Below are 57,127 nucleotides of genomic sequence, written 5' to 3' on the forward strand. Positions count from 1 at the left end.
ATGCCATATGGGTACAGATGGGCATAAGCTTGAGGATTGGTGACTTGCGGTGCATCCCCCCATTCCGACATGCTGCCATTCAGACATCCCCCCATTCCGACACTAACCCTATACCTAACCCTAACACTAACCATAACCTCTATGGAAGTGCTGCCACTCAGACAATTAGAAGTCAATGTTGGAATGGCAGCATATCGGAATGGAGAGCGGCCCCCATTAGGGGGTTATGAGCTTCACATGACACTTTGACCAGACTATGAGTGGACCCATTTCCATGATTGGTCAGGTTTCACTTCACTATGAAACCAGCGAACCGGGCGCAAACCTCTAGCAATTATAATGTTGGTTTGAGCACCACTCATATAGCAACGTTTTTCAGGAAACTGTTATGATTTAGAAGAAGACACGCATGCACGCACACGCACACACACACACACACACACACACACACACACACACACACACACACACACACACAAGCTTGAAAGTGGCTTGGAAGCCGATTGGCACTTTTTTGTTTCAGCATAGTGGTGGCCGCCATCATTAACTCATACAGTGCCTATCCTGAACAAGTTCGGCTTTATTTCAATCCAATACAATTTTTTTTTTATTAATTGACTTACCCTGAGCTGCTTGTAGAGTCGTGGGTGGTCCTGGCTCGTCCTACGCTAGCCAGCTAGCCATTTTACATGGTCCGACGATATATTCCATTAAAAATGGTTTAAAATACATTTTTGAGCCCCCCAATGTTCACCGAATGTTCAGCGCCGCTTCCGGAACGACGTCCAGTGTGCCTATCCCGAACATGTTCGGCTTTTTTAATGAAATGAATAAAATGATCCGAGGCCTTCTGAAGCCTGGGCCTAAATTTTCAATCCAGTGTTCGAAATCCGGCCGCCCCCCGGCCGGCCGTTAGCGAGTAACGTAGCCGCGAATCGCCGCCGAATCCAATGAAAAACCACATCTTTGGAGGCCCATATCTCTGGATTGTGTTTTTAGGGATGCGGCGCGAGGTTTATTTACGGCGAAATCGCCTAAAAATGATCTTTTAAATGACAAAATGCTAATAGCTATTCTGTAGCCATTTTCATCCGGGACCTTTCCATGACGTGCACGAACGTGAGCACGCGCGTCACTGCAACGCGAGTCCCCGGATGCTAATACGCTCGCCTATGGGACAAACCCTGGCATTCTTTGGCGCCCTCTAGGGGCTGGCACTAAAACGGTTAAGTGGTCCATTTTGAGGGACTTAGCGGCCATTTTTGAGCTGGGCATACAGTATATTTGGATTCAGCACACCTTAATTCCCCTAGGAAACATGTATGCCATAAATTAACACGATTTGCCTTCGGGGTTAAGATTTTTGGAAAACTGACCTAGACTATGAACAAGGAAAAACCTTTGCACTGCATTTTTCAAATCTGCCTTTTATAACGCCACCAGGAGGTATGGAAAACAAATGTTTTGATATTACTTGTGATCAAGACGGATCTGTCCGATATTTTAAATTCCATCCTAATTGGCTATCATTGGCTTCCAAAGTTTGCAGGATTGATCAGTTTTGAACAAAATGCCTCAAATCGCGATATCTGTGAAATATTGCACACACATTCCCATTAGTTCCAGGGGGGGTCAACCAAATTAATTTGGGGGGTCCCCTCAAGAGTAAACAAACCAACATGAAGTTTAAGTGTATAGAGGGTATCTGCATATTTCTATAGTGACAATTTAAGGACGATAATTTAAGGGTCGATAGCGCCTCGCCCCGTCCCGGTACGACCCACCGTACGGGTTGCTGTTTTAAGCGGAGAAGCGTAGAAGCACAGGCCAGCGAAAGCTGCCTGTGTCCACTCTGTGGAGCGCTGTGTCCGTCCACTGTGGACCAGATTACATGGTAGGTAGCACACTAGCATGCATGCAACCCTTGCTACGTTTTTGAAGGCCTGCATGATGATCTTCCGACATCTCATGACATCGTTGATGTTATTATATCCTGTTCAATGTAAGATGCCATTTCTAACTTCGAGACACTGTGTCTGCCATATTGACATCTGTGACCGCCCCTCCAGAGCATGGGAAAGCTCTGCCCGCAACTCCAGAGCATGGGAACTTGGGAAGCGAGGGCGAACCAATCATCACAAATATCACACGCCCACATTTAGAAGAAAATGTTTCTTGCAAAGCCACACCCATTTTTGCCGACTAAATAAAGAGTGGAACACCCACGTTTGGAGGGCACACCCGTTTTTTTGCAAATAACCGCCCCTTAACTATGTTGCAGTTTGTAGGACTGTCAGGTCCTACCTGACAGGAATGATTCCATCTTCACACTACTACAACATATTAAACAAAACGCCATCCTTAGCAATTCCAAAAAAAAAACACTCTGCCATTCTTAACTATGGCCCAGCCCAATCGCACTGACTTTTGTCATTTAAAAGATCATTCCTTTAGTTTCTCAGTAGGAATTTGGGCTCTGTTATTGACATGGATGCTTGTGCACACAGGCTCTGACAGGACGATCGCTTGTGTGCCACACTCTTCAACTATAGTCACCCTTTGTGCTTTGACTGTTGTTTTCGTCCCCCATCAAGGCTATATCTGCCGCTGCTCTCACACTAAGTTACAGTAGCAAGGCTAAAGTTGGTGAAAATAAAGTTGTAAATGACTTTGAATAAACTTAAGATGAAGTTTGTGTTTTGCAGTGATGAGCCAGCAACTTTCATACAGAACTCCCTCCAACTGTGGTGGGTGGGGACAAGTTTTCTCTGGTCGTGATTGTGGTCCCAATTCGGTGTTGAGAAAACAAATTCCAGCACGTCAAACCTTTGAAGGAAAACGTTGTTATGAGGTCACAGAAGACCGAGAGAGCAGATATAGTTGTGGAGAGCACGGAAGCTACAATAAGAGATGGATGGATATTTTGTTGCTGGGGGAGACAAGGAATGCATTAAGTCACTGTGCACCTGATCCTGCATGTCAAATACAGAAAGCATGGCATGAAAAATGTATACGGTTCTTCTTGTCATTCCAGCACACAACCTTAGCCCATTATTTTTCCTCCTCCGACTGTATGTAAAGTTTTGTTCTTTCAGAGAGCTGGTGACGCATGGGTAATGAAGTGGAGAGTCAAATAAAGGGCAAATGTAATAGGAAGTAGAGTCTGCACACTGGTAATGCTGAAAAAGCTAAAAGAAGTGTGTGTGTGTGTGTGTGTGTGTGTGTGTGTGTGTGTGTGTGTGTGTGCGTGCGTGCGTGCGAGCGTGCGTGCGTGCGTGCGTGCGTGCGTGCGTGCGTGCGTGCGTGCGTGCGTGCGTGCGTGCGTAGTCAATGTTTTGATCAATCAGATCTTCATCAGGACATATACAGGGAATGGGCGTATACGCACATACGTTTATATCATTTCACACTGTAATACTGAAAAAGCTATACTGTATTGTGTGTGTGTGTGTGTGTGTGTGTGTATAGACAATGTTTTGATCAATCAGATCTTCATCAGGACATATACAGGGAATGGGCGTACGCACATACGTTTATATACAGGTAATTTAGTTCACCATCCACACACTGACAGATAGGGTAACCCCAATAAGGCAAGTGAGGCCACTTGTTCACAACAATCAACTCTTCAATTGCCTGGCTTTATATAAAAACATATTTACATTTAAAGTATCCCAAGAATAATATATATATCAGTTACTCAAAACAAGGGAACACAGTGACACGCTATATAGGACATCTTTTATGATCTACAATCTACAATAGAATCCTTCGAAATATAGTACCCCACCCTATCTGTCGAATCCTTAAGCGTCATGAATCTAAAGTAGGCTAGGAAGACCAAGCTGAAAAATCCAATCCATCATCCATTATTCCAGCAGATAATCCCACATTCCCTTTCCCGGGCCACATTTCAGCAAAAAGCCTATTTCACAGTCTTTGTCTTCCATGTCTGAATGACATCAACTCTGAAAGAGTGTTTAAATGGAACGAAATAGACCCATCCCAGAGTTACAAATTGATACATCAACACAACATTTTACTGTGTGATATGCACACTAGGCAACAGTTATCACTTCTAGTTGATGCTGAGAATAGGGTGCAGAGAGAGAGAGATGGAGAGAGAGAGAGAGAGAGAGAGAGAGAGAGAGAGAGAGAGATACTTTAAACTTTTCTTTTCTTTATTGAGTAATCCTTCCATGTCACTTGATGAGGCTTTCGAAGCTAACTCACCATAAATCGATGGCTACAGTATGTGCATGGATTTATCCCGCTACAGTAGGAATCGAATGTACCGTATGGTCACTCAAAAGATGGATAAGGAGGGGTGTGTGTGTGTGTGTGTGTGTGTGTGTGTGTGTGTGTGTGCGTGCGTGCGTGCGTGCGTGCGTGCGTGCGTGCGTGCGTGCGTGCGTGCGTGCGTGCGTGCGTGCGTGCGTGCGTGAGTGAGTGAGTGAGAGAGAGACAGAGACAGAGGGAGAAATCAAGGAAAGGAAAGGAAAGGAAAGGAAAGGAAAGGAAAGGAAAGGAGGAAACATACAGACATGTCTGTCGTTTATGATCTACATTTCCCCGAACACATCTGCAAAAGATCGCGTTAAAGTTCGGTTTCCATGTTGCATTTTAAACTAAGCTCTCCCGTGCATCACTCCAACGAGAAGGAGAGCTGAGTGCTTAGAAACTTAAAAACGTTAAAGTTCACATTTTTCCCTTTCATGTTGGTATTGCCGCTTGTCAGCTGATGTGGGGTTGAACTGCACAATAACTGTTCATCAAGCAATGCACCAAGGCTCCAAATTCTTCCCTTTAACTTATCTGAAATGACGATGCTGCCATATTTCAATGAGCTATGAGTAATAGGAAAACATTTCTTGGTAGTGGAACGGATTCTTTGGGGTTTTACATGATGATGCATTTCTGTTGAGCCGTCATGCTGAGTGCATGGCAAAAGTAGGTTGGATGAGAAGCTCTATTTTGAGAGGCGAGACATGTTGAAATGTACTCTTGTAATCAAATTTCACTAATTACTAAGTGCTACCCTGATAACATTACATTGCCAGCTGGTTTCAGATAAAGTCTCATAAACAACCCAAAACGGCTTTGCTTTGATCTAACTTAAGCTGACATTTGTCTTTTTGGCTATCAAGAATCAGGCTTGTTCCATTAAATCTGACTCAAATTGGCTGTATGCTTTTTTAGTTTTTTTTTTTCTTTAGACACCAACTATTATAACACATTTCCTTAAAAGAGCAACCGTATGTTTGCCACACAGCACCTTTGTTCTTTCTTAACTGAAACTGACTGTGGGAATTTTATGGAGCAAAATAAATGCTTTTCATCAGACTTAATTCCTTCCACCAAACCCTCTTCACAGGAACACGTGTTTCCTCAAAACACTCCCAATATGGAAAATTTACCCATAAATATAGGCCTATAGAGCGTCGCAGCGGAAGTGGATTCCTGGGGTCACTTAATATTCCCCATTCATTTTCGCCATAGACTTTTACAAATATATTTATAACAATTATGTTAAGCCTCGAACCAAGCCATCCAGGATGGAGGTGAATCATGATCATATAACCTTTGATCCTATGTGAAAACATATTTTAATATTACATTATTTGATATACTACATTTAATAACTACCCTTTGTTTAGCGATTTTCAAAATGTTCTTTTCATAGAAAAAAAGGTTATATGATCATGATTCACCTCCATCCTGGATGGCTTGGTTCGAGGCTTAACATAATTGTTATAAATATTTTTGTAAAAGTCTATGGCGAAAATGAATGGGGAATATTAAGTGACCCCAGGAATCCACTTCCGCTGCAATGCTCTATATAAAAACGTCCTGGGTCTCAAATTATACCAAGATAAAGATACATAATGTTATCAAGATAGAGGCACATGAAGGGCGCTCGGGTGGTGCAATGGTAAAGTAGCCTGGCGTTGCTCATACTAATTCCTCACTGCGTATCGGATATTAGTCTGGACTCGCGGGCAGAATTTTCATTTCCAAGGGTTGGGTTAAAAATGGCTCTGGACACGATTGGTTAGACCAGACCAATGCTGGGCCCTGATTGGTTCCCCCAAATTTTGGGGCAGAGGAAATGGATTCACAATATTCGCCAAGGGCAATTTCTTTTGCCCAGGTGGATTGGTCTGGTTCCAGGCTAATGATAAAGTGCCTGTCCACCACCACGGAGGTTGTTGGTTGGAATATTGCCGAGTGTCTATACGAACACAATTGGACTGTGTTCGAGGGAGGGAAACCGGGCAACGAGGGTGATATCCCTGTACGTATTCCTTCGGTTTGGGGTGGCACCTGTCAGCAAGGAGTGTTACGCAGGAGGAGTATAGTACGAATTAAGGCTCTGTGTCCTCCCAGTGGGGGCTCCTCACTGGCAGGTGAGTCAGTGGGATTCAACACACAAATATGAGTCAATCAATTGGCATAACATTGGGGATGAAAAAGATACATAAATTGATATAGTATTATTCAATTGCGCCACAAAGAATCTAGTTGTCGTGTACAATTATCATATCAAGATCCCTAGGACAAATTCATAAATTATTAAAACATGTACAGTAGCTGATACAGATAGCTATACACAAATGTTGTAACAAGACACCAGAGATGTCTCTACCCACGTAATACTGTATACAGTATGATGAAAACACATTTCATCACATATTAGGCAAGTGACTGCTATGAAAAAACTAAACAAAAACATCTTCATTATACAGCTCTAGGTAAATTGTTGAATTTGATTGTCTACTGTACAGTATACAAGTTGGCATGCAGCAGCAAGGAGCATGAACAAGCTGGGAGGGTGAGCTGGAGAGGAAGGTGTCCTGGCCTGAGATCTGGCTGGCAGAACCCCAGCGCATCATCAGGTTCATGGTTCCAGGCTGTTAGCCAGTCTCCATCTCTGGGGCATTGGATGACACTCCGGCTTGTGCTCTATGCTCCAGGAAAGGCTCTCTGGAGCAGGGCCTAAGCAGCTGTTTGAAAGCCCTGAGAGAGGGCCGCTACGGTTGGCAGCACGACCAGGTGCTGATGTCAGTTGCTGAAGCCATCTCCAAAGCTATGGCCAAAAACAACAGCAGCAAGCAGCGATGTTCGCCTTTGTCAGAGCTGGAGAGCAGCCGCAGTCATAGCCCAAATCAGCAGCCGGCCTTCTCACTTCAGCGGTGGACTGGGATCTACGAGTTGACTTGGGCAAGCAGCTCAAGTTTCCAGACTACGTCACAACAACGACCCTGAGGCCAGACATTGTGCTTTCGTCAGTTTCTTCAAGGCAGGTGCTACTGATAGAACTGACAGCTCCCTGGGAGGATCGCATAGAGGAGACGAACGAGCACAAGCGGTCAGAGTACCAGGAGCTAGCCGAACAATGCCAAAGAAGAGGCTGGAAGGCACGCTGTGTGCCCATTGAAGTGGGGTTTAGAGGCTTTTCTGTCTGCTCACTGTGTGAGGCATACACACTACTTAGCATCATGGGGGCTGCAAAAAAAAAGCCATCAAGCACTGACGCGGGAAGTATAAATTCCCAGGGGGGGCTGGGGCTGAGCTTGGGAGACACGCACGCGCGTGGAATCCGTGTGCGCGCCCGAAATTCGTTTTTTATCCGGTTTTGAGTGTTTTTTTTATTGCAGTTTCGGGCGATTTTCATTGGGGTTTTGGGTGATTTTTCCCCACACAACGGTATAGCAAGCCAGGAGCAGCAAACAGTTCCATAGTTAGCACACAGCACAGCGCACACGCACGTCACACACACACACACACACACACACACACACACACACACACACACACACACACACACACACACACTACAACAAAGATTATTCCCACGCTAGATTCAATAGGCTATTACTGACAGGGAAAAAATGCACAGCGGCAGACAGTTTTGCAAATAAGTCATGCTTTTTGCAGTGGGCAAGGAGGTTGGGAGTGCTTGGTTGTATCCTCTTGCACCGCACGGGGGGGCCGAAATTCGGGGGGCCGAAGATTTACTATTCTATATAAAAAAAAAGAAATCCAGCCCCCATAGCCCCCCCCCTTCCCACGCCACTGCCATCAAGTCCACCATGGAGGCGGCAGAGAGAGCCTCCAGATGGCTTTGGATCAGGACAGGAGGAGTGATCTGTGGGCCAATGCTACTGGGACACAAGCCAGGGTCAGATCAACCCTGGCTGGGTCACCTGAGGGAGGACATATGATGTCGAAAGACCCAAAACGTTTGTTGATCTGGGGCATGTGTACCAGTGCATCTTATGATGTATCTTTCATTCGTAGTTCTCAAAATGGGGTCCTTGAGGGGGTTCTATGGAGTCCCCAGCCAAATGATGGGTAATTTCATTCAACCATTAGTAAATTCACTTGAAATGTTACAATGCAAAAGAAATGAGTATTCTAATACTGTTTCAAATTCACCACTATTTCTTATGATGTACAGTTGTCTAATGTCATCAACAATGAAATTATCTTATCAGTGTCCCTAGGACATTATCAATTATTTGAATTATATTTAATATCGGAGCACTTTAATGCATGAGTTATACCGTGTATTATTATTTTTTTATCGACCTTTGTTTCAAAGCTTTTTATCCCACGACAAATGCATGGCAGTTTTCACATCACCATTTGGTGGGTTTCAAACCCAGAAAACAAACGACCCCGGTAGAATAGTGACAAAATGGAAACTCTGAGAATGTGTTAAAAACTGTAAAAGAGTGCTGCAGTTGTAAAAGTTAGCAAAATAATGATTGCACAGATTTTAATGTAGCCTTTTTTTTTTTTTTTGCACGTCAATACACTATTCAAGCCTTCAAAACTATGTTTCTATCTTGCAAATCCCCTCATTCACAGTAGCCCTGGTGTGAACGCCACTCTCAAGTGAGAACGACTGTATGTCCAGAAAAGATAGCCTCCATCTCATCATCAAGGGCTTCTCACTAAGGCTCAGCATAGACCCCACACTGGGCTGTGAATCTCAAAGCAATCACTCTCCCGAAATTGGATTCTATTGAACATATACTCAGCTCTTTTCACTGAAGCATGTTTCCGTCATGGGACAGTCATCTATTGAACAAACGGCAGATAGAGAAGGGAAAAACAAAGTGAAAAGACAGAGACACATAATAAACTTCAAACACAATTTGAGAATGCCTTTGCTGATGTATCTTTCTCTATACCGTCTTTCAAAGTGGTTTCCCCAATAATTAGCTTATATTCACAGACCAAACAAGAAAGAGTTGCCCCGTTTCTTACATGATTTGTGAGATTTGTAAGATGCAGCCTTTGTGATGCAGGCCTACAGCAGGAGAACTGAGCGATTGCCTCTATGAAACGGAACTGATGTTTTTACATGCACCAATAGGGAACGAGTGACAGTCCAGCCTGTGCAATATGTGGCCCTAATTACCGGCCCTAATTACCTCCCTGGCCCCTCATCTACGCTAATCTCAAACCAAGATCTTAAAAGCGCTTAGCCTGATGGAAGTGCATGGGTGACAGCTTTGGCAACCTTGTCCTCACTACCAATCAGGGCTGGTGACACTGGGGGAACACTTGGTCAGTTGTCCAAGGCCCAGGGGGATGGCCCAAGAGCCTTCTAACCTTTAAATAAAGTGCTGGGTTATGTGCTTTCCTGTCTCTGCCGTGGCTCGAGGGAAGCAGTCCTCCACTAGAAGCTCATAAAATAAAACTCTACCATATGCTCTACCAGGACTCCAGGAGAGGCTAAACTGTTTGGCAATGGTCCACAGAGTGTCAACGCACCTAGGAACTGAACTTTAAAGGCATGACTTTGGAAAGTTTGGTGCTTCACATTCGGAATTCAACCCTAAACGTGCCACATCACGTAGTCTAAGACAATGAACTAATGAGATTTGGATGTGGTTTTCTTTTGAAGTAGCCTAAAGAAAAGTTTAGTACAGTGCGGTTCATTCATTCATTCATGCATACCTATTTTGCTCATAGATAAGACATGGGAAGTCTATGGGCATCCAGTAGCCCAGCAGTACCTCTTTACACATTACACTGGAAAGACTGATGTGGTAGCCTAACTTAAAGAAATTATTAACAGTAATTAATATATGTGATAAATATGTATGCAGGCCTACAGTATGTTTGGACTGTTTAAGGTCCCCAATGTGTCTATTTGTCTATTTTCCCCATATAAATCTGACTCTATGTTCAGATCAAATGTATAATAATTATCAATTATTTATACATTTTCAAAGCATTAAAGTTTGGAATAATAGAATGGCTCTGTTATGATTGTTTCTAATTTTGTGGTGGAGCTAACCTTTTAGTTATCCTATTTTTGGATTAAATATAGTGTGGGAGAGGAGTGCTCTTTTGTCATGTGTACATGGAACAGCGTCATGGCCTGTCAGTGACCTGTGCAAAGGCCACGTTATTTTGTAGAAACCAACTTGAATTATGACATACTGTACGGCTAGCTACATGTTATCATGACTAATGCTGCGTTCAGATGGGCTCAGGCAAGCAGTAGACGGCAAACCGGAAGTCATTTTAGTGGACGGGAGTAGAACGGCAAACGGTACAGTAGTCCGGCAGTCGAAACCGGTGACGGTAAACGGCAGACGTGCCGTTCAAAGTTAAATTAATTTATCTTTTTACCGTGGTACAGGACGGAATCTGGAACCGGATGTTACGTAGCTCCATCTCACGGGACAAATTCGAGCAGAGCGCCAACACACACAGAACACACATCAGCCAGCAGTAGCAGAGAGAGCAGCATGGAGCCACCTCAACCACCGCAGCGCGCGTTTTCATTTTGCGCGAGCGCTTTAAATAATTAATTAATGTTGCCGTACCGTTCCGTCGGGCATATTTTGTTCTACCTTGCCGTACCGTCCAGCAGGTGGTGCCGTTTGCCGTCTACCGCTTGCCTGAGCCCATCTGAACGCAGCATTATAAGTATTTGGCAGGGGACCAGAGTAAATGACGGAGGCAACACGCCCCCCTTTTAGTTTTTTGTTTTTGTTTTTGGAAAACCAAATGGAACCCTGCTGCTAATGACACTCATTAACTGGGAGGAAGGATGTTGCAAGTGAGAGCGATATGAGAACCAAAAAAAGTTGAGGGTGTCAAATATAGCAGTGCAATTAATTAGCTGAGCATCAATCCAAATGGAGGTATACTGTCTGGAGGATAATGACTGTGGTCGGAAAATAGGTCAACTTCAAGGGAATAATACTAGCAAGTGTGCCAAATGTGATCCTTTACCTCTAAATACTGCAAAGTTACAATCACTCAGACTTCTAACTTGCTACTTCGTGCAGTTTGACTGCAAATATAGGCAGTACACCATGAGAAATGTCTGTCTGTCTGTCTGTCTGTCTGTCTGTCTGTGTCAGTCCTTCCTTCCTTCAGTCAGTACACATTTTTACAGTCTATTGGTTCCCTTGTCACTGTGACATCACTCTGACATCATGCTCTGATGTCACTGTGATGTAGGGGAACCACTCTTAACAGAATGGGTTTGTTGCTCTGACATCACACTCTGGCTTCATGTCCCTTTTATGCCCATAAATTTTATGCCCATATATAGTCGACAACGTGATGTCAGAACATGCCCATATATGGGCATTCCCAGATCACACTTGCAAATTAATTACATCCTTGTCCGTTTTATGCCTATTTATGGAAATCCCTGTCCCAGTGTCATCGATATTAAGGGCATATCTGGGAATGCCCATATATGGGCATGTTCTGACATGCCCATATATGGGCATTCCAAGTCACACTTGCAAATTAATTATGACCTCCGTTCTATGCAAATATATGGAGACAGATCAAAAACAGAAGATCATCATTGCGACACATCGTGAGTTTGTAAATCGGCTATTTGCGTTACATTTTGCACAACACAAACACTACACTTCATCTCTTATGGCTTCTCAGTGGTCAGCGGAGTGTTCAGTTGTCCTATGCTGACAATAACCTGCTGTCCTCTGGCATTATGCTTATACATTCCTCAGCATACTTCCCCTCCCTGAAAACTCTAGGGTTGCCTTTAGAGGTCATTGTCACTGGTTGACAGCTATATGGATCATTCTTGACCTGCGCAGCTCGACACAGACCTGTGAACACTAGATCATAGCCCTGTTGGTTAAAAATACAACAAACTACAATTTTCAGTTCAGTGTGTGTGTGTGTGTGTGTGTGTGTGTGTGTGTGTGTGTGTGTGTGTGTGTGTGTGTGTGCGTGTGCGTGTGTGTGCGTGTGTGTGTGTGCGTGTGCGTGCCGTTCGCGTGCATGTGCGCATGCTTGCCTGCGTACGTGCCTGCATTTGAAGTTGCTGTCATCCTCTTAAGCTTCCCTACTTGCACCCCCACACCAATTTCCACGTCACTACAAGGTCGTTAGTAAGGACCTGAAAAGTTGCAGAGTCATATTACTGTACAGAGGACAGTGTGAGCATGCCAATGCTTCTTGCCTTCGCTCTCTGTTGAGACTGTCGCAACACACTTGGGAAATAAGAGGAGCCAGCATAAAGGTCCTGCCAGATTAGTGACATCTGTATGTTTTATGTACTGTGAATGTACCCATGTTGTCTTTTTTACCACTGCACAAACAAAGTTCCGAAAGGAAAATAAAGAATTGATCCCACAATTCAACAGCAAATCTCTTCCCATGGAGGATGTTGTCTCAGTACTGAAATATATTTTAACTGTGACATTGTAATCTTACTTGGCCACAAAAAGAGATTGAGATAGCTATTGTAAAACTGTTATGCACCATCTATTAACAAACTACTTTATTTCATATGATATCAATTCGTTTTTAAACTAGTTCAACCCTCCACAGTTGACTGGATTCCGAAGGGCTTTATACTAGGCCCCCTAGTTTTCACAGAATGTAGCGAGGAATCTACACGTTCACAATGTGTCGATGCAATGTGAGGTTGTAGGCTATTTTCATCAAATGTTTGTGGTCTCTCTCTGATCAATACAATAGCGTGGCAAACTCATTTAGTGGAATAAAGACTGTTGGGGAAAACAGAAAATTAATGAAAGATGGCCAGGAAGGCAAGAGTCAATTTCCAGAGTCAACGTACCCCAACACCCCCATGAGAGATGTCTGCACTGCCACCTTCCATATACTGTAGCTGTGTACATCTCATTCTACAGTACATGTCATTACTGTTCAGTTTCATATACAACTGACTGACAGCCTGTGTAGCCATAATGTCAAGGACAATACAGTGATTACTGTATAGTATACCTCTCATGCAGGACATGCAAAGCGACTGTGGGCCAAATCCCAACATTTCAAATTCCAACCCTTTATTGACTGGTGATACAAACATAACTGGCGTTAACGATCAGACTTTGAATTTTGAATGACAGCAATCTGTTGTGCCTAACAACAGCACTTAGCTTGAAGACTCACTGAGAAAACACTGGCTTTAAAAATGCCAAGCGGGATGCAATCATAAGAAAAGCTGTTAAAAGAGAAGAAACACCTGTATTATTAAAACGGCAGGCGTTAATAATACAGTTTGTACAGATGTGCCATGTCAAAGCTTCAGTATTTCCTGTACTTTTCCTGCATTTGTTTCTGGAAATAGTCTTTTTTTCCAGGTCCTTTTCACTGTTTAGCCTTGCTCATTCTTCTCTTTTGTTACTGAAAACAAAAGGCACTTTTCCCGACACCTCTTTTCATTGGAAATAAGAATCTGAACCGCATTTACAAAACAACACCTTTACAAATGCCCTCCTTGGTTCCTCTTAATGTTCTACCAATTCCCTGGATATCTACTTTCTTGCCAATGGCAGGACTTGTGAAGCTTTGAAATGGCACATCTGTATCCTCCTCTTTTAACTTTTGTTAAGTGGCTGTTCTAAAATCACTGTGAAGCATAGCCTCTTGGCACCTATTGCTTCATTATGCGCCATACATTGCTATATCGTGTTGTCAGCTTTCTATCCTTTTATCAAACCGTAGGCTCATTAGTTTTCGGAATGTGTCCGTGTCACACAAGCTGCATTTCTCATGTATCATTCATTAGTTTGAGATTTACAGGGAAAAGTGCATTTTATAGTGATACCCCCTGCTGCCGGAGAGAAACAGCATTAATTAAGCTTTTGCTATCTCGGTTCCACAGCCATTATAGCTAAAGATTACAGTGACAACCACTGATAATGAGAGACAACCTGCTGCATGCTTTCTTTCCCAAAGGAATTTCACAGGGCTTTTGTTCATGCTTGAAATGTCTCAAGGCCAAAGGTATGCATTGCAAACCTATAGGGAACCGGACCCAGATGTACACATGGCTGTGGTCCATACACTATACAGGTTCAACACGGAAGGTGTTTGTGTGAGATAAAAAAATGATGTTCACACATCTTTCTTGAATAGCAAGTGTTCTTGGTCAACCTTCAGGTAATTCCATTAATATCTAAACAGAGTGGGGAGAAGTCATCTCCTCAGAGGGCAGTCAGGGCACCATGCTGCAATCTAACATGTAACTGTAACTCTCCCTTGTTTTTGGCCTTGACACAATGTCAGTATTCAAACTACCCAACTTATTGCGACCAAAGGTCGCAGTATACCATGAGAAATGTCGTAGCTTGTCCTTCCGTAACGGAAGTGATGTCACGTTACATCACCTCATCAAAGATCAAACCCTGGATATCCATTGTGTCACTGTGACATCACGTCCTGTTCCACTTTCTGATGTCATCAATCCCAGGCCCTAACTGGCCCAAAAGCCTGCTTTACTCTATGAAACTCCACTATAGCAGTGGATAACAGTGCAGCGTATGCCCATAAATGGAAATCCTGAAGAATCAAACCCAGGCCCTAACTCGCCAAAGCCCTGCTTGGCTTTATTAACATTGTTGACCATAAAGGGGTCCATATATGTATATATTAATAAAGGATAAAATAAATAAAATGTCCATATACAGTATGGGCATTCCCAGATGATGCCCTGTTAAGGTACCCCCTTATGCCCATATATGGAGATCCCCAGGCATCAAACCCAGGCCCTAACTCGTCAAGGCCCTGCTTGGCTTTACTAATTAACATACATTTTATACCCATATATGGAGATTCCTATATTATCGATATTAAGGACATTATTAAGGATATTATGTTATCAATATTAAGGACATATCTGGGAATGCCCATATTTGGTAATGCCCATATATGGGCATGTTTTGACATAACATTGTTGACTATCATGCAGGGGTCTCCATAGTATATGAGTAACTGGTCCCATATACATCACTGGCCAGATGGCCAAGAATTGGCACAACCTCACCCTTTAGGTCGAGGTCGCATGGCACCCTGAGGTGTCTTTCTAGTTAGACTAGACAAATACCTTTGCAATAACTTACTCGCAAGTTAACTTAACAACTTGACCAACATTTTGGTGAACTTTTTCTTGAACACAGTCAACATGTTTGCTTTATTTCTGTAATGCTATCTGTTACTTTCTGTTGTTATTTCCGCTACATTTCTGTTTTAGTGTGCTGTTTATTGTTGTTGTCTGAAGGACTGTACAGTGCTGTAGAAAGGAGTTTCCCCTTGAGAGATAATAAAGGATGTCGTGCCGGTTCACATGCGTTGTGTTGAAGGGTCCCTGATCAAGAGACCTATAAGTAACTTGCCCCTCCATCACGACTACTCCCTCATGTTTCTGTTTACCAGTTACTAGATTTATACCTACCTGTTTACATGCTATTGTAATATTTACCTGTGGCTTTATGTTGAAGTTATGATTGTTGATACATACAGTACAGTACAGTGAAGATATCATTTGAACATAATAAACTGCTATCTTACCTTTTGTTAAGTGCTAACCTGCATAAAAAAGAAATTGAAATGTATAAAGTGTGCCTGTATACTATAGGTTGCAAAGGGTTCATAATCGCTTCTTTTGGACTTGTTTTCGTAGACCTGGTTTCTTGTTTCTCTTGCAAAATCTGGCAACACTGGCCATTCCTTTCCTTTCTCTGTTTCAAGATGGCAGAAAATGATTATGCGATCAACAGGTTTTCAAATTTTTTTTTCTTCTTTTTTTTAGTGTCCATCTAAAAAGTGAGAACGCAACGGGACTTTGCCCTTAGCAGGAGAGTGGGGGTTAGGACGTTCTGATTTTCAACCTACGCCACTTTAGATAAGGACGGTCTCTCGACTCGAGAAAATCAAGTCGAGAGACCGTCCTTATTTAAAGTGGCGTAGGTTGAAAGTCAGAACGTCCATTAACCCCCGCTCTCCTGCTAATTTCCCACTTCTTCCTGTCCCTGCCACCTATTATTCCACGCATCGCTCTCACTGGTTGCAGGTGTGAAAGCCTAATTACAGAGAGAAATACTGCCCCAGCAGAAATACAGTAGCTGCACCCTGCCATTTTTACTGCATCACCCAACATCATCAGCTTGGTGCATCAATCATCTATTTACTTCATGTATCCACCACATTCTAATTTGCAGTGAAACAGCCTCATGAGCCTTAACAACCTTACTCTGGGCAAAAGGAGAACATTCTGCAAAAGTAGGAAAATATTTGCAGCATATAGTTGATTTCCAAGCTTACAATGTCACATATTGCAACGTTGTGAGCTGATATTCAGTGAAGAGATTTGGGGCTCTATTTTGCCAATTAGGGTTTAGGAAATGCTATTCCTAAATTTGAGGGTTTAGTATTTAGGAAGGGCTGTTCCCACGCAGAAGTTGTTATTTTGGGGGTCTGCTATATCCGTAAAAACACCTGCGCTACCCGTTACATTATGCATAGGTGTGGTTTGGGCGTTACAACAATCAAACCAATTGTGCCAGATGGGAAATCTTGCTCTTTTGACAACGCAACATTTTGACAACGGTGCGTCGGCAGGTAAGACTCACCTCACGGAGGTTAGGGTTAGGGTTTGGGTTAGGTTTGGTTGTCGAAAAGATGACATGTAGAAACAGCGACACGCACCCGTGCCAGATGCCATTGCCTTTAGAGAAGACACGCAACCTGTGAATTGTGGATTGAGGATCCCAATCCATTCCCCTTTGTACAGTCAAACCAAGTCACACCGACATACTGTACTAAGCAGACAAAAAAGGTTTTGCCTGATTCCGCTGGCTGTCACTATGCACTCACTGAGTTCTAATTGTTTTTAGAGATTTCTTGTCTTTCTTGTCTGTAGTCTATCTGCAATCAATTGCAACGGCCTATAAAAGTCCAACGGCAGTAAAACCCGTTCACACTTCTTGTCATTTCAGCAGGATTGCGAGTCACACCATGAAATGTACTACAGCGCTGCCCTTCATCAAACTTTCAAAGCTAATTTCCACGTGGACAAAGAAATCAATTCGGCTGAGATTAATTGTCAATTAATGAATGTCTGATGGGGTTTAAAATTTAACAAAGCCCCAGCTTCACAGGGTCAAGAGGTTCTTGAAACAAATATAGTTTTATAAACGGCAGTTCTTACCCTCAGCATATCTCAAACAGTTTTTGAGATTTCCATTAGGAGTCATTAGTGGAACAGTACTAGTAAACTAGTGTCATCATTCACATTAATTCTTTAATCTAATGTAATTTCCATTATCCAATGAATGTGTTTCATTGGGCCTGCAATCCGTTCCCACATTAATTATGTTAATTACCTATATGCACGCAGAATATTTTTCTTGGAGCCATTTCGGAACATCTGGTTTTAGGCTTTTGCATACTGTGATGTAATTTATGACAGGGTAAGATTACACTGCATATTCTGGGGGCAATTTCTAGTTTCAACTGTAGATCTACTTTGAAGCTCCTCATTAGAGCAATATACATGGTATGGCCTGAGCCTCTTTAACATGGAAATTCACAGGAATTAGCCAACTACAGCACCTTGACCGCCTTGACTCAAGGGATGTCATCAGCAGCCCCAGGCCATAGTCTTACTCGTTTGTTCGTTCGTTCGTTCGCGTAGGACTACACAGGCAATTAGCCGATCGCTATGCCCCTCCTAAAGCCGTCCTCGTCCAATGCCAAGTTAGCAACAGGTTACTAACGCAGCAGACTTGGCAAGCTGCCATGGCGGCGCGCATCGGTGTACCGCTAGTCTGGCTGCTAGATAGAGATGGGATTTATGGTTCTTTGAAGTGAACCGGATCTCTGAGATCCGTTCCTTTCAAAGAGCCGTTCAAAAGACTGGCTCATTTTAGTTACTGGTTACTTTGTAGATTTTGATTATGATTGTAAATCACTTCCACCCAAATAGGCCTGTACATTTTGGCCATTGGATACATTTCTGGCATTTGAAAATAGGTGATCTACAAGCTCACAATGTGTCACGTTGCGATGCATTGTGAGCTTGTAGATCAGCTATTTGCAAATGATTTTTCTACATTTTACTCATTAGAAAACCTGTGAAACAGGACATTCTGCATAATGAGTACGTTCTAATATTGGTACTTTAAGTAGCCTACATTTTGATACCAATACTATTTTACTTTTACTCTAGTAGCCTACATTAATAACATTCCAAACTTGATTGCAGTATTGATATGTTTACCTAAGTAAAGACATGTAGTACTTTTCCCACCACTGTTCATAGAAAGGAACGGCTCCCTACTGTGAACCGAATCATATCGTTCATTTCAAAGAGCCGTTCAAAAGACTCGATTCGTTCGCGAACGTCCCACCCACTCGCTTCCGTGTCACAAACACTGAAACAAAAACAGAACGGATTGCACTGACCTACACAAACCAACCCACGGGAATAATTTAGGAGCACTTCATGAGAAAATATAACTGGTAACACTTGTGTACTGTATGTTAATCTGACTTTAGTATAGGCTATTGTTTTCTTCCTGGACGTTTGTGGCAGGTTAGTCTGCAGCTGGGTGCTATTGCTGCACGCCGCCATGGCAGCTTGCCAAGGCACCCGCCTTAGTAACCTGTCGCTAAACGTGGCATTGGGCAAGCACGGCTTTAGGAGGGGCATAGCGATCGGCTAATTGGGACATCGGCCAAGAAGTGGTATCGTCATCCATTTCAATGAGGCCGCTGACTCCATGTGGTGATTTGAACATTGGGCATTCATCAATGATGTGTTCAACAGTCTGTGGTTTTCCGCAATCACAGAGATCAGTGGCAGGCATTCCAATCATATGCAGATAGAGTTCGGTCTTAGCTACTCCAGAGCGAAGTCTGTTGAGATTGACCCAGGCATTCTGTGGTTAAGTTACACCCAGGAGGATTGGTTAAAGGAGAGTTGATAAACTTCCTCAACATAGATGTTGAATTGGACCAGTGTTTGTTCCAGGAGTCAAGGATCCATGCAGAGTGTGTAGGGCTCGTGGTAATAGGAGTCTCTATAGCTTCGGTCAAAAAGTGTCTGCATTTGAGTCTCTGGTGTTCGCCATATTCAGCAGGCGCAGGGGGATCAGGCTTGTTGGCTCATCTGTACTGAACTTACTATTTTACAAAGGATACCAGTAATCACTCAAAAGGAGTTGCACTGATAATATTTTAGGACAGATGCATGGCTGTGTGTGAAATTCTGTGAATGGGCCTCTATTGGCAAAGAATAAAGATAGTTCCATGGTTTCATCCAAAATATAATGAATTGGAATAAATGATTCCAGTAGATATTCTCATCCAAATTTTAGTGGTCCCAGGGGAAAATAAACCCATTAGGAGGCTATCAGTGTTTGGCAGTACTCATAGCTACACGGGAGTAGGTTAATATCCTTTTACAGTACATCCAAAAATGTTTCAACACTCATTTATTCCCCTTGCAGCTGCGATTGACTCGAATAACTCACTACAATGCTTCTGTACAGATCAATCTGGAGACTTAACCACTGTTCACCTGGGATGACCAAAATATGGGAAGCAGGTTTTAAGTGGTTAATGTAATGCTGAGAGTGTAAAAGACCTGTATACAGTACGTGTTACCTACGTGTCAGTACGTTCCACATAGTTTTGTCTGGGGGTTTCTGTTCATTCCTCCCTCTCTCTCTCCTTCCCTCTATACAAGTCTGACGCATGGACGGATTAACCCCTGCGAGGGCCCCTGGCCAATCATTTTTTAGGGCCCCCCTCCCTCCCGATGCACACTACCCAGCTCGTATTTTAAGCCATGATTATCATCTGTGGGCCAAGAAAGCACCTGTAGACAACAGAGGAGGGGCCCACACATTAGATTTTTAATTAATGTACACATTTAATTTTAGTAAAGTGTCAATGACCACACGGCCCAGTTCCCCCAAGGGCCCCTGAGAGCCAAGGGCCCCTGGCAACGGCCCCACTGGCCCAATGGTTAATACAGCCCTGGTCTGACGTCACCAATCTTCTCATCTGCTGTGATCAGCACTGTGTGGACTGGACTGGACAGACCCCATATTTGCGCCTCTCACGTTCAACAGCCTGCCGACCCTGGTAATCATTTTTATGTTACTCCTACCCTAAGACCAAAAGGGTTTGGTAGCAGGGTCCATTCAGAGCTAAATTACCACACACTGAGCTGCTCACATCCCTGGAACATTCCGCCATTCATCACAGCGGGGAACATGCAGGGCCTCCAGCACTGGAAGGATATCTGTTTGATCTCCAAAGCAACAGAAGTGGAGCAAGCAACAAGAGATATCATCCTTCATGTCTTCTGTTTATCTTGTCTTATTCGTTATAAGTTCATGACTGTCATGTGCGCGTCAAGAGTTGTGGATCCAAATGCTAGACCTGAGGCAGCAGAAGCAAAAGCAAAAACTAAAACTAAAAAATTAGGAAGACACATTGCAACAACCGTAAAGTAAAACCCTAACTATAACTAACAAATAAAGAACAACAAGACACAGATCAATGACAAATCTTTTGAGCTGTTTAGTTTTTTGTTTAGTTTTTTTTTTACAAAACTTGAATTTAGCTTGTAATGTTTGTACTGCGTGTCCATTGTATGTAACACAGTTTTTGTAATTGAGAACGTATGGAGCACTGCTACCTGTTCTATACAAGTTCTATACAGTTGCTTATATCCAAATCCCTGATTAAAGGATTTTTCAACTTGCAAACCCTCATGTGTGCCTGGACATTGTGTGCCTGGACACATCCAGTATTCCAGTTAAGCAACTATTTTTCTGCCTCGTCAGTTCCTGGCCTGGTCTAGCACCTGTTTGAGGAGTCCTGAAATGCTCTTGAAGACCTGAACACATTGTTCTTCTCAACAAAGAAAAACATATATATCAGCCTTGTTTTCACAGATAAAAATCACCAATGTCAAAGACATGAAAAGGAGGATGTGAATTTATTGCAGAACCATGGAAACAAAATTGTGTGCCAGTAGAACATTTTGCTCTAATATACTTTGACTTTAACATCTGGAGTGTGTTAATGAAGATTAGAGGCCAGACCCGGATGAGCTCTTATCGACTAGGGGTTGCTCTAAATCACACCAGGGAAAGTTGGACGATTGGAAGAGTAGAGAGGGACAGAGAGGAGGACATGGGGTGAATGGAGGGGGCTGATTGCTTGAGGAGAGGAGCGGAGAGGAGAGGGCTAAAATCTCGCTCATACAGTAGTTTGAATCTAGGATTGATGGAGAAAGAAAAACTACACAAACTGAAATCTGCTGAGAATTATTTCTGTTAATATAATGTTAATATGTCTTTTACTTCAAATTTATATTAAATGACATTTTTTAAACTAAAATGAATAGCTTGCATTTCACAACATGAACACATGGATTAAACAATGATGTCAAAGGAACACAGTATACCCATAACAGCAGCCTTGTTATTAAGGAGCAGATAGGCTACCCCAAAATAATCTTCAGGGCACATCGCAGATCCAACTAAATAATTAAAAACACAAAAAGTGTTGTTGGGACCTCTAAAAAACCTGGAACTCCATCAGTGAAGTCACCTGAACCGGACATCATGGTCACCATGAAAGAGATCAATGTGGCAATCGGCTGGGCCAGTTTGTTCTTTTTCATAATGGTGAGTAAGCATGACAACGTTTCTATAGTGTAATGTTTTTTATACAAATATATGAAAAATGTGTGGACGTCAACAATAATCCATCCTAACCAGAAACCCTGGCTGAAGCTGAGGTCTGCTCGCTCTTGAAAGTGTGGGACTCTGCTTTTATGTCTGCTCTCAGAGAAGCTAAAGTAGGAGGAACTTGACTGCAGGGATAAAAAGGGCTAAAGCATCCTATGCTCTGAAAATCCCAGGGGCACTTTATCACATAAGACTGCCAGAGCATGTGATTAGGAATTACTGTAGGACCATCACAGACCACAGAAAGAGAGATGCTGAGTGCTCCGGGGATGTATAGACATTCAGCAGCTTCCACTTTTAAGTCCCTAGGCCTAGCTGTCTATGATCATTCATGAATAGGGAATCTAAAGCTAAGGGAATCAATAGAAAAATAATAAAAAAGAAAATGAATTGGCTCTTTTCATATACAGTACCCTATATCTAAATGTCTGATTTCATGCTTGATTTCATGTCCGCAGAAACGTTGCCGTTTACATCCATGTGCATGGAATCATTGCTGCATGTGGTCTTATTTACATCAATAGAAACATTGCGCCGGACGCACACCGAAATCTGCAAGGCCACTTACCACTTTAATTTACACCCCTTTTCACCCAGACCCCTAACACCCCATGTCACGAGATATGTCTGCAACTTTCATATACTGTAGCTGAGCTGTGTACATCTCATTCTACATGTCATTATTATACCTCTTCCAAAGCACTGTGGGCCAAAACTCAACACTTATATTTCAAATACGAACATAACTGACAAGGCATTAACGATCAGACTTTCAGAGACTTTTCAGATCTGAATTTGAATGACAGCAATGTGTTGTGCCTCACAACACCTATTAGCTTGTAAGACAAAGTGACCAGGTGCTCACTCAGAAAAAAAGGGTAATTAAAAATATCAGCAGCTCCTGGATCAAGCAGGATGCAATCAAAAGCAAAAACAGATGGCACTCAAAAATCAAAAGAAACAGCTTTATTATGCAAAAGGCAAGCGTTAATAATACAGGTTCTATCCTCCTCTTTGAACTTTTGAGTGAACGGATCATCAGTTTTTTCTTACAACACCTCTTAGCTGTTCTAAAATCCCTGTAGGCAAGCCTCTTGGCACTTATTGTCATTGCTGTTTAGCTTTCTATCCTTTTATCAAACCCTATTTCAATTCATTTTCTAAATGAGTCCATGTCACACAAGATGCATTTCTCATTACATGTATCATGCATTAGTTAGAGATTAGTTTGAGCATTAATTAAGCTTGGCTATCTCTGAGCCACAGCTACCATTATAGCTAGAGATTACAGTGACAACCACTGATAGAGAGACAACCTGCTGCATGCTTGCTTTCCCACAGGAATTTCACCCCCCCGACTCAATGTCAGTATTTAAATCACCCAATATGCCATGCAATAATGTACTCACACAACAACTTGACCAACATTTGGTGAACATAACACCATGCCAAAAATAAAAAGCTAGTCAACAACTGCACAATCTTTTTGATTTGACATATTCCTACCCAGCATATTGCTTGTTCCTTGTTGTGTTATGGTACCCAGAAGCAGACGACAAGCAATGCATATCATGCCCAATGATATACTTCAATAAACAAAGACAGGCTTCCAACAGCTGAGGCAGACAAACAGCAAGGCAGGCAGACAAATACATAACACAAACACATAAGGCAGTGAGTAAACTAGCCCTAGAATGTCATCTTACATAAGTTTCACAAATACACAGCCATAGATTGGTCCTATCCAAGCGCAGTTAGTACACTATCCTCTGCGGCACAAATGTTATCTGTGCTACGTGTGTACTCACCCTATAATGAATTCCTAAGACTTGGAGTCAGATATTGCCCTCTAGTTTCATATCCCTTTGAAAGTTCTGGCAGAAAACGTGTGTTTAGTAAAATATCTCCACTTTGAGATTCACACCGACGGCATTCTCCCTGGCGAGGTGCCAGTCTTCAGGCGTGCTGTATTTCCAAGAGTTTATTAACCCTTTCTGTGCCACCTTTTCACCACTAGAGGGCGCCCAATGGCCATAGAATCCACCATAGACAAGCGTTGTATATGCACAAGCCATGCACAGCCATGACGCGCCTGAACACTTTCCTTTGTTGCATGAACACTTGAACAGGGAGTCAGATGAAGTTAGCTTGAAGTTAGCTATTGGCTACCAAGCATTTTAGAAGCCCTATTTTCGTGATTTTCCATGATTAAACCTTGCACACCTCATGGATATGCATGGAACAGAGAAAATGCGCTCTAAAGATCCTGGATTGCATTAGAGTGGATGGTAAATATCGGCGGTGCGACGCTCTCGCGGGCCGTGTAAACAGATGAACAGATTTCTTTACATTTTTTTTTTTTTAAAAGCCGAACTAGTTCGGGATAGGCACCCAGGACGGTCCAAATTATCCCGAACTAGTTCGGGATATGCACAATAAGAGTTAAAGATCTGATTTGTTTACAGAATATCAGTATTCTCTGGCTGCGTGCCAACTGGGAGCTTCACTGCTGCCTACACACAAAGTAAGATCTGCCCCTTCCTTCCCCTTATCCAGCCTGCCTCCACAGGTAATGTATTGGCTGGGCAACACACATTACAATATCAGAACTTCCTTTGGGAAGCACAAAATGTATGGCACACATGATTGTCAAGTGGAGTGATGAATTACCCCACGCCAATCGCAACGGCAACGCACCTGTCAATTGTGTGCGTTTGTCCTTCTTTTTTTCATAATTAATCAGGGGATATCTTAAAAAGTCCTGGAATAAATACCTTACCAAAACATTTCTTCACCAATGTGTTTGTAAAGGTGTCTAGTAACACATCTCACAAAGACTGAAATTCAGTTTCAACTAGGAAAATCTTTGACAGCTAGGGTAATTCTGTGTCTCATTCACTCACTACACTATACTATAGGGGAAAAAATCACTCCCAAAAAATATGCTTTAAGCGGGATGTGAGGGGTCTAACTAGGTGTTTTTAATCATTCTGAATCCATTGCAAGCATTTGTTTTGCACAAAAAAAAACATTCATTGGGCTAAAAACAGCCCATAAAATGATGGTTTAGCGATGAGTCATCACTTTTCACAGTGGTATGGGGGTCCATTTCTAGCCCAAGGAATGTTTTTGGTGCAAAACAAATGCTTGCAATGGATTCAGAATAATTAAAAACACATAGTTAGACCCCTCACATCCCACTTAAAGCATATTTTTTGGGAGTGTATAGTGAGTGAATGAGACCCAGAATGACCCTAGCTGTAAAAGATTTTCCTAGGGAAACTGAATTTCAGTCTTTGTGAGATGTGTTACTAGACACCTTTACAAACACATTGGTGAAGATTTTTTTTGGTAAGGAACGTATTCCAGGATTTGACACTATTTCTAAAGATATCCCCTGACTAAATGTTCAGTCCAGCAGTCATTTCAGGTCTGGCCCCGTCGTTGACAGAGAATGTCATCCGTGGAAAAGTGGAAATATTTTACTAAACACATGTTTTCTGCCAGAACTTTGAAAGGGATGTGAAACTAGAGAACAATATCTAACTCCAAGTCTCAGGAATTAATTATTGGGTGAGTACACACGTAGCGCAGAATCAGATAACATGGAGGTCTGCGAAGGTCTGCTAAATGCGTATGGATAGGACCGCTCTATGCCTGTGTATTTTGGGAATACATGAAATGAAATGTATGTAAATCAGAGACATTCTAGGGCTATGAGTAAACAGACTGGGTCTATGAATGAGTTTTATAGGCTGAAAGCTGATTAGTGAAGTGGCCACAGGTGACCGAATTGCCAGGCAACTGCAGGGCTGATAAGGAAATGGAGACAGGTGAATAAAGCCCGTATCAGAGTGTACGGTGGAGAGCTATCCACCGCAAAGTCAGAAAATAAGTGCAGGCCATCATAGTCACGGCCCAGCGGGCCCACGGTGAAGTCCTTTACCTCGTCTAGACCGGTTCAGGTCGACCAATCAGTGAACGGGGTGTAGAGCCTGTCTGTCTGATAGTAAAAACAGAGAGATGTGTCGGTACTCACGGTGGAAAGCTCTCCACCGTGGGGAATGATGTAACGTTGTAGTTTCATGACTCAAAAAGACTCGAAAAGACTACACCGCGGTGTAAAGCCTTCCACCGCCCAGGCGACTATGATGCCGGCTTAACTGGGGTGGAACATGCAATGTGGAAGGGCCGGAGAAGAGACAGAAAGCATGCAGAGAGACAGACAGAGTGAAAACAAACAGGTGGAGAGAGACAGACAGAGAGAGTGACAACAGACAGGTGGAGAGAAATGTCTATTTAAAATTACATTTGGCTACAGCCATTTGAACAAAAAAATGAAGAAATGGGACTTTAAATATAGGGAGAGTGTTTTTTGCAGGTCTTTCAGTCCAAGTGTATAAAAAAAGACAACTGGGTTAAGCACCGTCGGTCCGACTAGTTTAACATTCACCAGGTTAGCATTCACCAGCGTCGGCAGGTTAGCATTTCACCAGGTTAGATTTCACCAGCGTTAGGGTTAGGTTAGGTTTAGGTGTATCTCCGTCCTCCCTACTTTTGTGAACTCGGCGCAGCCAATCACAAGCTTTCGCTGCCTTAACCCAGTTGCTTTTTTGATACACTCGGACTGAAAGACCTGCAAAAAAACACTCTCCCTATATTTACAGTCCCATTTCTTTCATTTTTTTGTTCAAATGGCTGTAGCCAAATGTAACCAGGTGTGAAAATAAAGTAAAAATGTTAAATAGATATTTCTGTAGTGGTAAAGCAGACAGTGCATGCATATAGGCCCTAAACACAGTATGTCTATAGTCATCCCCTACACCCAGGAACCAATGGCACTTACAGGCCTATTTGTGTATACATATATATATATATATATATATATATATATATATTAGTGCTGTCCAACGATTAAAATTTTTAATCGCGATTAATCGCATGATTTCTGTAGTTAATCGCGCGATTAATCGCATAATAAAAATATATATTTTTATTGGCTCAAACTTGCATAATATGTTGTGTATTTGGTGCAGGATGCATCCAAATAAATGTATTTTTTTAAATAATTATACTATACTTTTATTATGTATCCAATACATTATAAACTCAATGTTATTTATTCCATTATATTATAAATTATAACCCCTCAGCACTACATAATTTAAGGCAGTGGTGGTTTTCAACCAGTGGTCCTTGAGGGGGTTCCAGCTAAACAGTGGTGTAAAGTAACTAGGTACATTTACTTAAGTACAATTCTTAGGTATTTGTACTTTACTTGAGTATTTCCAATTTTCCAATACTTTTACTTCTACTCCACTACATCTCAGATCGAAATATTGCACTTTTACTCCACTACATTTATTTGAAAACCTTAGTTACTAGTTACTTTTCAACACTTTCATACTTTTACATTTTGAATTCTGGGCTTTTATAATTGAAACAGAGTATCTCTACATTGTAGTATTGGTTTTACTCAAGTAAAATATGTGAGTACTTTTTCCACCACTGCAGCTAAATGATGGAGAGTTGGTAAACCAAATGGACCCTTATAGATCTTTCACTCTTATTTTGGGGGTCTGGGAGAATAAATTTAATCAAATGGTGGTCTGTGGCTCAAATGCTGACTAAATAACTAACACACACACACACACACACACACACACACACACACACACACACACACACACACACACACACACACACACACACACACACACACACACACACACACACACACACACACCATTTCGTTCCTACAGTGTTCAGCTGGGGGCTGCCGCTAACATACAGTAGCCTACTACAGACAGTAGTCCTGGCTATCTGGAGGCTAACTGTTAGCGAACTTGCTAACTGCAGGGGAAGGTTGCATCCTAAAGGCACCTGTAGATGAGTAATTCCACTGTGTTTTTCATCATTCATTCAACCCAGCTTCCAGACAAACACACACACTCATGGTCTCACACACTACAGTGAGCTTGAGCTCCGTTCCTGACTTTGAGCTGAGCTGAGCTCTGCTCTGGGTCTGGGTTCACCAAGCTAATGTTGACAAATGACAGATGCGGAGCGCATAGGGAGCGCTACGAAAGCCTCAAAGGTTACAAAAAAAAGGCAAAAAAAAGTGCTAGTGCGTTAACTCGTTAATAACGCGTTATTTTGGACACCATTAATATATATATATATATATATATATATATATATATATATATTTGTATATGGGTGGGTGACGTGACGTAACGTTTTCGCTGTCCTCGGTGTCAAACATGTATAAATAAAAAATATATTTGTCAAAAACCTTCTGAATATTGTGCAGGACATTAAGCTTTATGTGAACTTACTCAAGATTAAAACATTTCATTCCTCATTTCTTCAGAATTTTCAACCAAACATGGCAAAACTCATATGGTGTGACTGTCCTGACCTTGTTTCTCAAAGTGGGTACTTGAATAAAACTAAGAAAAAGAATTGCTAAAAATCATTTGAAAATGAATTTAGGCTAAAAAAAATGTCTATTTGTGAGCCTATATCTTTTCAAAGTCAAAGCATAATGTTTTCAGTCATTTCTGATCAAAAACATTTTGTCCCCCAAACCAAAATCATTTGGTGTGACACTAGTTTGGACAAATTAAACAGGCAATTATTTGGACACCTATTGGCTAGAGAGGTCCTTCTTCTGTAAGGCTATTCAGCACTCCCAGCACAACTGCAAGACAGGTGTCTGAGGTGAGTTATGATTTTAACATTTTCATGAAATGCCATCTTGTTGAAACTTTGACAAACTCACCACTTTGGATGTCTGTTGGTGTGACACCTTTTCATTAAAAAAAGCTTAAGTTATTTGAAGTTTTGGTCATATTTCCATGTAGATCTAGGTTGCTTTGTTATAGCTAGCATGCTGTTAGCATGCTAATGTGTACATAGTAGCCTCAAGGTAAACCTAAATGCAGAAAACCTAATATGGTGTGACACTTAATCATAATGGTGTGACATGTCTGCTTGTCACGCCATATGACTTGATTGTCACACCATATGATTTATACTGTATTTAACTACAGATATAACAATAAATAACAAAGTTCCATGTTTCTTTTGTACATTTAAACATTTGTTTTAAACATTTTTACATAAAATGTAATTTAGCTTCATTCAGTGATACTTCAAATTCATCAGACAGAGCAGAATCACAGAAACCTTAACATATTGTTTCAATCTAAACAATATTTTCTCTTTGTCTTAAACTATACATTCCATTTTCTTTTGTCAGCTGGAAAATGACAAGTGCTGAGAGAACGAGAAAGTACAGGGAGAAACTAAACAATGACCCAGCAAGGAGAGAGGAGCCAAAGGGGCGAGACTGCATTTTCTACGAAGAGCAGGAGGTTGTCTGTGGCATAGCAGAACCGCAACAAGGCAGCCGGTTTGCTACCCTCACCAAATACGACTGGCTGATGTACAATACAGTCTAAATGTATAATCTAATCTGATCTAATACCTTTGTACTTTCACTCACTGGACTGGACAGTGGACAGTGTTAAGGTAGGACCCGAGACAAAACTAGCGAAAATAGCTGATCTACAAGCTCTCAACACGTGCTGCGAGAGCTTGTAGATCAGCTATTTTCGGAGTTGCGCAACCCAGCACTCTTTAGCTAGTGGAGATGTGGTGTAATGTCATGATTCCTAATTACATTTGTTCAACACAAAATGCTGTGTTCAAGTTCAGGAGACTTCGGAAAAAAGCAATTTACCTGAATGCTGAGTTCTGTTTCCACTAATTGGTGTTAATAAAATGTTGCCTTGGCTCCAAGTGTGGCTATGCGCCTTATTGTCTCTTTAGGATCCTTCTGCCGTGGGCCGGCAGAAGACTTAGGTGTGCGTAGCATTCCTGTGCACATCCTCATCATCCATCTACTACTACAATTCTTTCTTATCCCATGTTAAAGCCCTACAATAATATCCTGTTCAGAAATATTAAGGCCATGTTATCCTGGGTAATTGTTTAATCAATCAGTAAAGTTCAGTACTCACTAATAGGTAGGTTAAAACACAGTTTGCTTTGACACATGAAGATATGATCATACGGTGTGACACTAAATCATTTGGTGTGACATTCCAAATAGTGAAAAATCATACCTTTATTAATGATTAAACCAAAAAAATGTTTATGGATTACATAGAGAATATTATGAGGAAGAGTCACAAATATTTGTGTAATTTTAGAGAAAGTTTTGACAGAATACATTTAAAATATGTTGTAAGATCATGAACATGGGCCTCACACAGAGTGTCGATTATGAAAAAAATATACAGATATAATTAATTTTCAAAAAACTATAGTGGATCACTGGTTAGTTATGATAAAGGACTTTGATAAAGTGAGTAACTTAAGAAAGATGTACTCCATTTTCATTTTATGAACAATTATTTTCATGTCACACCATATGACGATGACAACAAACTGCTGAATAAAGTCTGATTCCAATAAAATATTTAAAAACAAAATGTATTTCCATAAGGTTGAGAGTGAGTAGAACAAAAGTAAATAACTTTTATGCCTGCAATTTAAAGTTTTTTTAAAAACACATTTTTTGGGGCGTCACGTCACTGACCCATATATATGTGACCTGAAGGTTGCTTATCTCCCGATTTAGGGAGTCTTACTGGTTGAATAAAGTATGGACACCCCTGCTGTGAGCTGTGGCAGGGTTTTGCTTCGTTCTAGAGCTCGTCAATGCAGTACATTGCATCAGCCTTTAAAAGGCTTTGAAAACATGCTTCATCTTTGTTTACACCACTGTTAATGAGTCTGTTTTTTACAAACTGAAGTTGTTAAAGCATTTGATTTTGTAGCATCTGCTTTGTTTTAAGTATGATTAATTCAGGCTTTACTCATCATGAGTTAGGGCTCAATTAAGAAACTGAACTAGAAAAATGTGTGCGTGCAAAGTTGAGGCATTTTGTTCAAAACTCCTGCAAACTTTGGAAGCCAATCTTAGCCAATCAGGATGAAATATGAAAGACCTGACAAAATTGTCTTGCACACATGAGAAAATGTGTACCAATGTTTTGCAAAAGTGGTGCAATAACAGGCTGATTTGGGGCAGAGGTTCTGCTCTGGCCTCCCCCTCGATTTGTTCGGGCCAAAGGTGCCGGATTGCGGAAATTATCTGTACACAGTCACAGACAGTGTGAGAATGACCGTCTTGGCGGTTAGAAACAGTTCAGAGGCACTTGTATGGTGTAACCAAATGGCGTATTTATTCACCAACATGTACAGTAACAAACAAGGACATGAGCTGGAGTCATCCAATCATGGTGGTGTCCAGTTTCTCACCCTTAGCTCTCCCTCTTCGCAACTGGCAGCAGCTTTTTATACTCTGCTGAACTGTGTCTGGACTTAATCTCCAATGACATAATACAATAAGCAAAAACATATAAAGAAAATATCTCTTATCTGCTCCAATCAACTACCCTCCTCCTGACCTCATCAGTCCTCCTCACACAGTTCTCTCGCTCCTCTCTCCAAATATATCAAATCCTACAGAAAAACTGGATAGGCTCTCTGGGGTGCCTCAAGCCCTGAAGCCTTAATAAATATTACGTGACAATCACAAATGCACATATATGGACATCAATGCAGAATGCACATACTATATGGAGATTTTAACAAGCACTGTCGTAGATGTTACGCGGGTGTGAGGGCCGCACATGAACGCCCGTGCACACACACTATATATAACCAGATACACCGATTGGGTCACAAAAACCCAATATTGGTTGGACTCTATAATACTTTTAAGAGCCATGGTTTGAATATGTTCATTTGTCATTCAGCTGAAAAAAACGTACATTCAGCTAATCAATATTCCAGCCATAACTTCTTAAAGTAAGATTTTCACTTGTTCATTTGAACAATAACATTCACGTAAATGTTTCTCTGTAAGGCTGGTTCTGTGCTCACTAAACAAATGGACGTCTGCCCAATGGGAGCCAGAGCTGAGCTTTCCTGGCCTAGAGTGCAGGAAAGTGCAGGCTTACTCATCTACTCTTCGCAGATGAGTAAGCCTGGCTACGCGAGGCTACCCAGAGTGTCAGATCTTTAATTATTGATTAATACAGTAACACCTCCAGTCATAATCTATGGCCCTGCTGCTTCCTGCAGCACCAGCTGGCTTTTCCCGACATGGATCCATCACTGTGACACTGTCCTCTCCAAACATGCAGTGTGCTGGACCAGCCAGTAGCATTCCGCATGCTGAGCACACCTGGAACCAATGGCAAATCTGAGGGAGAATTTGGTTTGAATCTTGATTCGATTATGAGTAGGAGACGAGTGCCAGGCAGCTCAGTCTCTCAGGAAAACTGACAAACGTTTTGTCCTTCAAATGGGGCAGACTAAACTTTAAAGTGTATGCAATGAGGTGATGATGAATATATGCATTCATTATGTAACAACATATTGAATTCCACTAAAAGCAACAGCACTCACCTTTTGCTAGTACTAGACTAGTACTAGTCAACTCGGGGATAAGGCTGCAACTAACAATTATTTTCACAATCGATTCATCGGGAAACACTTTTTTTTTCCAATAAGAGAATGTAAGAATTACTATGACTTCTGCAATAATAAAGTATTATTTATTTTATTCATTTTGTTTTACATACTTCTTTGCCCAAGCAACTAGGAGCCCTATGGGAAAGGACCTAAGAGCCACATGCGGCTCTGCAGCAGGTTGCCTAGGCTATACCCCTGATCTAGATATATAGTCTTGGCTTTAATGTGTTTAAAGTAGCCTAACTAAGTACATTTACCCAAGTATTGTATACTTAAGTAAAATCTTTAGATATTTTAACTTATTTAAAGATTTAAATACTTTTACTTCTAATCCACTACTTCTTAGAGGCAAATATTGTACTTTTACTCCACTACAATTATTTGACTTGAACTTAAGTTACTAGTTACTTTGGAGATATAAAACATACATTAACCACTTTAGCCCTATTTTATACATAGGATATTTGAAAATAGCAGATCTACAAGCTACAATATCTGAGTACTTCCACCACTAGGCGATTCTTCGACCGACTCCAACACTCCGATGTGCTTTCTCCTCATAATATGCATATTATGCTCGTTCATTGTGCTTGTGCTCCCATGCCAAGAAAAGTCTGCCTTGCAATGTTTGCAAGTCATTGTTTGTTTTGGTTTGTTAAAGGGGCCACATCATAAATTTCATTGGCATTTATCATAATATATCAGGGTTTTTTGGAAGCCACTTGTGCACAAGGCACAAGTTGACACCTCGACAGAGTGCAGTTCTAGTTGTACCTGTTCTCAGTGACTTGTACTGTACCCACTACCATACGACCGATCAACTACAATATGGAGATAAGGGGATCCCTGATGCCGACATTGTGTTCATAATTTGACGATTTAAAAAAATAATAATAATAAAAAGACTAGAAAAGAAATCCAGACAGGCTGGGTTGCCTATACAAGATTGTGTGGTGACCTGTTATAGCCAATTTGAAACATTTCAGGTGGCAGATATTCCTGGTCCTACTGGGATTGAAAAAAAAAAGCTAAACGCTGAATGCAGCGACTCAGTCTGGATTTCAGGCTGGATATCACAACAGGCATGGAATCTGAAAGATCTGACATATATATCAAGATCACTTGACTACAGAGATGAAGCTCTGGACAAAACATGTGGGAGTAGTAGAAAAAGGTGTATTTTGTTGCAAACAACAAGAAAAATACCAAGTGAATGCGCTTGGTATTCCCGGACTACTGTAAATGAAGATTAAAAGAGTGGCAAAAAATGCATGGAAGGATAAAAATATCAAAAGAAAAACTGGGATTATAAATAGGCTTGAATTGAAGTCAACGTAAGTCACTCTCATCCTCTTCTATGGTTTTCTTGATGCGAAGAAGCATTGTGATAAGCCACTGGTCCATTCTGGAGACACTGTCATATTCCTTCACTGAATCAGTATAAGCATCCACGTTCTGTTCCTCAAAAGCATCCAGAAGTTTCTTCAATAGCTTGTATTGTCGAGAATCTGAAAAGGCTGGAAACATTTCTTCATACTTCTGTACAGCAAGTTTTGCATTGAGCATGTCTACACAAAAGTGACAGAGTGCTGCTTTGAAGAAGTAGTCATTGGCGGAGTATTTCAGCAGCGTGCTGTCCATCGCATGGGTTCCAACCTCTTCATAAATCTCAATGGCTTTTGGGTATTGCTCCAGCTGAGCTGCATAGGTTGCAACTTTGAGAAGGCACTTGTTTGCAGAACTGATGGATTCTTCTCCTTTGTAATAGTCTGCTGCCTGCTCATAATGAGCAATAGCCCTATCAATGTCCACTAGCTCAGTCTCATGTATCTCAGCGATGGTGACATGATATTTAGCTGCAATAGTGAACTTCCCCATGTCAGTGTATATCTCAATAGCTTGGTTTAGACAGTTTATGGCCTCTTGCGGATCTACTTTTTTGAAGGAGTTTCCAGCATCTACGAAGTTAGTTGCTGCATTGTGTTTGCTCTGCATTTGCAGGTGAAGACGGGCAGCATGCGAGAAGGCATTTCCTGCAGCGCACCAATTTTTGTCCATCTTGTACATATTGGCTGCCTTTGCATACATGTCACAGGCCTCTTCCATCCCTGAGGTGTCACCAAACAGTGTTCCACCAAACAGTGCTCCGAAAAATGACTTGGATGATTTGACTTTCTTCTCGGCCGCGGCAAATGCCGTGGCTGCTTTTTCAGTACCAGATTTGTCCATCCCCATTAGGTCCGCTTCTGTTCTATTTCTCACTACTTCGTTTATGCTTTCTCCTAAAAACATTCAAACCCCTTATATAAACTGCACAGAGTTCTGGTCTGACATCATACACAACACAAACCATTGCCAAGCATGCCTAGTAACAGCACCGATTTGCGCAGGCATTCCAAGTACTCATCTGCATATATCTCTCTTAACCACTTACACTAACTAGTAAGACGCCTCAGGGTGACAAGCGACCTCGCCCATGTCTTGGCCATCTGGCCAGTGATGTATATCGGACCAGTTACCCCTATATGGAGATCCATGTACTGTATATGGAGATATGCTGTGAGGGCCCAAACATGCTTACTCAGTTATTGTCTCCACCAGCCGAAGGCAGGGGGAGAGTATGTTTTCGCCCCTGTCCGTCCGTGCGTCAGTCCGTGCGTCCTCCGAGTTTGTGTACAGCTAATCTCCGGCGCCGTTGGCCCGGTCGCTGCCAAAATGAGCACACACACTCCCTGGATGCCAATTCAGAACCTCTGCCCCACATTTTTGAAATGGCCCTGTTCTAGCGCCACCATGAGGCTGATGTTTGCAAAACACATTTCTGTACACTACTCCTACAGATTACGTCCAAAAATCACGCAAATCGGTAGACAGTATCTCTACAGTCATGTGATCGACATGGATCTGTCTGATTGTCCATATTCCATCCTGATTGGCTGAGATTGGCTTTCAAATTTTGTAAAATTGGTCAGTTTTGGACAAAATGCCTCAAATCACAAACGCAGAGTGCAACTAGAAGCAGTGCTCTTCCGAGCACAGGTCTCCACGTCCTGGTGGTGCTACTGTATAGTAGGCCAATGTAAAAAGGCTGGAATATGTTCTTCACCTTAGACCTTTCATGGCAATCGGACACTGCATGCATGATTTGAGGCATTGTGTTCCAAAAATGTGTTTTACTAAAGTCTACCTGCTGGTGGCGCTATAAAAGGCCAACATGAAAAGGGTAGCATTTGTTCCTTGACATAGTGGGAACATGTGTGGCAAATTTCACGGTAATCGCAAGCTGCGTTGATTTGAAGCATTTTGTTCAAAAACTGAGCAATCCCGCAAACTTTGGAAGCCAATATTAGCCAATTAGGATGGAATATGAAATATCAGACGGATCGGACTTGATCACATGACTATGGAGATACTGTGTACCGATTTGCATGATTTTTGGATCAAATCTCAAGGAATAATAGGAAAAATTGTGTTTTACATAAGTCGGCCTCCTGGTGGCGCTATAAAAGGCTGATGTGAAAAATGCAGGGAAAGGGTTTTTCCTTGGCCTCTAGGGAGTGCGCTTACAAAGTTTGAAACTGATCGGTGGAGTTATAGATAAAACCACAAATCGGCCTGTTATAGCACCACCATGAGGCTGCTTTCAAAAATTTGAAGTGGCATTTCTTCTTCGACCTAGTGGGAAAGTGTGTGCGCGATTTCATGATAATTGCACTTTGCGTTTGGGATTTGAGGCATTTTGTTCCAAAAGGCTCAATCCTACAAACTTTGGAAGCCAATCTTAGCCAATCAGGATGGAATATGAAAAATCGGACAGATCCGTGTCGATCACATGACTGTCGAGATACTGCCTACCGATTTGTAGGATTTTTGGACAAAATCTGTAAGAGTAGTGCACAGAAATGTGTCTTGCGAACATCGGCCACTAGGTGGCGCTAGAAAAGGCCCATTTGAAAAATTTAGGGCAGAGGTTCTAGATTGGCATCCAGGGAATGTGTGTGCTCACTTTGGCAGCGACCGGGCCAACGGCGACTGAGATTAGGTGCACACAAACTGCGAGGACGCACGGACGCACGGACGGACGGACGGACGGACGCACGCACGGACGGACGGAGGGGATAACTATTCGTGGTTTTACCTATAACTCCACCGATCAGTTTCAAACTTTGTAAGCGCACTCCCTATAGGCCAAGGAAAAACCCTTTCCTTGTATTTTTCACATCAACCTTTTATAGCGCCACCAGTAGGCCGACTTATGTCAGATTTTACCCAAAATTAACACAAATCAGTACACAGTATCTCTACAGTCATATGATCAAGACGGATCTGTCCCGTATTAAATATTCAATCCTGATTGGCTAAGATTGGCCTCCAAACTTTGCAGGATTGATCCGTTTCGAACAAAATGCCTCAAATCAAACACAGCGTGCAATTGTAATTAAATTGTGCACGCACATTCGCAAAAGGCCAAGGAAGAAATTACACTACAAAATGTTCAAATCAACCTCATGGTGGTGCCATGAAAAGATTGGTGAAGTACACATGCCACCCTTTTTACATTGGCCTACTATAGCACCACCAGGACGCGTGGCTGGTAGAGACCTGTGCTCGGAAGAGCACTTCTTCTAGTTCGTTATGTGAAAGTCCTATGACGTCTATGACATCTGACATCGTACAAGCAATCCCTTTTATGCCCATACATGGAGATCCCTGTCTGTAGAACCAGCCACACAGATATGGGCCGTCTTGGCCATCTGTCTTCGCCATGGATTCTGTTAGTCTGTTTAGTTAGGCCGATGTGGCGTCCTGGTGTCCATACGTGGGCATTGGTTAAAAGAGCAAGGTGATGCGCACATCCTTTCCAAGTGCCGGTGCTGGGCTCAGGTCGACATAAGATTCAAAATCAAACCTCGGTTCGAAGTGAAGTGGTGAACTGTTATTCTATGTGTTCTAGAGTTATGAACTCTGTGATCTGTACATTCTTATATTCTGAATGAATGAATCAATGTTTTTATCTGGAGGGCCGAATTGTCATGTGAAGCTTGACCAATCCTCAAAGTATCCAATCATCAGACCGGGACGGACACTACACACATATTCTGGACGTACGGGACAGATAAAACCTGTTCATTCTGGACTGAAATGACCATATATGGACTTGAGGTGACAGACATTTTGTTTTTGATAAAACCTGTTCATTCTGGACTGAAATGACCATATATGGACATGGGACACACATTTTGTTTTTGAAAAAACCTGTTCATTCTGGACTGAAATGACCATATATGGACATGGGACACACAAAGCCACTCCTTGGAAGCGGCTTCAAAAAGAATAGAAGTCTGCACAACAGCTGATGCTCCACATTGTTTATTAAGTTAAAACATAAAGTTTGACGATGTTTCGGCCATCAGCTGGCCTTCATCAGGTGGTAATCATTAGTCTCTGTCTTCCTTTTATAGGATAGTGAGTCACACATCGCGTGACCATAATAGTTTTCAAGATACCATGTCATGAATACAAAATATATAAGATACCATGTGGTGGCTTCCATGCCATTCCCATATGAAGTCCTGTATGGGCTTAATATTGATGACATCAGGGAACTCCATATATGGGCATAAAAGGGATTCTGTTAGTGTGGTTCCCCTGGCATCACAGTGATGTCAGAGCGTGATGTCAGAGCGGAAAACCCATTCTGTTAGAGTGGTTCCCCTGACATCACAGTGATGTCAGAGCATGATGTCAGAGCGGCAAAGCCATAGACCGTAAAAAAGTGTACACTTCCAGATGGAGACATGATGTATACCCCTCCTGTTTACTGTACCTCTACACCAAATCCCTTTGTCAGTCAGTCTGAGGTCAGTCTATAATGTCGGTGCTGTTACATCAGCAACATTAATTGCAGGCATCTCCATTAAAGGTCATATGACATCAAAATTTAATTTATTTATTTTTAGGCTTTTTTCATGTTTTCTGACCTCAATTACACACAAAAAACAACTGAACTTTCAACATTCAGTGGTTTTTCTGCAGTCTGTAGTTTTTTTTAAATAATTAGGCTCAGAAGAGTGAGTTCATTGGTCTCTGGACGTATGCATCATCGTCCAGGGGAGGGTGTGGTTTTATCACCTTTGCTGTTACTTTACACTGTTTGTATCATTCCAATTCAGCATTTACCATTTACAACTGGTTGTTGTGTTCCAAAAGAGGCGACAACAGGAATATTCCTGAACTACGACACCTACAGGAAACTAGGAATATTATCTTTGCAAGTCAAAATGCAACAGAACACAGAGAACACATGGCTCACTGGAGTGGAGTTTTCAGTTTTAACTTTTTAATACAGGTTTTAAGGACCAGGACAAAGACTGTTTGGTAAAAACAGCATGTCTTAATTGCTTTAAATAATAACCTGTTAAAGCTTGACATTTCATCGTGTTACAATAAAAACAAGCCTTACTACATTTTTCCTTACACAAATCTGAAAGTAAGTTCAGCACCATGGACAGTGATTAGCAAGCTTTTTGCAGTGGTTGATGAGGACTATCCCTGCGCATTGTGAGTTTGTAGACTGTCTATTTTTGCTAAAGATTTAATTAAAACATTAGTGAATAAGTGGTTAAAATGAAAAGTATTCCCATAAGCTTGTGACTAAATAATAATTACATTGGATCCGCTGAAACACAGGTTCTTTTTTCAGTTCCCTGAAAAGTAGCCCCTTTGGACCAACAAGGTTTCCGGCTGATGGCGACGATGTACTTGCCATATGTTGATCAACAGGCATCAACATTCCTGGTTGGCCAACTCAGCCCCTCAGCTTTGCGGATTGGCTAAGCTTTGCATGACCGCTGCGTAACTGTACCAATATACATGTAAGTGGTAGCGTGCCACAATAGGACTTCATTCTTTTGCAGGCTGGATCCTTCCCCCTTTGTCTGCCATTGTGCTGGTGTATGAAATGTTGCGCTGGATGGTGCATCTCAAAGGAGGACCAAAGCCAACATATCATGCTGCGGTGGCAGTGGGACACAATGTGTACTCCTTTGGAGGGTATTGCTACGGTGAGACCTACATATACGACATGGATCACATTGATGTGCACGTCTTCAACACAGTGTCTTTGCGTTGGACAAAGTTTCCCCCAGTGACGACTGAAAGAGGTATACGTCCCCTTGAGGTTCCCTCCATGCGCAACAGCCACACAGCTGTGCTGATAGAAGATAACATCTACATCTGGGGGGGGTGGGTTACCTACACAAGGGAATGCTGCAATGTGCTTTATGCATTTGATGTCGACACCCACAGATGGTTCACACCTAATGTCTCAGGAACTGTTCCAGAGGCAAGGTTCAGCCACTCGGCCTGTGACTTGGGGAAGGTCATGTATATCTTTGGAGGATTCAACCTGCTGAATGGATTTACCAATGACATCTACAAGTTGGAAACTACCACAATGATCTGGTCTTTAATTAACACCAGAGGCACTCCAGCTCCTGCTTCAACATTTCACTCAGCCACCATCATCGGTACAGAGATGTTTGTATTTGGAGGCAGGCGGGACCAGGGCAACATCAGTGTGTTTGACACAAAGACCAACTGCTGGATGAGCATTACTTCTGCACAGCTCCTTCCAGAGCGACGCAAGTGTCATTCAGCCTTTGCCTACAATGGAGAGCTGTACATATTTGGTAGCTACAGGTTTCTTATGTACCGGACCATAAATGATCTGTGGAAATTCCACCCAGAGACCTTCTCCTGGACGAAGGTTGAGCCCAAGGGGAAAGGCCCCTGTTCATGGATGTCTAAGATGTGCTGTTGCATGGTGGGAGATCGTATACTCCTCTTTGGAGGATACAGATACACTCCCATTTCAGAGGATTTAGCTAATCTTGAAGATGATGATGATGGTGATGCTGAGGTGTCTGACCTATACATCTTAGACTTAAGTCCAAGTCTGAAGACGTTATGCAAGTTAGCAGTTACTCATTATGGTCTAGAGCAGTCAGGACTCCCACACGACATCAGGTGGGAACTGGCAGCCATGACTACGAACAGAAAGAAAAGAAGTACTGTAGCATAGCCAACTAATATACAGTATATACAGTATTTTTTATATTATCATATTAGAGGTGGTCCTGGAAGGAGCTAAGCTCCTGCATCTTTCTTTATCTGTTTGTACGCCCAGGGTCACATTACATCTAGCCTACTTCTGGCCTACATCTTTGCACAAAGCGCTCAAAGTTTGTTGTATGCCCAGGGTCACATTGGCCAAGCTTCACTTCACACTAGGTGAGATGACAACAGCAGTGAAAAGAAAGGGAAAGAGGAGATCGCTGCCCCTTCAGATAGGAAAGAAAGCAGAGCACAAGAATGTGCTCAGATCTCTATCCACCAGGAACTACACAGCATTTTACTGGAGAAAAGAGAATTCCACCAGCTGAACTGTGCCATGGCAGACATTGCTACAAAGGGGAAGATCTTTAAGACTAGACATGTCTACACCCAGTTGATCTCTACCAGGAATTAATGTAGAAACAAAGACATGTTTTAGTTATGGAAGAGGATTAGGAAGCAGATGTTTGTAAAGGAGAACAACTGGTGGGAGGGGGAAATGACTGCCAAGGTGGAGACCTTTGTAGGATTTTTTTTTTCTTCTTTTAATTACTGTCGTCATGCAATAACAGTGAGTGAGCAGCAGATTTGAGTTCAGAATTGCCAGATTTCATATCTGTCCAAGCATATATGCATAATACATTCATGTGTATGAACCGTTTGTACATGACACAGGACTGTTTCCCAGGGTAGCTGCTTCCCAACACTAAAAAGCTGCTCTTCTAGAGATTGCATACTAGCAGGAGTAATGTTTCACATGTTGCCACGCTTCATCAGACCCCCCCCCCCCCCCTCCAGGCTAGGTCCCCCAACCCAGACACAGCTTCCTCCAGCACAGCGCACCGCTGCTAGACTGCCTCCACTGACAGTTCTCAGAGACAGATCATCCTGACTATGCTTTTTGCTTAATATTATGCTACATAAAGGTCTGTGACATCAGCCCTGTTGAACCTCGCCAAGAAGGTAAGGTAGACAACCAATGCAACACCAAAGACCAGTTTGCGACAGTATGCTGTATTCAGAAAGACAGAAAGGAGTTTGTTTCTTACTCTTAGTACATTCCTACAAAACAAGGATAACATTTAGGACCAATATATTACAACACTTAAGCATAAAACACGTATTTAATACATACATCAGCTTGTAAATTAGTGTAATTTCCATCAAATTATTAACTCTAGTAACATAAAATCACATATTCTCAGCAAGTAACATGATCTCAATTATACAACATACAATAATTAAATGATCATACAGTAGGTGACTGCGTACTGTATAATATACTGCACGCAGTCATATATTATATACCGGTATATATATTATACTGAGGTTATCGGACCGGCATTCATTGCCAAAGGTTGGATAACTTTAGGTTGGATAACAAGTTCAACAACAAATGCCTGGTTATAAATTGTTTATGATACTGTATAGTAAAGCATAGAGTGAATAACATTCGTGCCAAAAGGAAGAACATAGCAGGTACTTCTGGCAGGCCTTTTTGGTTGGCACAGTGGTGAAGTACCTGCCCACCAGGGTCAAATTTGTTATACCACTAAAATGTGGACTGCCCTACCGAAGTCCTTAAAGGAGTGTAAATCCCTAACTTCCTTAAAAACCGCTCTGAAAAACCACTTACAGGCGGCTGCCACTCGAAACTGGTAACAATAAACCCAGCCTAACCTGCCCACCATCAAAAGAAAGGTCTCAGATCAAACTGTTGAGGCCGTTAGGGGCTAAAGTATTCAAAGAATAAATCCACCATGCTTCTCTTTTCAATAGTGAATTGTCGAGGACGCCTCCGCTTCTAGGTGTGTGTGTGTGTGTGTGTGTGTGTGTGTGTGTGTGTGTGTGTGTGTGTGTGTGTGTGTGTGTGTGTGTGTGTGTGTGTGTGTGTGTGTGTGTGTGAAATAACAGGGAGAGGAGATTGAGGCCATGGCTACACAGAGCTGGATTTCTCAGATATCCAGTTTCCACATAGAAAAATATCTAGGTCCACACGGAGCTGGATATTTCATATATCCCGGTTTTTCAGATATCCACAGAAAAATATATAGGTCCACATGACAAAGACATCTAGGTCTAACAAGCACACACACAGTAAAGTCTTCAGAGATATCCAGGTTCCCTGTCTACACGGATCCAGTGAATCGGATATTTTTCAATCTCTCCACTTATTTATACGGTTTCAAAAATATACAGCTTCGCAGCCGAAATATCCAGCTTTGTGTGGCTGCAAGCCCCAAACGCATAAAAAAATGTCTAGCTTCAGAAATATCCAGCTCCGTGTAGCCATGGCCTGAATGACCAGCTTCAACAAATTGAGCTGCACCAGGGTATAACAAATTTTTGCATCTAATGCAACTACAGTGTTCAGCTATACATGTCTTAAGGGCGCGCATGGTTTTGTCAACATAATATTTGCCACAAGGGCAATAGATTACGTAAATCACACCTTTGGTGTTGCAGGAGATTATGCCCTTAATAGGGACTTAATACATTTTAACACCAGATACTTTTCTTAAGTACACAATGAAGTGAGCTACTTTAACACTTTCACCCAAGTGATTTTCTTATGGGTGACTTACAAAAAGATTACATTTACCTGCTCTTGGGTTCTTCTTGCAGCAGTGTCTTGACTGCAAATGCAGTACTGGTAGGTGTTAATTCCCTGAATGAGTCACTAACAAGCCTCCATTTCTTTTTCTGTTTAGTTTTTTATTTGCCTGCCCTGAAAATAAAAGTTTTTGAACTGTTGTTTGTATCATGGGTACATCCACACAGAACACCAATGTGGTGATAAACTGATGCAATTCTTTTCAGATCAAGGTCAGGTTGTGTACACATTACACATTGTTTACCTATATTCTACCAGGTATAGACAGTCACTGATATCAGAGGAGTCTTTTGATTAAGACCTGGCGAAAACGGCAGGTGTTGAAAAGACACATATGCAAATCTCTGAAAGACAATAACATAAGAAAGACAAATGATTTGGATGAAATAGTTTGATGAGAAATATACACACACACACACACACACACACACACACACACACACACACACACACACACACACACACACACACACACACACACACACACACACACACACACACACACACACACACACACACACACACACACACACACACACACACACACACACACCTTGTGTGCCTCGTGCCTCATTAGTCGTTACTTAACTTAAATATTTTCAAAATATAAATTTAATGTCAGCAATAATTTTCTAACTGAAGGATTTTCTAAGCAAGCCCCATGGGATTAAATCATACAATGTGGAAAAATAAAACTTTATAGCTGTATTGGACACAACTCACGATCAGGTTTATGAGGTATATTATTCTATGATGTCTCCACAACTTGGCACAGAGAAATTAGCGAGGAATGTTAATTTTAGTCAACATATTATGGGGGTAGAAAGCAGTGATTTGTTCCATTTGGACATGAATCAAATAGAGAGTTAAGTAATTGTTTGTCTCCAGAGATGTTTGACACGTGTGTAAACACATGGGTTTCAACAGGCCATATATAGAGATGGGCTGGAGTAGTAACACGCTGGCTCACAATAAAACTATCCTCAGCATTTCACACCTCTGTTCCATCCAAACCAATTTCATCAGCAGTGGGCGCGCACACACACACACACACACACACACACACACACACACACACACACACACACACACACACACACACACACACACACACACACACACACACACACACACACACACACACACACACACCAAGTACATCTTGAACTAAACTTGCTTATTAAAATGAACAATAGGAGTCGAGCATAAGGGTGTAGAAGGGTGTAGGATGGAGCAGAAGAGAAATAAGAAAATCTATCGTGATGCGATGTGTCGAGCAAATGCCAGGAGGATTCTATTCAACATTTCTTTCACACTATGTGCACTCTACACTCCAGTTACATTGATTTCAATTACTTCTTCACCTACTCTCTCTCTCTCGTCCTCAACGGTGTACGCGGGGATGTAGCCACCAGCCCTTCAAAATGAGTGATAGCACATGCTGGTCTCAGAGGCCACACCTCAAAATTGGGGGCAAAGTTACACACGCCATCTTAACATAGTATCAATAACAAAGATTTATCATTTCACTGACATAATCAGAGAAAAATCACAAAACATCGACGTGAATTCATTATGGCAGAGGGGAAAAAAAGGCAAAAGATTGGTGGGCTACCACAGGGAATAAACCGGACTAGCTCAGAATATACACCTGGTATAGTTTGGCCAGGGGTATATTTTGGGCTGTTAGACTGAAGATGTAATACCGTATCCTATTTATGTTTTTTGTAGTTAAAGTGCCGTTTCAGACAACTTGTTGTGTTCCCAAATATCCTCTGGCGCTAGGAACCCACAGCATTCCTTTCAGAGTGGTAATTCTGTGTGTTTTTACCCTTTATTGGAAAACAAAAAGTATGCCATCATCTCTTGTTGACAAGATTTTTACAACATCCATCTTGCTGTTCTCTGACATACTGTGGATGACTGCTCCCTGCACTTAGCCTGCATTTTTCTGCTGTGAATAGCCAACTCTCCAGGAGGCTGCCCGAAACATTGATTAATTTGAGTCAATGGTGTGGTGCTTGACACAGGGCTGAACAGACAGATTATCCTCTCAGAGGGATTGGCCTGATTTTGTCTTCCCTGACTTAACCACTTAAACCCTGTTGATTTTGGAGCTGCGGGTGGCTGATTAGATTAGAACCTTAGAACTGCATTTGCTCATTGATCAGGTGACACTTCCCACATTCCCTTAGATTTCATTATTGCTTGTTTCTCCTTCTGGCTATTGATCACACAGTCTCCAGCGACTGAGAGACAGATGATAAGAACAAAGCATGAAAGGAATAGTGTGTGCTGGGGAGGTGAGTAAATGTGTGAAGAAATAGTACAGAATTTGTGGTGTGTGAGAGTGGGTGCATTTTGACGTTGTGTTTGGCAGAAGCTAATGAGCGCCAATAGAAGATGTAAAAGTGAAGCAGAGAGACATGTGTTTTTGAGGCATAATGCAAGCAGCAAAGGAAGGCAATTAAGGTCCGGTCTCTTCATTTACCGACAGACATCTGGTCGTCCACACTGGCTATTATTACTGAGATGAATACCCACAAAGCATTCTGTTGCTTCTCTAAAATGCCTCTGGCTACGCCTTAAATTTCCATCATAACTGTCATTTGATTGACCCGATGCCATGTTTATGGAACTGTCTAATATGAATTTCAAAGCATGCACTATGAACCGCAAACCCTGCTTTCACTTTGTGCCCTTTTAAATGTGACTAAGCTTACCGTATTGCCATATCAAAGCACTGACCGATGGACCTCAGAGCTCATTTGGCCTCTGCTTTGATCAGCGTGACCGGGTGAGGCGACTCTCATTAGCCTTATTGCAGTTTGCTGCCTGGGCCCACTGGGCCGCTGCTATATCAATAGGCGCACGCACGCACGCACGCACGCACGCACGCACGCACGCACGCACGCACGGTTGGCCAAATGACCAATTCAGAGAGCATTAAGAGAGGGGTTTTGCTGAACTGAAGAGAAAGGTTGTGACATTTCAGGCGCTTGATCTTTCCCCCGCTGTTTTAAACTTCACTGAACAAGTGAACACGGCCTTAAGTTTACTTTGGTCACTTCCACTAATCTTAACACAACGCGTTCCTTATTAAGTACACTTTAAGAGCAAGTTATTGTCAGTATAGCTTGAAGTGATACATCATAAATGTGTTTAAACCGTGACTTCATAGCTGCAGGCTGTTGACATTGTGATGTCTACAATGGAAACCACAGTAGCAACAAGTCCCTGCAGGACTGTTTTGTGTTATCCTTTTTACCTTAAAGGTCTGACTGTACCTCATGCTGTCAATCAATCAACCAATCAATGTGTTATAGTGTTATATGGTGTTATACTGGTTCACAGACGTGGTTTAAAACAAACTACAAAATATATTTGATTTATATTTATATATTGATTTCTCTTATAATAAAGATCATAAATAGCACCGCTCACTTCACACTAGGTGTAATTTTCCATGTTCAAGAAGAGGCTGTTGTTCTGTCAACATAGACCCTCTTGTCATTGTGATCGGGGCAACCACCAATGTGTGGTTGGCAAACTAGACAGTTGTGCTGGAGCTATTCCTGGCCTCAGTCGTGTGTACAGTGAGTAGCAGTACAAACTCAGCACGCAACCATGGTGGGCTCCGGTAGGAAGAGTGGAGTAAGAGTGGGGTGACTGCCCATGGACCCAGGAAAGAACACACACAGTCCCAGGTTAGACAGTTTGACAGCCTGCTGGGACTATGGCATTAAAAGCTGAGCTGACACCTCTGTAATGTGATATCTTACTTGGACAAAGAAAAATCCACAGTATACGACCATATAGTTATATTTATAGAATATAGTTGTTATATTTGAAGAAGATGGAGAAAGTGAGATCTAGTCTTGTTCCTAACAAGAATGGGAGCACCTGGGGAAAAAGGACGTCATGGAAAAAATGGGTGAAAAAACAAAAAACTTTGGGAAATGCAAGATTTCTTGTCATACAGAATGTGGAAAACTTAACTGCACTTCCAAATAAAATTAAATAATTTCTAAAAACTAAAAGCTGAGCTGAAGTCAATCAACAACCAGCCTAACTAGCCCTCTTCCCCTTTGCTGTCAATTTGGGAGATCGAGGGTGGCATGCATAGCGTTGTTGGTGGATCTGTTGGCAATCTGCAAGTGTGCAAGGTGCTTGCTGCTCTAGGGGTGCTTGCTGCTCTAGGGGTGGAACTCACCCTCCCCTCTTTGGCCACAGGGAAAACCGTGGCGACGGAATATAGGATAGCACTACAGTAGCATTGTTAACCTCAAACCATGCCGAGAATGCGTTCAGATAGTTTGCCAGTGCCGCATCAGTACTCTTAATGGATGGGTGGTTGGAGAGGAGAGAAGGCCTGATGCTGCTGTAGTTCCATTTTAATCAGAAGAGGTTTCCGGTGGGACCTTGAGATTTGTATTCTCCATGCAAATACCTGCATGAGACTTGAGCTCACCCCCTGTGGCTCTGACTGATTCCATTTAATGTTTCCATATGGTTGCTGATGCAGCATCTCATTCACACTCACAGATCACTCTGGAGAGTTGTCAGCACCTGGTGATGTTAGCTGCTGTTATTCTAATAATAGCCTCTTGATTTCTCCACCCAGAGCTGCAGGTCATATAGGGTAACTATGGCTTTGTTCTGAGCTGGTTGCCTCACTTGAACGGTTTCTCAGATCAATGTCACTGAGCTGCCATGAGTCTATAAGCATAAAAAGGTCTGTGCATCAATTCACTATAACTGATAACTACAAGCCATCTACTAGAGTTAGAACAACTTTTGAAACCATCTTTATAGTCATAGTTATTATATTTATAGTGATTGATTTTTAACTACCGAGTGGAATAGACATGTTTTATTTGTCTGTGGGTATAACATTTATCACTGAAAACTGCTGAATAGCTTAAATCTGTCCAACCGCTTGTGCAACCACAGGTTTGTCACATAGCCACAGTGGCTATTCATTATTCAACCTATCTATCTACACTACAGTATCTGTCAGTCCTGTGTCTACAGGCATTCTCAGCGGGACCATTACTGTGTCAACTGATGAAGAAAGGTGTATGGTCAGGGGTCCCCAGGGGTCCTTGGGGTCAGGTTGTCTAGAGGTTGTCTAGAGACTAGACAACCACACATAAACATCAAAGAGGGGCTTGAGCCCCTGCCCTTTTATCCATCTGTATAAAGTGCCCTCTCCAGACCACGAATGCAGTTTTTACGATGGTGAAAGAAATGCAAATGCCCTCTTTCCATGCCATACCTGAAGGCAGCATTCAAGAGAATTGCCTTGTTTAAACTCCAGTATTGACTTGATTATCCAAGCTCACAATGTATCGCGCTGCGACATGTTGTGAGCTTGGAGGTCTGCAATTTTCTATATTTTCACCAAAAAGCCCTTTTAGAAATGTCAGCCCCTGCCTCTCTAACATTCTCTGCACATCCCTGCTCTAGACTCAGTGAACTGGACCTGAGTTGTCTCTGTAATCTTTTCTGTCCACATCAAATCTCTTGGTTATAGATCTGCTATTTTTGCTAATAATATGGATGCTGGGGTTCAAATGGCTAAGCTAATATATTATTGACGGATTTCATGGCACCATGATGGTGCCTAAGACAGATCCCCATCAGGAGGCCAGAGCGGCCGAAGGCGGAGGATTATGTTTTCGTTCCTGTCAGTTTAGTTTTATGTCATCTTGACTATTGCTCCACGGTGTGGTCATCTGCTGCCAGTGGTGACCTCAGGAAGCTCCAGGTGGTCCAGAACAGGGCAGCATGGTTGGTTCTGGGCTGCTCAGGTCTAATGTAAGCTGTATGCATGCCTGCCTCTCCTGGCTTACTGTTAAAAATAGGTTGACGTGTAATACACTTGTGCTGCTCAAGTCAGTTATGAGCATTAAAACTCCAGTTTTTATACACAAACAGATAGTTTTAACTAATACTATACATAATCATTATACTAGAGGTGCCAGTAATGGGCAGCTTGAATTACCGAGTCCAAAAAACAATGCTCACTGACACCTGCCTCCAAACCTTTGCTGTATTTACTGTAAATTCACTTTTAAAAGGAATCTTAAAGTGTATTTAACGCTCTAATTTCTGTTTGTTTCTTTTAGCTTGTTCTTTTTTTCTATTTCTTTTCTAAAAATGTAACTTCATCTATCTTATTTGTTAGTTTCATTATGTATTGTGTTGAGTACTGACTTTTAATAATATTGCATTTGTAACTGTAAAAATCTTGTATGTTTTTATGTGTCCCCAGGAAGACTAGCTGGCTGCTACGGCAACAGCTAATGGGGATCCTTAATCAAATCAAATCAAAATAAAATCAGTCTGTTTGTATTTGTGTCTGTGAACAGCTAATCTCGGGCGCCATTGGACCGATCCGGGTGAAGCTGTGCACCATAAAGGCCCCGGCCATTTATGCCGAAATAGATTATCCGCCGTTTTACGGTTTTGTCAAAACACTTTTTGCAACTACTCCCACAAATATTGTCCAAAACTCACATAAATCAGTATATATTATCTTTGTAGTCATGTGATCAAGATTTAGCAGTCGGATTTAGCAGATTCGATTTTAATTGGATACGACTGCCTTCCACATTTTATCTGTGCTCCGAGGAGCACCCTTTTCTAGTTTGAAATGGTGAGCCATGGCTCACTGAAAGTACATTTGGGGGAACATGACCAAGCTTGAAAACCCTTGGGTTAGTATCTCAAGAGTACATGTAATTTCTGAACGCTGCATGGTACTAATATCCCTCACTCTGTGTAATTTCCAACAGTGACATTACAAACTACCCATGATCACTCCCCATGATCATGTCTAATTAGTCCAGCTGTAGAATGAAATTACAGGCAAAATCTGTGCCATTGCGTCGACCCATATAGAAATCCAGAGGGAAAATCGGCTGTGATGGCTGAAATGAAGGCAATCATGACAAACAAGAGCTGCGGAAGACAACTGGGTGAACACTCATGTATCACTGTCAGTAATTGGACCACTTCCTACACTCGTCCTCTATAGGGCATAATTGCCGAGGTATAATTTCCCTGGTCTCTACTCTAACACCTGCATTTGTCAAAGATGGTGAACGAACCTGGAAACAACTGTCAGACAAATAGGGGAGGGAAGGCCATGTTGACAGCTGGGAAATGTTAAACTACGTACAGACAGGCCCAGATTGACTCACAAGTAATGGGACCGCAGCCTGGGGTACCAAACTCCAGAAAAAACTAAAAGAAACAGCAACAAACTAATCTCATATCATGCCAAAATACTGTCTCAGTTAGGATTAGACACACACACCGACAGACATGCAGGCAAAAAACTGTATTTTTTACCTATGAGATGTTATCCCTAATTCCCTATGTACCATTCTACAGTATGTGGACCTGCCGATGCGTTGCTACTTCTTTCCTCCCCCCCAACCAACCCACACTTAGAAACATCCCCATTCAGAAATACCCCCACTGAGGTTAGGGTTAGGGTTTAGGTTAGGTTTAGGTGACACCTCCATCAAACATATAATTTTCCGAATGTCTGAGTGAGTGTCTGTCTGTCTGTCTGTCTGAAACAGCGTTTCTCCTCAGTGGCTGGAGCAATTGATCTGAAATCGCATCACCATTAGCATATGAACACACCTGACATAACTGTGAAGCCCGTTTGTCACTTTCACAAATCATATGCTGTATATTAGCATTTTTATGGTGTATCTATCTATTCTGCATCTAGCATGAGGCATATCTATTTTGCATCTAGCATGAGGCAACATGTTTAACCAGCTGTGTGTGTGTGTGTGTGTGTGTGTGTGTGTGTGTGTGTGTGTGTGTGTGTGTGTGTGTGTGTGTGTGTGTGTGTGTGTGTGTGTGTGTGTGTGTGTGTGCAGGCAGGCAGGCGGGTGTGTGTGCAGGCGGTTGGGCGGGCGGGGGGGGGGGACACAGTATCTCTGTAGCCATTAAACGAAACGGGTATTTCTTACCTTGATGCTCCTACATATTATCATGCAAGCACCAGTTAAAGTTACTTCCCATCCCTCATATACTGTGTGCACAGTGCACATCCCATAACCCACACACTGCACATCATTTTGGAGCTCATATCTTTGAACGGGTAAGGGCTAGTTTAGAATAATGGAAGTAAATTTTCTGAATGGCAATCTGAATGGAGATGTGTAACCCTCCGAGATATAATTATGCACAGGCAAATTAGCATTAGGCATAATGAATTTTAATGTACTAACAGAGCAAGGAGCCTATTTAATTCTTCATTGTACAACAAATGAACAGATGTTTAGAGAGCGACACTAAATATAAATTCAAATTGTGCCATAAATTAGGCATCAGACAGGCTTGTTTAGTTGAGGGCTGGTGACAGAGACACACAGAGGTGTGAGGAGGAGGAGAAAGGTCTGATGGGAAAAGAAAAAGGAGAGAACTAAACAGGAGGCACGTGGAGAGTTCCTCACTCAGCACTGTGATTGGGTATTAGGTGCTGAGGAACTCTCCATGGTACTGGAATCGTCACTCACTCATTCACGCTGTGGAGGATAATGTGTCGCCTTCCCAATGTTGAGGCGGTGAGGTGACCCGTTCCACTGATGCAATGCAATCCCTGCAAGGCAAGGCAACTTTAAATGTAGCACACTGCAACAATAAAGATTCAATGTGCTTCACACAAAACATTAAGCAAAGGAAGCATATTATAAGAAGACAAAAACACTATATAAAAGACATTGAATGCAGTAAAAACAAAAGTAACAATAAAAAAAGAGTAAACTTACAGTGCAGAATAATTTAATTCATTCATTCATTCATTCTCAATAAAATGATGATGAGTTTATTTGAACAACAAAGTTACAATGTGATTTATAGATGCCACCCTCGATCTCCCAACATGACAGCAAAGGGGAAGAGGGCTGTTAAGCTGTTGTTGATTGACTTCAGCTCAGCTTTTAGTTTTTTTAAATTATTTAATTTTATTTGAAAGTGCAGTTAAGTTTTCCCACATTCTGTATGACAAGAAATCTTGTCCCCAATTTTTTCCATGACGTCCTTTTTTCCCAGGTGCTCCCATTCTTGTTAGGAACAAGAATAAACTATTTAGGCCTACTGCGTAGACGTGCCAATTAAAGGCAAACAGACCTAAGAGAAACATTTAACATGAAGTTGTGTTTTCAGAAGAGATTTGAAGGAGAGCACTGACTGTGCTAGTATCTTCTTTTTTTTTTTATAAAGTTTTTACTGAATAGGTGCTTGGTCTACCGTTTTTATTTCTCTTAGATTACTATTCCTATGCATTTGATGTATTAATGTTGACGTATTGATACCTTGCTTAATGTAATTTGCTCTGGATTAAGAGCGTCTGCTAAATGCCTGAATTGTAATTGTATTAGATACTGAAAAATGCAAAGCAATCCATGACTTATTAAGTTGATAGGTTGACAAGATGTAGGAACATATTAGCTTCTGAAACAAGCAACGCATCCAATTGCAAGTGTCAAACGGTATTCTCTCTGCAGACCGAATCCATGACATGTTAGCTGACACTGTGTGTGTGCGTGCGCGTGCGTGCGTGCGTGCGTGCGTGCGTGCGTGCGCGCGCGTGCGCGCGCGTGTGTGATAGAGAGAGAGAGGGGAGGAGGCATTCATTAATATGAATGCCTTTCCACAACAAGGCATTCAACTCTCCCGAGGAAGCCATAAACAAAAATGAGGACTAGAAATGAGTCTTTATACAACACTCTGTGTCAAGGTAATATTTAATAACTTGTCACAGACATCACCCCGCACTGAAAATTCTATTTTATCTGCTCAATATCTTAAACAACAAAGATCTATCTTGTTTTTATTGTATTCAGTGTAGACCTACAGTACATGCTTTAATGCCATCAGTTTCTGATGGAGTGGTTAAGTGGCTCTTTGAAGCCTGTAAAAAGGGGGGACATTTCAATCTGCAGCAAAAGAAAATGAAATGAAATGCTAAAAATATGAACACTGTTTATTTGAGTGTGGTGGTTTTCCAAAATTTAAAGTAGAATATTTCTGTTTACATATACATACTTTGTCCATTGTTGTCACAACCTGGCTCTTAGGCCATGACAAATCGAGGAGGACACGAGGCAGTGGCTTTTAAAGTATAACAATGATTTATTAACAGATGGTTTAAATGATATGTACAAAGAGTTTGAGGTGTGTAAATCAGTAATCAGTGGTGTCAGCAATGTATGGATGTGTGGTAAGTGTAGTGTGGGGTGTTGTAAGGTGTATAAAGCAAAGCATAAAAGGACTAAACAAAAGGGTGCTGTCTGCTGTAGAGGGAGAGAAGGAATGAGGGTGCCATGCAGGCTTATATAGGGCTCCAGGGAGCACGGGCCAGGTGCTCCCCATTGCCCCAATCATCCACCTCATTGGGCCAGGCCGACACCCATAGGCTCTGTGGGGAAAAGCATATACAGGGTACCACCATACATACTACACAGGCCCTACAGGCCAGGGGGCCGTGACACCCTCCCCCTTCAAAATGAGGGACCATAAGGGCCCGAGACAATCCACATAACTCCTTAGAGTAGTAATACCAAATTCAAACTAAACAAGAGAAAAACAATTAATGTACTACATATAATATATTGAATAATGAAGAAAAAACCCATGTGTTAATTAGTGAATATAAATGCCATTAAATACCATCAAATACTATCCATTACCATTAAATACTATATCAATACCATTTGCCCCAAATAAATTCCAGTCCAACCCGTCCTGTCTAAAACCAGCACCCCCGGCCCCCTCCTCAGCAACCAAGATTGACCATGGATTCCTGGAGCATCTGAGAGGAGGAGATCAGGAGGCAGGAGCAGACAGAACAGGCCTAGAGCCTAGAGGGACAAAAAAAAAAACACCTGTCACATTGTTGCCTTCATTTTAAGGCACCCTGGAAAGAACATTTTCAACCCCATTAATGCATATAATGACGAGCCACTAAGACTGCCACATTAGGGACCAGCGAATTAACCTGATTGGAACATTTCAATGAATTGAGAAAGTTAGTGATCAGACTTTGAACAGTTAAACAGTCAACATCAAATAGTTTAAGTCAGAACCATGGGCTGGAAACGCTCTGCTCAGTGCGTCCGTCTAAATAAGGTCTGTGCCAAAATCCATTTACATAGTCAATTAAGTTGCGACGAGGCTCTACCGCCTTCCACTGGTTACTCAAAATGACTAATGGTACAGTATGGCCAAAGACTAGTTCGTTTGGACTAAACCCAGTGCTTTCCTGTGCAACCTCTCTGGTTGAGAGCATTAACCATACTAACCACATTACTGTGAGAAAATAAACTGCACCAGATTTCAAGCGAGGGAGTAGGCCCCCACAATCAATGAACAAATGTTCAAAAGGTTTGGCAATTGCAGGAATTCTTTCAGATAAGGAAAACATTGCTCCTGAACCCAAATTCTGTTTCTTCCCAAGGTCACACTCAATTGCTTCAGAATTACCACAGAACATGGCATGTGTCACTGCATCAGCTGTGACCACATCAGGAACCTCGGTTTCACTCTCCTCAGGTTTTAGCAAAGGCACCTCGTCCACTACTAAAGGTGGTGGCACATCCGTCCACACACGTGCACCAGCCAACCCATTACCCAAGATCACATTTACCCCTGCCACAGGTAAAGCGGGACGCACAGCCACACCTGTCAGACCCTGGAAGAGATTGGAATAGAGCATGATGTTGTGAACAGGAACATTGAGGACAGTTAAACCCATTCCTAAAACTGGAACAGAGGACCCTGTAGCAGTCTCCCTAGTAAATGGTAACACTGATGCCTCAATAAATGTATCGTGTGCTGCTGTGTCACGTAGTATATTTACTGGCACTTTAACATTACTTCCTACAAGTGACACAAAACCTGCACTGATGAACGGCCTGTAGGACGCATCAACCTCAAGATTTTGACATTTTGATATTCCACATTTTGACCCTTCAACTCCCTTAACCTGTACCTCCTCCCAGCTTGGCGCAGGCACAGCCATAGCCGCACCTTTCGCAGAGGGAGAGGTAGACATAGTCTTTGCTTTTAGAGCGTAACAGTCAACTTTCCAATGGCCTTTCTTATGACAGAAGTTACATACTTTCTCCTCACGCGTGCCATGACCAGGGTTCGCCTCCGGTGTAACCGCCATGCCTGAACTACCTGGAGAGCCCATTTCGACACTCTCATTGCCAGCACGGGACTGGACAAAGGAGCGTCGCTCCCCAGAAGAGCGCCTGTGTGTCAACACATATTCATCTGCCAAAGCAGCAGCTTCAGCAGCAGTTTTCACCTTTCGATCACTGATGTAAGTGGCAATATGTTCAGGCAATGTGTTCTTGAACTGTTCGAGGACTATAAGGTCACACAACCCTTCAAAGTCCTTAACTTCCAAGGCGGCACACCAGCGGGCGAAATAGCATGACAAATCGCGTGCAAACTCTAGGTGAGTCTTGTTCTCAATTTTTCGCCATGTCCGAAAACGTTGGCGATAGGCTTCAGGAACAAGTTCAAAGGCCTTCAATACTGCAGACTTAACCACTTGGTATTTCTGACTGTCAGCAGGACTTAGACATGAGTAGGCCTCCTGTGCCTTGCCTGTTAATACACATTGCAGCATTAACGTGCGGGCAGACTCTGGCCATTTACGTACATCGGCTACACGTTCAAACATGGAAAAGAAAGTCTCCGGGTCCTTTTCGTTAAACTTGGGCACTAAGCGCAAGTTACTGAAAATGTCAAAATCATGAGCTTGAGACCCCGAGGCAGGTGCTCTACCAGCTATACCAGCCTCCCCAACTGTGAGTTTACCTTCTTTTATTAGCTCAAGCTTTGCACGTTCAATCTCCAGTCTAGACTGCTCTACTTTTAGCCTCTCTACCTGTAAAGACTGCTCTATTTTTAACCTTTCTACCTGTAACTCTTGATTCTTCCCCTCTGCCTGCAACAAAAGCAACTCTTTCTGTTGTTCAAAAGTAAATTGAATCGTGGGCATTTTAGGCTTGGTAACAGGTTCAGTTAACGTTTCCTCATCCTCTTCCTCAACTACGGACTCTTCTAGAATCCCCTTGTCCTTTAAGTTAGCGATCAAAATAGACTTTACCCTCTCCTTTAACCTTCTGTCTGTGATTTCTATCTTAAAGTGCTCAGCTACTCCCAGTAGCTGGTCCTTCGTAAAATCATCTAAGGTTTCTTCACATGGAGTAGCAACAAAGTCCTCAACCTGAGACATTTTCAAAGTTCAAACTGGTCAAAAGACAAAAAAGAATGTGACTTACTTATTTTCAAGGTACTGTATAGTTACATTTTTAAAGAGCAAATTAGTATTTGTTTAATGAATAGAGAAAAACAAATTCCAAAATGGAACAAATGCTCCCCCTCTGTCTCGTTAGGACAGGTGAGACAGGTGCGCCTAAAGGAGCGGCACTCCCCCTACCTCAACTGCCTAACCCAAATTAAACTAACACAACTTGTCCTAGATCTTCAGTGGGCCTCCCGAGTAACCACACCTCCATGGCAATCTCGGTGGTCACCACCCAATCCCATCTTGTGTGGGACCGAGTCTAACAAAATACAATATTCAAACAAAAAAAAACAGTGCGTCCCCCTGCGGGTAACACCTCTGACCTATGTGGGTGGGGAGTACCACCCCTCAGACTGTACCAGACACACCTGCCCCACCTGTCCCAATTACCACACGGTAACTGATAGACAGCACAACCAAAAAAAAGAAAAAACAAAATAATTGTATTTACCCAACCAA

At 42.1% G+C, this 57,127-nt stretch overlaps 2 protein-coding genes across 2 annotated transcripts; one reads left to right on the top strand and one right to left on the bottom strand.

Moving 5' to 3' along the window:
* Positions 1-33,914: 33,914 nt before the first annotated feature.
* Positions 33,915-34,814, bottom strand: LOC308303381 (alpha-soluble NSF attachment protein-like; the record flags this gene model as incomplete). The annotated part of the gene is made up of 1 exon (XM_080747735.1): positions 33,915-34,814. One exon carries the CDS (start codon positions 34,812-34,814, stop codon positions 33,915-33,917), a length of 900 nt encoding a protein of 299 aa, XP_080603861.1.
* A 4,732-nt stretch (positions 34,815-39,546) lies between these two features.
* Positions 39,547-40,668, top strand: LOC308302994 (kelch domain-containing protein 3-like; the record flags this gene model as incomplete). The annotated part of the gene is made up of 1 exon (XM_080747313.1): positions 39,547-40,668. The coding sequence occupies one exon, from the start codon at positions 39,547-39,549 to the stop codon at positions 40,666-40,668; it is 1,122 nt and encodes a 373-aa protein (XP_080603439.1).
* Between the last annotated feature and the right edge of the window lie 16,459 nt (positions 40,669-57,127).

Source organism: Nannobrachium achirus (genome assembly GCF_963921795.1).
Source record: "Nannobrachium achirus genome assembly, chromosome: 18".
NCBI lineage: Eukaryota > Metazoa > Chordata > Actinopteri > Myctophiformes > Myctophidae > Nannobrachium > Nannobrachium achirus.